At 45.3% G+C, this 60,948-nt stretch overlaps 3 protein-coding genes across 12 annotated transcripts; 2 read left to right on the top strand and 1 right to left on the bottom strand.

Moving 5' to 3' along the window:
• Positions 1-299: 299 nt before the first annotated feature.
• LOC106609287 (host cell factor 2) lies at positions 300-6,721 on the top strand. 3 transcript variants are annotated; one of them, XR_001329675.3, is made up of 16 exons: positions 300-576; positions 812-960; positions 1,178-1,341; positions 1,571-1,773; positions 1,988-2,072; positions 2,183-2,286; positions 2,500-2,724; positions 2,982-3,164; positions 3,433-3,497; positions 3,685-3,865; positions 3,958-4,007; positions 4,085-4,228; positions 4,416-4,601; positions 4,886-5,199; positions 5,299-5,374; positions 5,519-6,721. XR_001329675.3 is itself a non-coding variant. In XM_014207923.3 (16 exons), the coding sequence occupies exons 1-16, from the start codon at positions 387-389 to the stop codon at positions 5,526-5,528; spliced, it is 2,313 nt and encodes a 770-aa protein (XP_014063398.3). In that variant the 5' UTR covers positions 306-386; the 3' UTR covers positions 5,529-6,721. The 3 variants fall into 3 exon arrangements, 2 of the variants coding, with proteins under 2 accessions (XP_014063398.3, XP_045577974.2); XM_014207923.3 differs by having other exon boundaries at positions 306-576; positions 4,886-5,183; XM_045722018.2 differs by lacking the exon at positions 1,178-1,341 and having other exon boundaries at positions 309-576; positions 4,886-5,183.
• Positions 6,722-6,886: 165 nt separating this feature from the next.
• On the top strand, positions 6,887-17,924 carry LOC106609290 (centrosomal protein of 83 kDa). Of its 3 annotated transcripts, none has more exons than XM_014207931.3 (16): positions 6,887-6,967; positions 7,948-8,127; positions 8,249-8,399; positions 8,522-8,614; positions 9,006-9,137; positions 11,148-11,399; positions 11,577-11,708; positions 11,864-11,978; positions 12,155-12,299; positions 12,588-12,737; positions 12,858-12,933; positions 13,066-13,223; positions 13,376-13,505; positions 13,606-13,709; positions 13,787-13,982; positions 17,292-17,924. In XM_014207931.3, the coding sequence occupies exons 1-16, from the start codon at positions 6,906-6,908 to the stop codon at positions 17,436-17,438; spliced, it is 2,223 nt and encodes a 740-aa protein (XP_014063406.1). In that variant the 5' UTR covers positions 6,887-6,905; the 3' UTR covers positions 17,439-17,924. The 3 variants fall into 3 exon arrangements, with proteins under 3 accessions (XP_014063406.1, XP_014063405.1, XP_014063407.1); XM_014207930.3 differs by having other exon boundaries at positions 7,945-8,127; XM_014207932.3 differs by lacking the exon at positions 6,887-6,967 and adding an exon at positions 7,655-7,753 and having other exon boundaries at positions 7,945-8,127.
• LOC106609289 (plexin-C1) lies at positions 17,541-52,194 on the bottom strand. Of its 6 annotated transcripts, none has more exons than XM_045722014.2 (37): positions 51,756-52,193; positions 51,030-51,111; positions 49,784-49,886; positions 49,402-49,581; positions 49,108-49,278; positions 48,898-48,994; positions 48,595-48,666; positions 41,463-42,897; positions 41,192-41,326; positions 40,507-40,641; positions 40,323-40,417; positions 38,598-38,878; positions 38,402-38,504; positions 38,066-38,153; positions 37,847-37,885; positions 35,926-36,059; positions 35,524-35,700; positions 32,160-32,262; positions 31,778-31,957; positions 31,482-31,652; positions 31,256-31,358; positions 30,941-31,042; positions 30,617-30,720; positions 30,439-30,480; positions 30,183-30,307; positions 29,773-29,971; positions 28,544-28,690; positions 27,460-27,628; positions 27,165-27,265; positions 25,219-25,291; positions 24,485-24,519; positions 24,309-24,404; positions 23,844-24,007; positions 21,843-21,990; positions 19,060-19,200; positions 18,895-18,969; positions 17,541-18,372 (listed from the first exon to the last, which is right to left on the bottom strand). In XM_045722014.2, the coding sequence occupies exons 8-37, from the start codon at positions 42,426-42,428 to the stop codon at positions 18,268-18,270; spliced, it is 4,536 nt and encodes a 1,511-aa protein (XP_045577970.1). In that variant the 5' UTR covers positions 42,429-42,897; positions 48,595-48,666; positions 48,898-48,994; positions 49,108-49,278; positions 49,402-49,581; positions 49,784-49,886; positions 51,030-51,111; positions 51,756-52,193; the 3' UTR covers positions 17,541-18,267. The 6 variants fall into 6 exon arrangements, with proteins under 6 accessions (XP_045577970.1, XP_045577972.1, XP_014063402.1 ...); XM_045722016.2 differs by having other exon boundaries at positions 41,463-41,623; positions 41,867-42,897; positions 51,030-52,192; XM_014207927.3 differs by having other exon boundaries at positions 30,183-30,295; positions 51,030-52,194.
• Between the last annotated feature and the right edge of the window lie 8,754 nt (positions 52,195-60,948).

The following is a 60,948-nucleotide window of genomic DNA, read 5'->3' as shown; positions in this document are numbered from 1 at the left end:
GTAAAGGATATAAGCAGAGGACAAGGATTACAACTAAAATCAAACGTTAAACTCTGGCTCAACTCAATTTCTTGACTGGATCTCTCTGGCATTTAGGCAAGCCTACACAAAAGTTGGAAGGATGTGAAAACTGCATATATATAGCTTATAGTAGCTTAGAAATCAATTCGGCAATACAAATCCATAAATTGTATCAACACCTATTATTGGCAACAACAAAAAATCTGTCAAAATTGGACACTTTCCATTAATTTCGATACAAAAATAGCAACTTCCTCTGTCTAGTATTGCACTTCCGGTGAAGGAAACAACGTGAGAGTTTGCCACCTCGCTCCGCCTATTTCTCTCTGTTAACAACAAACAGCGCCAAACTGCTGTAACCGTTTATGGACCGAACTCCGGTGTGTAGCGTTCCTAACGGTACAATGGACCCGTTATGGAAAAAAGTCAACTCATTTACTGGACCTATTCCCCGGTCAAGACACGGACACCGAGCAGCGGCTATTCGGGAACTTATTATCGTGTTTGGAGGTGGAAACGAGGGGATAGCGGAGGAGCTCCATGTTTTCAACACCGGTAGGCTAACGCGTTAGTTAACTAGTTTGGCTAGCTAATGGACGCTACACATTTTGCTTTTGAGAAGTAAACTAGTTAGCTATTTGGTTTTCCTAGCCATCTGGTGCGACTAATATGTTAATGCCTTGGAAGTTTCACAAAAATTCCCTGAAGCGCAGCAGCCAGCTTGTTTACCAGGCTAACGTTAGCTAGCTAAGCAAACCAACTTTTGGTCGGTCTCTGTCCCTTTGTCTAGTTTCTAAGCAGTGGTTTCTCCCAGCGGTGAGAGGGGACATCCCTCCAGGCTGTGCTGCCCATGGTTTTGCCTGTGAGGGAACCCGCATCCTGGTCTTTGGAGGCATGGTGGAGTTTGGCAAATACAACAACAGCCTGTATGAGCTACAGGTGAGGTTCTCCCACTCAATAGTGTCTTCAGTAATAGGGATCCTCTTGTCATGTTTTATTTACAAGGTGAAGAGTGTGCAGCAGCATTGTCATTCACAGACCTGTAGCTCTGATGGAAGGTCTTCACAAGTACAGCCTCTTTCCCCCTTAGATTGTACAGTAGATTGTATGTAGTCACTGATGGATAAGATGCCATAGTTGACCCCTTGTCTATCAGGCGAGCCGCTGGCTGTGGAAGAAGCTGAAACCCAGGCCACCCAAGAACGGCATGCCGCCCCCCTGTCCCCGCCTCGGGCACAGCTTCACCCTCATTGGGAACAAGTGCTACATGTTCGGGGGACTGGCCAATGACAGTGAGGACCCCAATGGCAATGTCCCAAGGTATGGAGCTATGTACCTAGCTCCAACAGTCTCCAACGCAGCTTCTCTAATCAGGGTACTGAGGGTTGTGATAATCATAAGTAACCTTAATCCTTGCTCTGTCACTAATGTTGTTCTCATCTAGCCTGGACCCAGATCTGTTTGGCAACACCAATGACCATAGGAGTGGGAAAGATCTGGGATCAGGCTAGTTCTCATCCCACTGGCTGTCTCTGTTTTCTCTCTGTAGGTACCTGGATGACTTTTATGAGCTGGAGCTGCAGTCAGTGTCAGGGGTGAAGGGTTGGAACATTCCGGATACTAAGGGCGTGGGTCCGTGGGCTCGAGAGTCCCACACGTCAGTAGCATACACTGGGTCAGGCTCCCCCAAACTCTACATCTTCGGAGGAATGAGAGGCAGTCGCCTTGACGACCTCTGGCAACTTGACCTCGGTAACCTTACAGTCTACTGCCATGCTTTGATGAACCACAACCTAACCACAACAATTTGAATGAACTAACCTCCTTGGTGTGAATTCAAGTTGCTGTAACCAACCTTCAGTTCCCATAAAACGCAACCTTGCATTCGTGTTTGTGGCGATGAACTGATTGCAATGAGGTAATCTAACCGGCTCTCTGAATCCACTCTCTTCTGTCTGCTCTTTAGAATCTATGACATGGTCTACACCTGACACTAAAGGACCCCCTCCTCTACCCAGAAGCCTTCACTCTGCCAACATTATAGAAAACAAGTAATGGAAATACTTATTTTGTGTGTGCTGTATATGTTTGTGTGGTATCATGGATGTTTGCCTAATATATGTTTTTTTTGTGTGTTTTTTTTTGCTTTGCCTCTGCGAAGGATGTATGTTTTTGGGGGGTGGGTCCCCGTTCCAGAGACAGACAAACCTAACGCCCTGGGAGCTGAATGGATCTGTACCAACTCCTTATCCGTGCTCAACTTAGGTCAGTATCATACCCTAAGTGATAAGCTTGTAATAATGAGTATCTGACTGGTCACATAACAGGCATTCCATTTAATTAAATTCATATTTTGAGAATCATATTGAATTGAACCCAGTAAGGTTAAATCAATCACGTTTATTTATAAAGCCCTTTTTACATAAGCAGATGTTACAAAGTGCTTAAATAGTTGACCCCTTTTCCTGTTGATATCAGACACCATGACATGGCAGAGCCTAGGCCCAGATCAGCAACAGGGGCAGACAGTGAGCCAGGGGGACCAAGAAGAGCCCCAGCCCAGCAGTGGGGGACCCCGAGCCAGGGCAGGCCACTGTGCTGCCTCTATCGGCTCCCGCCTCTACATCTGGAGCGGCCGTGACGGCTACCGGAAGAGCTGGAACTACCAGGTGTGCTGCCAGGACCTGTGGTATCTGGAGACAGGTGAGAAGAGAGACAAGGATACTATTAATTTCAGCACATGTCTTATTACTGTAGCTCAATATGTGCTGCAGAGTCATACCATCTTTAAAGCATGTTTTTACATTTTAATTTAACCTTTATTTATCTAGGAAAGTCAGTGGAGAGAGTGTATTTCTCATTTGTTCACACTAGAAACCCTCAGATGAAGTTAAATGGCTATTGCTACCTGCTAGGCCATTTTGCTGCTACAACCTAACTGTGACTTGTGGTGTTTTCAGAGCGGCCCTCCACCCCAGCAGCAGTACTACTGGTCAAGTCCACCGTCAGCATGCTCCATGTGGCCTGGCGCCCCCTACCTGCAGCAGAGTGTTACATCCTCCAGCTGCAGCCCGTCTCCCCCTCTAACACCCCAGACAACCGACCCAGCACAGGTGCCCAAGAGAGGAACCCCCAGGACCAAGGTGAGAGGAGAAATCTACCTGCTGTTCACACACAACCAATCAGAGACCACAAATTTCAAGAGTTCTTGAGTTCTGTCTGATGCCAAGCTATTGGCTTTGAAAGTGGTTTAGAAGCAGAAGCCTTTGTCCGGGGCCATCTGGTCTACTCACAAGGCCAGGGTTGACGTCTGTACCGGGCCAGGGTTGAAGGTTGACGCAGGCTAAGATATGATGAGCTAAGAAGAGGTATACATGTAAAGCTATGCTTGATGTGCTCGTTTTCCTCCAGATGTCCAGTCAGCTCAGGTCCCAGATGACCCCACCTCACAGGAAGCCCAGAAGACGTCCCAACAGGTTAGATGGTGACCCCTTACATGCATATCCAGTTGTCTTAGCTACAGTGCTGGGAAAGTGCTATATTCAGATGGTGTTAGTACTGCCATTGAGACCGTAACAGCTAAGCTAAATGTTACATCCCGATTTGTTAATGCTACATTGACTGACACTGAATATTGCGGTCCCCCCCTTCCGCACACGCAAGGAGGTGGCTGCAGGGCAGAAAGAGACTCCCATGGAAGTGTCAGAGGCTGTTAGAGACCCCCATCCAGAGGGGGAGAGTGATGCTAGTGGAAAAACACAATCTGAGCCCTTGGGACATGAGGCTGACCCCACAAAAACCTCCCAGCCCTCAGACACAGTGGTGAGCAGTGAACACCAGCCAGGTAACAGCATGGACCCCAAGCTAGCTTTTTACTCTACCAGTATGGTTTGAATATCATCTGCATAAACAATGACAGTCCTTCCTCATTCACAGGACAAGAACCTGACACCACTTCCTTAGATCTCAACACTGTCAAATGCAAGGTAGGATAAAAATACTAAAGTTATTCATTTTCCTACCATAGAGACTGAAGGAAGTAACTCCTGTCTGTGCCCTGTAGGTATCTTGTGAGAAATCAGATGAGTCTGAGTGGTTTGATGCTGGAGTGTTCAAAACCCTGTTCTCTGAGGTTACCCACTACTACCTGCCACCTGGGAATGACTTTATTCCCACCATCTGCAGCAGACCCACTAACACTAAAGAGGTAAGCCACATCTTGGCTTGAATCTTAAATGACAGTATATAATGAAAAACATGCCCCAGAATGTGTGCAGATAACATGCAGAAACCATCTTCAGCTAGCAGTCATTTTTTGTTCATTTGTCTAATCTGTTCATTGATTTCCCGATTTGACACACACACACGATTTTCAACACACCCCACTCCCACAGATTAAGTTGCAGGGGCCCCAGGACTATGAGTGGAGGGAGAAGCAGGAGCTGTGTCCAGGTGTAGCCTACAGGTTCAGAGTAGCAGGCATCAACAGCTGCGGTCAGGGAGACTTCAGCCCTGCCAGCGAGTTCAAAACCTGCCAGCCCGGCTTTCCCGGAGCACCCTCTTCTGTCAAGATCACCAAGGTACACTACAACAGCAAATTTTACACTGAGAGAAGGTTACTGTTGAGGGGTTTATATGAGGCCAAGCACATTAACAGAATGTGCTGCCAGCATTCGTTATTGTTCAGCAGAGGCTTCAGAGAGCTCACGTGGGAGATTGTTGTGATTTCTTGCTACCTGTTCAATTTCACTAGTTTTCTAGTTCCACAATATATTTCTCGTTTTATCATATGTGAATCATTGTTTCTCCAAAATAACCTGCTTTTCCTCTCATCCTTTATCCATCAACCACTGTCTTCCCCCAGGCTAATGACTCGGTCCACATCACGTGGGACTCCCCCACCTCCCCGTCAGGTAAGATCCTGGAGTACTCCATGTACCTGGCGGTGAGGAAGAGCCGGTCCAGCAGCTCTGAGCGCCCTGGCCAGCTGGCCTTCATCAGGATCTACCGCGGCACCAAGACCTCTTGCACCGTCAGCCCCGCCCACCTGGCCAATGCCTACATTGACAGCTCCGCCCCCAACCGGCCAGCTGTCGTGTTCCGCATCGCGGCCAAGAACGAGCAGGGCTACGGGCCCGCCACCCAGATCCGCTGGCTACAGGGTACGCTGCAAGACAGGTGGGGGGAGGGGTTATCCTGACCCTGAATCAGTACTCTAGTGGCATACTGACTGTCACCACTGAGTGGTGTTTTACCATGTGCTCTGTCTCCTTTCAGATGCCAGTAAACTCAAAGCCTCGTCAACACAACCAGACGGCAGCCCCACAGAGGCAGAACAGGAGGCAGCAGACAGGTGAACAAGCTCTACTCTGATCTGAATAAACCTTAAAGGTTTATATGAGATGAGTTGTCCCTTGCCATTGTCAGGCTTGCTCTTTTTAGAGTTTGATGTTAGAGGACTTAATGTCGTTTTTTTTCTTCTTCTCGTGTCTTGCAGTTCAGGTTGAAGATGGACTGCCAGACGCTCGCCGATACCCAGGAAAGATGATGTAACTAGTCAGAGGGCATGACTACTTTCCAACCCTCACCATGTCCCTCACCAAAAGGCTGTACAGAACCTATAGATTTTTAAAGTTATTTTTTGATGTTTTTTCTAATTGTTGTACATAACTGTTGCGTGTGTTAATTTCCACCTGTCATTTGACCATACTGTATTACATTATAGTGTCAAATAAGTTGCACTTCCATGAGTATTTTTTAAGTTCAATAGATAACTGATGTTAGAGCATTTCCCCTCTTGTCAAACAGACAAGGAATGAACGTGCCTTAGTGTATGAATGGGGATGATGGTCAACCGGCCAGCGACTGCTTCACAATAATTAACATGTAGCAAACTTGAATTGAATAATAGTGGGATATTTTGTGTATTTATCATTTGGGCCAAGTCAATGGTTGTATTTCAGCTTCAACATGCAGAAGTTTTTTGTTAAGTATAACATGATTCCAGCACAGCACTTCTTACATGCCTTGTGGGTGTGGAATGTGAGGGTTTGAGTCCATCAATTTATGTTGTTCCTTTACCATTTAATATTTATGGATACTGGTATTATCCTTTTTTCAAGTCTTTATTTCTATTTTGTAGCCATAGGAGGTAAGCCATGTGTTTGAATCTTAAGCTATCTATACTTCTGTTAATACAGAAATACAGTGATTGACACTACCGTTCCTCTCTTATAGCACTGTAGCTCACTATGCAATGTGGAAATCACTAGATTTCTTTGGGCTGCTCATGTTTACAAATTGAATTGTAGATTTGATCCAGACATTAATTCCATCTGATTCCAAAGCTACTTTAGTATGGCGAAAGCGAAGATACATATGAGCTTTTTTTTTTATTGTTGAATCTTTAACATTTTGTACCATATGTTACTCAGTGAGTATGTAGCCCAGATCCCATTTTTGTTAATATAAGCTCAGTGCAGGAGATAATTGTCTTTTAACATTCCTGTTTTGTTACAGGGTTGTATTGAAAAATGATCCCGGCGGCATGACTAACTGTTATCCCTGTACTCTTGTTAGGTGTATGTTGTACAATTTGTCAAAGGAGAACTGAGAACATTTTGGACTTCTGTTTTAACAGTCCAAATGTGGTTAAAAAAATGACAAGAAATAAAACTGGTCATGACAATCTGCTAATGAGCATTAATATCATTGTGTGTGATTCTTGTCTGAAATCAGACAATAACCTTTTTTATTCAATTTGTGAAAATGGATCAAACTGAAAAATTCATTGTAGCGAGTTTTCCAAGAGCCTTTGTAATGTTGCAATTTAACCACATGGGGTTAAAATTGAAGTAGAGTTAAGATACATCTCCCATGATCCCATGCGAATCTGTAGTTCTCTGCAGGATAAGCTAGCTAGTTCTGTCAAGGAGTCGAGTTCGAGGTAAGCAACGATCAAAACTGCATATTATTATCGCTAAAGTGGTAGCTTCTAGGAAGGAGCGTTCTAAATTGTGCCCAAGAGCTAGCCAGTTAACTTGATAACTGATTTGACATTGTTCAGTGACCGGTTGTTAGCAAGCTAGTGTACGTTGGCTAGAACGGCGGGAGTTAAAGCGCCACTTTCAAAAAGAGTAGTAAGAGTGGCACTAGTTGACTCTAAATGACTGGCTAGCTACTGATGACCGCTTGGAGATCTGTGTCCTTGCTATTTTGTTTTTGTGCGACAGTGATCAGCCAAACACAGTTATGCTATCAAGTACTGTAGCTAGTGAACGTCGTATGGCCCGGGCAAGACAGTCAGCTGAACTGTTTAGTGTGCAGTAAAGGGACTGTTTGTCTTGGCTGGGCTGGATTGCCTTGCCTGTATTTGTTGCATCTGAGTCTGACATTCTGTCTTTGTTCTTTGAGTAGCTAGCTACATTTATCCAGGGTGGGTGGGGTGCTTGAGATGAGGCCAAGATGTCGAGTGCAGTGTTTGCAATCAAGCATAATCATCCCTCCCTTGACCACGCGTATCCACAACAGAAAGTGGAGAAATCACTTGAGACTGAGGCTGTGTAGTTACCTGAGCGGTTGTCATTTGCACAAATAGCTGGGGAATTTAGGGCTACCATGGTAACAACTGCAATTTGCCCCAAACCACTCATCACACCATCCTTACAACATCAGTCTTTACCATGTCTGACCTGCAAACCGAGGAGAGCACTGCACGTCTCTTCCCTTTGAAGTTGGTTCTGTCTTGTGATTAATTTCGTTGAGCTAAAGCCTTTGTGTAGAGAGGAAGAAGTGGATCTCGCTTTGATGTCAATCTTTCTTACTAATTGGATGATGTATTTGAAAAGGGATGGAGTGGAACAACCCACAGCTCTCGCTTTCCCTAACCTCATTCTCTCTTCCTCCCTCGATATATCCATCCAGTAGGGGCGAGATGAACCCCTCAGCCCTCGCTCAGTCCGGCCCCCTGCTCCCAAGCCTGGACCCTGGGGGGACGGTGAAGCTGGGGGGGTCTGACATGGAGCTGCAGAAGATGCTGATCGATGAGCGGATGAGATGTGAGAACCACAAGACCAACTACCGGACTCTCAAGGCTGAACATACCAGGTAACAGCCCGGGAGAAGTGTGAGTGTGTAATACCATAATACTGAAAAAAAAAAAAAAACATTTGTGTGTGTGTTGTGTTCACGCTTGTATACATCTCCTTCACCGTGTTGTCTGTCCCAGGCTGCAGGATGAGTTTACCCGGGGGCAGGGAGAGCTGAAGCGTCTCCTCAGTGACAAGCAAACCGTCCAGGAGAAACTGCAGCTGCTGCTGGCTGAACTCCGAGGGGAGATGCTGGACAAGACCAGGGAGCTGGAGGAACTACGACTACAGGTACTGGAGCTAGTCCATAGAAAACACACCTACCGACCTGTGACTACTGTAGTGTCCCCTTTGTATATGGCAGTGTCTCTGTCTCTGTGCCAGTGTGTACAGCAGTCGGTTTGTTTTGTAAGGTGCTGACCCCCCAGCGGTTGGAGCTGTTGAGGGCCCAGGTGCAGCAGGAGATGGAGGGGCCTGTCAGAGAGCGCTTCAACAAACTGGAGGAGGTGAGCCTCGAGCGCCCGGGACACTTCTCTGTTCTCTAATGCTATTTACTGTTCTCTGCTCCTGACTGCTTTCAACCACCTCCGACTGCCTCTGCTCCTGTTTTTTATACTTTGTACTGCTTCTATCCAGCTTCAGCTGCTTTTGATAGCTTTGACACTTTAGTTCCACTGTGCTCTCCAACTGTCCCAGCTGTAACCGCTATCTCCATAGCAACCGCTTGAGAACTAAGCGTTGAACATTTTTGAGGGCAGGGAAGGGTGGGCCATCACACTTGAACTGTCAGATCATTGAGAATGAAAATGGTACATCCATTCAAATTCAACTTTCTCTCTTTTGTTTCTTTCTCCTCCTTGATTATGACAAGCCCTCTTATCTCTGTGTTCCTTGCAGGAGACTGAGAAGTACAGGTCGGAGTATAACAAGCTGCGGTACGACTACACCTTCCTGAAGTCTGAGTTTGACCACCAGAGAGAGGAGAGCGCTCGCTTACTGGAGGAGAAGAAGATCCGCTTTGATGCTGAGGTGTGTGTGCGTCCGTGCGTGTGAGAGAGTATTTTTAACGTGAGGTCTAATACAGTATGTTTGTCTTTCCATATACACTACATGACCAAAAGTATGTGGACACCTGCTGGTTGAACATCTCTTTCCAAAATCATGGGCATTAATATGGAGTTGGTCCCCCCCCCCCCCTTTGCTACTATAACAGCCTCCACTCTTCTGGGAATGGTTTCCACTAGATGTTGGAACATTGCTGCGGCGACTTTCTTCCATTCAGCCACGAGCATTAGTGAATTTGGGCGATTAGGCCTGGCTCGCAGTCTGCGTTCCAATTCATCCCAAAGGTGTTTGATGGGGTTGAGGTCAGGGCTCTGCAGGTCAGTCAAGTTCTTTCACACCGAACTCGACAAACCATTTCTGTATGGATCTCGCTTTGTGCACGGGGGCATTGTCATTCTGAAACTGGAAAGGGCCTTCCCCAATCTGTTGCCACAAATTTGGAAGCACAGAATCATCTAGAATTGTACGCTGTAGCGCTAATATTTCCTTCAATGGAACTAAAGTGCCTAGCCCAAACCTTGAAAAACAGCCCCAGACCATTATTCCTCCTCCACCAAACTTTACAGCTGGTACTATGTATTCGGGCAGGTAGCGTTCTCATGGCATCTGCCAAACCCAGGTTAGTCCGTTGGACTGCCAGATAGTGAAGCGTGATTAATCACTTCAGAGAGCGGTTTCCACTGCCGGAGTCCAATGGTGGCGAGCTGTACACCACTCCAGCCGACACTTGGCATTGCGCATGGTGGTTTTTAGGCTTGTGTGTGGCTGCTCGGCCATGGAAACCCATATCACGAAGCTCCAGACAAACAGTTCTTGTGCTGATGATGCTTCCAGAGGCAGTTTGAACTCTGCAGTGAGTGTTGCAACCGAGGACAGACATTTGTTTACACGCTTCAGTGGTACCGTTCTGTGAACTTGAGTGACCTTGAAAATAAGGGAGAGCTGCACACTCTAGGAGCTCAGATGCAAAAATGTAATATCCAACGTTTCGACAGCCAAGCTGTCTTCATCAGGGTATGATCACAAACACTGCAAGACGACAGCCCACTTTTGCAGCCCACTTTTTGGAAGCAAACCACTCGATTTCGTCTCTTCGTTATATTGGCATCGAACATGTCACCCTCCCTGCGAGAGGGGGTGACCTCGACAATTTATTGTTAAAACGAGAGGCTGCCTGGATCTTTAATTTAAAGACTCTTGCTCCCTTCGGTCTCAATGTAGACTTTGATCTGAAGCCATTCTTGTGATTATTGTGACTTTGCCATTGTAATTGTTGGTAAGCTTGTGTAGTCTAAAATGAATCTATGATTGTATGATATCCATCTGTTTTTTGTATGCTGTTCTTTGTATGCCATTTTTATATTTGAGAATTAACCAATGATATTAGGCCACACTTGGCCATGATTACAGGCACCTGTGTGTCTTGACACTATATAAACGAGTCGTCTCTCAGTGTTTGTGATCATACCCTGATGAAGACAGCTTGGCTGTCGAAACGTTGGATATTACATTTTAGCATCTGAGCTCCTAGAGTGTGCGGCTCCCTTATTTTCAAGTTTTCTACTCCGCTAGCCAGCACCTCGCCTAAATAGGTGTGCGTTTCTTTTTCTTCTAACTTGAGTGACCTGCCACTTTGCGGCTGAGCCGTTGTTCGTCCTAGACGTTTCCACTTCACAATAACAGCACTTACGGTCGACCGGGGCAGCTCTAGCAGAGCAGAAATTTGACGAACTGACTTGTTGGAAAGGTGGCATCCTATGATGGTGCCACGTTGAAAGTCACTGAGCTCTTCAGTACGGCCATTCTACTGCCAATGTTTGTCTATGGAGATTGCATGGCTGTGTGCTCGATTTTATACACCTGTCAGCAACTAGTGTGGCTGAAACAGCCGACTCCACTAATTTGAAGGGGTGTCTACATTCTTTTGCGTGTATGTATAGACGTTGCTCGTCTGATTATGTTGTGTGTGTTCAGGTATCACGGCTGGAACGGGACAGAGAGGAGCTGATGGCCCAGTATCAGGGCACAGACCCGTCTAGAGACGGTAAACGCGTCGAGTCTCTGCTGAGAGAGAAGGCCCAGCTCCACCTGCGTCTGAAGGGCCTGGAGGCTGAGGTGGCTGAGCTGCGGGCCCAGAGGGACAACTCTGGCCAGCAAGCCGAGAACGTGCAGCGCATCCAGGTCCGCCAGTTCGCAGAATCCCAGGCTGCAGCCAAGTTACTGGAGGTAAGAAACTTGTGTTCTGTCAGTCCATTCTTTTGAACTGTTATTGTCACTATGAAACTTAAGCTAGATGATGAAATAAATGTGTTGATGGAGGAAGTCCAAACTTGGGTAGAATGACTTTACTGTGTGTGCTTCTTTTTGATTTCTGGAGTAATGAACAATTTGATTGTTTCTCAGGCAGAGAGGCAGTCACTGCGCCTGCAGCTGGAGCGTCTGGGGAGCGAGTTGCAGCTGAGTCATGAGCAGAACACCCAGCTGACCGGCAGACTACACAAGGCTGAGAGAGAGGTCAACACTCTCACCAGCCAGGTAAGTACCTATGTGATCCTTAACCTCTAACCCCAGAGATCATCAGCTGTTACTCATAGCAGTTGCTCTTATCCAGAGCGACTTACAGTCCCCGCCATAAACACTTATGTCAATAGGTTGCTGTGTGCTCATGCTAGTCTCTCTGTTTCTCTCAGGTGGAGAGCATGAGGCACTCTCACAAGCTGGAGGTGGCCAATGTGAAGCTGGAGTGTGCCAGGTCGAGAGGGGAGGTGGAGAGGGAGAGAGACACACTACAGGGCCAAATGGAAGGTAACTCGGCAAATAACCTCTGTGTGTTTTGATCATACATGTACTGTACATCACTCTCATTTTAGTCTGCAAACTTAGCTCTTTCCTTCCTGTCTCCTTTCATCTCCTTCAACTTTCTCTCTCTCTCTCTCTCTCTCTCTCTCCCTTCCTTCCTTTGTTCTCTGGCTATCTGTCAGGTATGCAGTCTGATGTGGAGGTGTTGAAGGGGACGGTGGAGAGACAGAAGGAGGTGCTGGCTGAGAGGGAGAGGGAACTCGTCCGGCGGGTGCAGGCTGCTCGCGAGGAGGAGTTCCACAAAACAGCCACCGTGCACGAGGAGAAGTTAGGATCCATCTCTCTCTCTCTGTCTCACATACACACTGTCTCAGATGACTTTGTTGAAATTGTGTACATCGATCGTGTGTGTATATAATGTGTGTGTCACCTTAATAGGGGAGGGTGGGCTCGTGGTAATGGCTGGTGCGGAATTATTGGAATGGTATAAAACACATGGTTTCCCTTCGTTTGATGCCATTCCATTTGCTCCGTTCCAGCCATTTTATGAGCAGTCCTCCCCTCGGCAGCCTCCACTGGTGTGCGTGTGTATATAATGTGTGTGTGTGTGTTCAGGTTGGTGCTGGAGGATCGTCTGGCTGAGCTGGAGCAGCAGAAGGCGCTACAGGATGCTGCTGGCCACACCCAGAAAGAGGAGTGGGAGGAGCGTCTCCGTGGCGCCCAGCTGGGGGAGGAGTCTGCCCGTAAGGAATTGCAGATCCTCAGGTTAGTAAGAGGGGTGTTGCTTTACCCGTGCATAGTGTGCATTACTAATATATTTCACATACGTACGTGTGTGTGTGTGTGTGTGTGTGTTAATGACCCGGTGTGTGTTGCGCGTGTCAGGACTAAACTGCAGCAGCAGGGCTCTCAGCTGGAGGAACTGGAGAGACAGAAGACAGATAATACTGATCTGAGACAGGTACTAAAGCTCAGCCCCTGACTGACATTCAGTTTGTATTGCCCTTTCAACATTGATTGGCTGATGTAAATGCCATATGTTAATGTCCAAACAACATTGAGTTGACCGCGTATCTGTCCCTCCCTCTCACAGCAGAACCAGGAGCTGGGGTTGCAGCTGGGTACGTTGTCCCACTCCGAGGCTGAGCTTCTGGAGTCCAACCAGCGTCTGAGGGACACCCTGGAGAGGGCCCGGGAGGACCTGAGGAGCGCCCGCTCACAAGCTGAGAGGACCCAACACGAAGCGGAGAGGTACACTGCATCGCCTTTATACTGTGGTCTGTATACTGTATAGATATGCTATGAGGAGGAATGGAACTGTTGGAACCATCAAGTGGTTTCTATTCTAACCTTCCTCTTTCTCCCTCTCTCCTATTTCTTTGTTCTCTTCCCTTTCTCTGCAGATTGGTGGAGGAGCGTCGTGTGGAGTGGTTAGGTGAGAAACACAAACTGCAGGAGAGGGATGCAGAGCTGCAGGAGAAGTACGGCCAGGCCAAGGAGAAACTTCAGAGGGCCGCGCTGGCACAGAAAAAGGTACCTGCCTCTTCTATCTTCCTTTCACCGCCATCTTTACCTCTCTTCCCTTCCTCCTTTGCTCCTCTGACTTCTTTTTTCTGATGTCTCTCTGTCCCAGAGGAAAAACATGACGGAGAACAAGGAGAAGAGATACCAGGACAGGATCCAGCTACTGGAGGCTAAGATGGCAGAGCTGGAGCTACAGACCAGCTCAGCCAAGACGTATGTATATTTTCTTAGTGTATGTTAATGACTGTGTGTGTTTTAAGACCAGTGTGTGTGTGTGTGTTCCTCCCCAGGCGTCCTTCCTACACCGAGGAGCATGCCCTCCTTAACAGACGACTGAAGGAGCTGCAGCGCCGACACAGCGAGTTCCGACGCCTCCTATTGGGCAACCAGGTGACCTCTGCCACAGGCCCCGCCCTCATGACCTCCACCACCGGCACAGGACTTGGCCCTGTCCTCGTACCCGGGTCTGAGGGGCCTAGTCTTCATGTGAGTACACTGAAGCCGGGTACCTTCTCATATACCTCATCACTGGTGTTCACAGATCAGGGACAGTCTCCATAAAGAGTCTCGGAGTAGGAGTGCAGATCTAGGATCAGTTTTACTTTCAGATCATGATGGATAAGATTATGTGGACAGGGGTGGGGGGGTCTGGTCCTAGCTAGGTGAGAGCATCCTGTCAGGCTGTTTCACTGCCTGGTATGGCAATCGCACCGTCCGCAAGGGTGGCGCAGTCAGCCCAACGCATCACCGGGGGCACACTGCCTGCCCTCCAGGACATCTACAGCACCCAGTGTCACAGGAAGGCCACGAAGGTCATGGACCTCAGCCACCAGAGCCATGGCCTGTTCACCCTTGTAACATCTAGAAGGTGGAGATGGTACAGGTGCATCAAAGCTGGGACAGAGCGACTGAGAAACAGCTTCTGTCTCCAGGGCATCAGACTGTTAAATAGTAATCACTAGCCGGCCTCCGCCCAGTACTCTGCCCTGAAGCTCAGTCACTATCACTAGCCGGCCTCCGCCCAGTACCCTGCCCTGAAGCTCAGTCACTATCACTAGCCGGCCTCCGCCCAGTACCCTGCCCTGAAGCTCAGTCACTATCACTAGCCGGCCTCCGCCCAGTACTCTGCCCTGAAGCTCAGTCACTAGCCGGCCTCCGCCCAGTACTCTGCCCTGAAGCTCAGTCACTATCACTAGCCGGCCTCCGCCCAGTACCCTGCCCTGAAGCTCAGTCACTAGCCGGCCTCCGCCCAGTACCCTGCCCTGAAGCTCAGTCACTATCACTAGCCGGCCTCCGCCCAGTACCCTGCCCTGAAGCTCAGTCACTAGCCGGCCTCCGCCCAGTACTCTGCCCTGAAGCTCAGTCACTAGCCGGCCTCCGCCCAGTACTCTGCCCTGAAGCTCAGTCACTAGCCGGCCTCCGCCCAGTACTCTGCCCTGAAGCTCAGTCACTATCACTAGCCGGCCTCCGCCCAGTACCCTGCCCTGAAGCTCAGTCACTATCACTAGCCGGCCTCCGCCCAGTACCCTGCCCTGAAGCTCAGTCACTATCACTAGCCGGCCTCCGCCCAGTACCCTGCCCTGAAGCTCAGTCACTATCACTAGCCGGCCTCCGCCCAGTACCCTGCCCTGAAGCTCAGTCACTAGCCGGCCTCCGCCCAGTACTCTGCCCTGAAGCTCAGTCACTAGCCGGCCTCCGCCCAGTACTCTGCCCTGAAGCTCAGTCACTAGCCGGCCTCCGCCCAGTACTCTGCCCTGAAGCTCAGTCACTATCACTAGCCGGCCTCCGCCCAGTACCCTGCCCTGAAGCTCAGTCACTATCACTAGCCGGCCTCCGCCCAGTACCCTGCCCTGAAGCTCAGTCACTAGCCGGCCTCCGCCCAGTACTCTGCCCTGAAGCTCAGTCACTATCACTAGCCGGCCTCCGCCCAGTACCCTGCCCTGAAGCTCAGTCACTAGCCGGCCTCCGCCCAGTACCTTGCCCTGAAGCTCAGTCACTATCACTAGCCGGCCTCCGCCCAGTACCCTGCCCTGAAGCTCAGTCACTAGCCGGCCTCCGCCCAGTACCCTGCCCTGAAGCTCAGTCACTATCACTAGCCGGCCTCCGCCCAGTACCCTGCCCTGAAGCTCAGTCACTATCACTAGCCGGCCTCCGCCCAGTACTCTGCCCTGAAGCTCAGTCACTATCACTAGCCGGCCTCCGCCCAGTACCCTGCCCTGAAGCTCAGTCACTAGCCGGCCTCCGCCCAGTACCCTGCCCTGAAGCTCAGTCACTAGCCGGCCTCCGCCCAGTACTCTGCCCTGAAGCTCAGTCACTATCACTAGCCGGCCTCCGCCCAGTACCCTGCCCTGAAGCTCAGTCACTATCACTAGCCGGCCTCCGCCCAGTACCCTGCCCTGAAGCTCAGTCACTAGCCGGCCTCCGCCCAGTACTCTGCCCTGAAGCTCAGTCACTATCACTAGCCGGCCTCCGCCCAGTACCCTGCCCTGAAGCTCAGTCACTAGCCGGCCTCCGCCCAGTACCCTGCCCTGAAGCTCAGTCACTAGCCGGCCTCCGCCCAGTACCCTGCCCTGAAGCTCAGTCACTAGCCGGCCTCCGCCCAGTACCCTGCCCTGAAGCTCAGTCACTAGCCGGCCTCCGCCCAGTACCCTGCCCTGAAGCTCAGTCACTAGCCGGCCTCCGCCCAGTACCCTGCCCTGAAGCTCAGTCACTAGCCGGCCTCCGCCCAGTACCCTGCCCTGAAGCTCAGTCACTAGCCGGCCTCCGCCCAGTACCCTGCCCTGAAGCTCAGTCACTATCACTAGCCGGCCTCCGCCCAGTACCCTGCCCTGAAGCTCAGTCACTAGCCGGCCTCCGCCCAGTACTCTGCCCTGAAGCTCAGTCACTAGCCGGCCTCCGCCCAGTACCCTGCCCTGAAGCTCAGTCACTATCACTAGCCGGCCTCCGCCCAGTACCCTGCCCTGAAGCTCAGTCACTATAACTAGCCGGCCTCCGCCCAGTACCCTGCCCTGAAGCTCAGTCACTATCACTAGCCGGCCTCCGCCCAGTACCCTGCCCTGAAGCTCAGTCACTAGCCGGCCTCCGCCCAGTACTCTGCCCTGAAGCTCAGTCACTAGCCGGCCTCCGCCCAGTACCCTGCCCTGAAGCTCAGTCACTATCACTAGCCGGCCTCCGCCCAGTACCCTGCCCTGAAGCTCAGTCACTAGCCGGCCTCCGCCCAGTACCCTGCCCTGCACCTTAAAGGTGCTGCATGGTCATTCCGACGTCTGCGTTGGCCGTGCAGCATTTCGGTGATATGGCTTTTGTGAAGGAAGTGAGTTTGTTTATACAGGACCTCCCGCCCTCACCTACCGTGAACCAATCATGTCAATGTGGAGCTATAGGGAGCCCTCTGCATTGTTACATTTGAAAGGCGCACGGCGATGTGGTACTGCCCACTGGGGGCTCCGCAATTTCGTCACACCATCCATACGGCGCTTCCGACCACATTTTCGGGTCAAGCATAAATTGGCTCTTAGTTACCAGTGTTAAATGATTATGTTCACTTTAATGTTTAAACAAAGTGAGTAAAACACTATATATGCTTTTAGTCATGGCTTATTTTTGGCAATTTTTCTGGATTGTGTGTGTATTACTGCACAGTTAGAGCTAGAAACACAAGCATTTCGCTGAACCTGCGGTTACATCTGTGTACGTGACAAATAAACTTTGATTTGATAGGTGTTAGCAACATGGTAGAGGTCACTCCTCCATCCCTTTCTGTCCCTTCTCATCCTCTCTCTCTCTCTCTCTCAGGAGGAGCAGCACCAGAGAGAGTTATCACTGCTACGTCGGAGGCTGGAGGAGTTAGCCTGTACTCAGCAGCAGCAGATGGAGGAACTGGGGCCTCCCATGGACAGGAACAGGGGCTCTGGCCTGCACGACTCTCTCCCTGAACTCTGACCTCTCCTCTCTGAGAGTGAGCATGACCTTCACCGTAGGATTTATTACACCCTAAAAGTGATGTTTGGTAATATTCTAATTTAATCAGTGAGATCTCAAATATTTTGTGAAAAAGTTTGATTTTATTGGCACAAAACATGTCAAATGAAAAGAGAACTACATGGATTCAATGTTTACATTCCTTGGTGAGTAACGGTACTCTAGTCCTTCCATGCCTTTGCTGTTGATGCCTATGTAAATAATGATTTCAATGGCCAACCAATGACTTCCTCAGAGTTTTAATTGACTGTTGTGAGATTTGTATCAAATGTTTACACTAAGGCCATCACTTTAAAAGCGTGATAGTCCCAAAGGCATGTGTTAAAAGTTGGTTTCATGGCTCTAAAGAGCTGCACAACATTTATACAACTTTTTTGTAATGTTATTTCAAGATGTATGTGTTTTTGTATTTGCAATTCATACAAATAAATGTTTATGCTTTACTGAGGTTGTGTACATATTTTTTGGTGTTGTGAGCCACTAGAAGCGCTGAACTCTTTCAGTTTCGGTTGAGGAAACAAAAGTCCCAGCTTCAGAATAAGAGTATATTCCCTGCTTCTGGGTAAATGTCTGGCTGGAATGTGACCTGCTAATTCCTGCAATCATTTGGTTCATCCCAGTAATCTGAAAAGCCTCCCTATTTTAGTTTTTTCCCCCCCTTTTTTTTTTCTTGTTGTAAATCCCTATGTAGTCTCCGGACATATTCCGTCTTTGAATCACAAAGCGGGGTGGGCATCGGTACTTAGAGTAGCTTTCTGGCATTCAGCATGTCGAGAGGGAGGGAGTGAGCTCAGTTCCAGGAACAGCTCTTGAGGCTGTCAAACAGGCTCTTCACATGCTGCAGTTGCTCCTTCAACTCCACGGGGGCGCCGTTCTGATCCAGCTTCAGTTTAATCTGCCAAGGAAACACCAAACGCATCCAATTGTTTTCACAAATGGGCAAAAAAAATAAAAGGCCAGCTTGTGTCCATAAATTTAAGACCTCGGCCAGTCGCAATAAGCCACAATGGGGGATTATCATTCCACACAATCTAGGCAAATTTAAACTAAATATTTGGCATAGGTATGGCCAGCTGCCATTGTGGAGCTCAAAACAGTCCATAGATCATTACAAAATGAAGAACTGAAAACAGCCTGACTCCCACCACACAGAGAAGTGTATAAGCTGTGTTTTATGCTCTGCCTTGACACTGCAGTTACTTCTCATTTCCCAAGACCTAGGCGTTGTTCCAGTCAGCTTTACAGTTACACAGTGGTCATGTTGGCCTGAACAACAGCTATTTCAAGATGTTTAGTCCTGGTTGAAGTGATTAGACAGTCCAGGGGAAGTGTGAAGGTTATGGGAACAATCATGAATGCCAATTAAGGGGAGATTAGTCGGGTGGTGAGACTAAAGGGAGTGAAAAAGACAGTTTACCTCATTAAAGTACCGCTGCATGTACTTGTTGAGCTCCCAGAGGGCAGCAGATTCATTGAATTCGTTTTCATGTTTCTAAAGAAAGAAATATAAATTTAATGTCCTTAAAGCACAATATCAAAATTAATTATTTAATAGAAAACTGAACCACTTGATGGGAGGTACCTTTGACTCCTCATGCAGGAATTCCTTGAACTCAGAGCTGCTGATTGGTGGCTGGTCCCTGACCTGCTTGTAGTAAGCCCTTACTTCCTGCTTGTACTGGGAGATATCTTTGGCATAGAGCAGCTTATTGGTTGGGTCATGCTGGAACAGAGAGAGGGTAGAAGAGTCATGTCAAATCTAGGTGATAGGTGTGCTTACATTTGAGCTTCTAGCATTGTCAATGCCAGGTATTCTAAGAGGCCTGGAAGTTATGAGACCAAATCTGTGGCTTGCATTTTGTTTTACATCTATGGGCTCGATTCAAGGTAGAGCTGTCAAATCCATAAGCAGCTACTGGCATTATACCTATCGATGCTAGTGCTGAGCGTTTAACTGACATTTCTTATTTTTCATTTTTTAAAACAACTAATGGATTGACGTCGGTTAAGTTCATTTGAATTCAATTTTGTTTGTTTTTTCTGTGAGCTCAATGCGCAGTTTCTCTAGCGATAAATCAGATCAAGCCTGAACTGTGCGATGTAGTAGGGAGTTGTATTTTCCAACAAGCCAATATTCTACATACTGCAAAGAAACATGGTAATTAACTACAATGACCATAATCCATTGTGCTTCTACTTGGCCTGTCTGTGTAGGGCAAACACAGAAAGGGAGAGAAGAGACAAGCATGTTGCCTCAAATTCTTTGGGTCACTGAAATGTTAGGTCTTGTGAGTGGAAACTTGAAAGTTGTGAGAATTATTTGCAACTTCCAATGCACATTTTTTTGTGAACACTGAGGCTATATCCTTACAGTTTGACAATAGCCAATAGGCTACTTGAGCATAATGTAGGCCTACCAACAAAGCCAATGGAGCAAATCCCATAACATTTTCACACGGAAATAGCTTTTGATTTCTATGATATAGCCTACAGTAGCCTAATATCTGGTGTTCAATGCAGGCCTACATTGCATGACATTTTTAAAAACATTATTTTACATTATGAAGGGCTTGACATTAATGATTTTTTACTTGGTCTGTAACACTATTGGACCAAATAGGTGACTGTAAATTGTATTGTATGTTGCAAGAAACATCTTCGCAAAATAAAATGTATTATTAACATACAGATAATTAGAATGTAGGCTACCCCTCTGACTATTGGCTTATTTGCATATTCAAGCCTGTCTCAAAATACAACACTGCCCCTTTAATTAAGACAAGCTTTTTACCTGACTGGCTTTTCAAAGATGGCTTGAAATGTAGCCCACAAGTTTTGTGCTCTTGTAGGAAGCAGTACCTCCCCATTGCTGACCTATACTTATCTATAACTAGGGTAATAACTCGCTAACTAGCAAAGAATATCAACAAATGTTCACATGAGCAGCTCTGAACTGATCTGAAAAGCACGTTCATTCACTAGCAGGTGATTGAAAGACCCCTAGTGGGCTACCCACCAATAGAATTCTACTCCGTTGCGCTCTGCCTACAACAAAATCACACCCTCAAATCTTGCAAAGTTTGATTTGTTTCGTTGCATTGAAAAGGGGCTGATATAATGTTGATTCAATCACAGAAAAACATTGATCTATATAGTGCAAACTAATGTGGTGAACTCAGTGAAGTTCAATCTCTTGCGTCTCTGCGCGGCCTGACATTTCTTCTGTGTGGCAGGCCTGGAGGAGGTGCGGGCCTAGCTTGTGCAGTTTAGAGGGAACATTGGAGACAAGACGCTTAAGGTATCTCTACCTGAAAATACATGATCTAAGTGGATCAGTTTAGAGGGAACATTGGAGACAAGACGCTACCTGAAATTACATGATCTAAGTGATTGATAGTTGGTATTCAGCAGTCATAAAAGTATGCCTTATTTACTCTGAAGAACTACTAAAATAGTGATTTTGTCAGACAGCATAGGCAGCAGCTCTATAGAGATGAGATGATGACTTCGAATGAAATAATGAAGTCATCAAATGTATTAAAAAACTGAAATATTGTGAATAAATGATGGTTAATAAGTGATAAGCAGTAAGGGGCAGTCACCACCATCATGGGACTTTTAATAATTGTTTTATTCTGTGTTACAGCATTCAACCCGCATAGAGCATTTCATGTTTAAATAATATATTTGAAATCGAAAACTAATAATCGAATCGAAACTACCTCGAAAAGCACTATTCACTAATGGCCTTGACTCACTGACCAGCAGAGTCCTCAGTAGGCAACCATGCCCAGTAGCGGGCACCTAGGTTCAAACCTACATCCCTGTCCTTAGGGGGCGAGATTCTTGCACCAGAGCCACAAACTCCTTAACATTTATTACACTTCTCTTTGTATATTTGACATTGACAGTTGCAGAAACATACAAGAATTTAGGCTTGAACCTACAACCGCTTTGCTGCTAGGCAGGGATTTAACCATTGGACCACTGTCTCCTTCACATTCTTTACCAGGCTCTTTGTATTTTTGACATAGAGAATTGTGTAAACTTACACAAAAACACAAGAAATTTACTTTGAACCTAAAACATCTCAGGTCCAAAGCAGGAATTTAACTTCGCATTTTCGCATCTTTGAATAAATGACATTAAGGCTTGTGGAAACATACACAAACGCGCAAGATACGAGATTGGAACCACCAACCTTTGTCTGTTACATGGCTCCTAGTATATTTTACATTGAAAGTTGTGTGAACCACCAACTCTTTTTGCATATTTGACATTGAGATTAGCAGAAACGCACACAAAAGCACAAGAGATGAGGTGTGTTAGTCGTTATATTCTGTAATGTCTCTGTCCTGGCCCCACCTTGCCCAACTGTTTCTCAGCCAGGGAGAAGGAGTCCATGAAGGCCTGGGCAATGACAGACAGACAGCCGTCCAGAGGCGGGGTCTTCTCCATGTCGAACACAAACTGGGGGTTCTTCAGGATGTTCACCCAGAACCGCAGGGGCAGGCTAGGAAGGAGCAGGACAGAGGGCCAGTCAAACATTCTATCACTATCCCAATACAGTGAGCAGTGGATTGAGTATGAGTGAGTAAATACAACACATTGATTGGACATGAGGAAAGACATTAAGAAAGATGGATTCTACTATAAACATACTCAAACAGGTGTACCATCAGGGTCATATTCATTAGGCACCAAACGGAAGAAAACACTGAAAAATGGAGGGACTACTTGAACTTAATGCTCATAAAAATAAAATGCTCATATTCGTTTTCCATTGCAAAATGTTTTGCTACAGTGTGATCTAATGAGTATTTGTATTTTATTAAACCTTAATTTAACTAGGCAAGTCAGTTAAGAACAAATTCTTATTTACAATGACGGCCTACCAAAAGGCAAAAGGCCTCCTGCGGGGACGAGGGCTGTGATTACAAATAAAAAATATAGGACAACACGCACATCACGACAAGAGAGACAACACAAATCTACATAAAGAAAGACCTAAGACCACAACATAGCAAGGCAGCAACACATCATGGTAGCAACAGGACAACATGGTAGCAACACAATATGGTAGAAGCACAAAACATGGTACAAACATTATTGGGCATAGACAACAGCACAAAGGGCAAGAAAGTAGAGACAACAATACATCACGCAAAGCAGCCACAGCTGTCAGTTAGAGTGTCCATGATTGAGTCTTTGAATAAAGAGATTGAGATAAAACTGTCCAGTTTGAGTGTTTGTTGCAGCTCGTTCCAGTCGCTAGCTGCAGCGAACTGAAAAGACGAGCGACCCAGGGATGTGTTTGCTTTGGGTTCCTTTAACAGAATGTGACTGGCAGAACGGGTGTTGTATGTGGAGGATGAGAGCTGCAGTAGGTATCTCAGATAGGGGGGAGTGAGGCCTAAGAGGGTTTTATAAATAAGCATCAACCAGTGGGTCTAGCGACGGGTATACAGAGATGACCAGTTTACAGAAGAGTATAGAGTGCAGTGATGTGTCCTATAAAGTAGCATTGGTGCCAAATCTGATGGCCGAATGGTAGGGAACATCTAGCCGCTTAAGAGCACCCTCACCTGCCGATCTATAAATTATGTATCCGTAATCTAGCATGGGTAGGATGGTCATCTGTATCAGGGTTAGTTTGGCAGCAGGAGTGAAAGAGGAGCGATTACGATAGAGGAAACCAAGTCTAGATTTAACTTTAGCCTGCAGCTTTGATATGTGCTGAGAGAAGGACAGTGTACCGTCTAATCATACTCCTAAGTACTTGTATGAGGTGACTACCTCAAGCTCTAAACCCTCAGAGGTAGTAATCACACCTGTGGGGAGAGGGGCATTCTTCTTACCAAACCACATGACCTTTGTTTTGGAGGTGTTAAGAACAAGGTTAAGGGTAGAGAAAGCTTGTCAGACACTAAGATAACTTTGTTGTAGAGCATTTAACACTAAATACAGGGAGGGGCCAGCTGAGTATAAGACTGTATCATCTGCATATAAATGGATGAGAGAGCTTCCTACTGCCTGAGCTATGTTGTTGATGTAAATTGAGAAGAGCGTGGGCCTAGGATTGAGCCTTGGGGTACTCCCTTGGTGACAGGCAGTGGCTGAGACAGCAGATTTTCTGGCTTTATACTCTGCACTCTTTGAGAGAGAGGAAGTTAGCAAATCAGGCCAAAGACCCCTCAGAGACACCAATACTCATTAGCGGCCCACAAGAATCTACCGTATCAAAAGCCATGGCCAAGTCAATAAAAATAGCATCACAACATTGCCTAGAATCAAGGACAATGGTGACATCATTAAGGACCTTTAAGGTTGCAGTGACACATCCATATGACCCAGATGAACACATACCTGTTGGTTTTCCAGATGTGCAGTACATCCGGGTCACTGATCCTCTTGCTCTCTCCCTGGGCGTCCAGGAAGTCAAAGAAGTACTTGATGGCAGGCGGGGTTTTGAGGTTAGGGGTTCCCCAGATCGTTCTGAACAGGTTTTCCACAAACGAATGCACAGCCACCTGAGAAAGGAGGAAGTGGAGGGCATATGGTCATATATAATGTCCCTTACACTGAAACCGCACTGACAGCTCTAAGCAAGCCACTTTAGTACCTATCCATGTTTTTTTTTTAAAGCAATGTTCATAAGGGAAATGAGAAAAGGGAAGGGAACTGTTACACAGTCACTATGTATGCTGGATCTCACGTAACTGAAGAGTCTAGATTTCCATCTTTCAGTTAACCATTTATCAGAGCACAGTGGCAGGTTGAAAGGGGTTGGTTTGACAGGTCAGGATGTAAGTTAACAGTGAGTTTTCTTGCCTTGGTGGAGAGCAGCTTGGTGAGGTACACTTCCTTCAGTTTCAGCTTCTTCCTCTCTGGGTTCTTCTTTTGGTCCTGGTCAATGTCAGGGTCAATCTGGGTCAAAGAGCACCATTAATCAATCATATCAAACGCAAATCAGTGACATCAAATTCAGAGGTCATGTTGGCACTTACCAGATGGAAGTACTTTGTGGAGTAGTTCTGATCGTCTGTGACAAATACACAACAACAGGTCACCATGGATGACTCAATACCAGACAATTGTACTAAATAGCTTCCTGGTTTCTGTTAGTGTTTTATATAAACTGACACAGTTAAGTGGTTTTGCATCTCACTTGTGTTTCACATCTGCCATATAACAATATTACAAAGATGGGGAGGGTAAATGTGGAGCAAAACATGTCTACTTTAAACTCAACTTTACTGAGGAATGTTTGTTTTGTTGAATGTTGTTTTTTTATTTGTATGTTTCTTTGTGTATTTCTTATGGGCCCATGCTGCCTTGATTGAGTAATTGTTTGCACGCAGGGCTCCCTTGTAAAAGAGACCTTGGTCTCAATGGGACTCCACCCTGCCAAAATAAAAGTTTAAATAAACAAATACAATAAATAAAAGATGGACTTTGACAAAGCGAATCGCAAAAGTTACCCCGTGCACACGTGTGTGGTAGTGTGATGAGCATTAACTATGAGCATGCGCTTGTGTGTGTGTGTGAATACTGTTTGTGTGTACTCTGTGTGTAGTGTACTCTAGGCACCCCCCCTCCTCGCACGCACGCACACACACACACACACAACCATTAATTTCCTGTTTAATACAGTGTGAGGCAAAGTGTACAAGATCCACATCTCTAGGAGCTATGGAGGCATGGTGTACTGTAGCATGGCAATCTCTGTTGACACCCTTACCTTTCAGGCTGCTCTGAGGACTCAGACTGGGATGGGTCTTAGAGAGCACTTTGATGGACGCTCCATCTGGTACCTGTAGACACACACCGAGTTAGAGGGTCGATAGTTACCAGCTTCTCAACCAGCTGGTAGACCTAAAATACAGTAATGTTCTACAGTGAGACTAATAAAGAGTACAGGAGTTCTAATCTATTTGTGGTCTGGTTTAGCCTTGTGACAGGCAGCTCAGTCCTACCAGCCAGACTGCCTTGTGTAATACCCTTGTTTGAACCAGGTATTGAGTTTATTTGTTATAATTAATTGGTTATATATTTAAAAGATGATTGAATTGCTCCTAAACTGTAATGTTGTTAATGCATTATGCTTTTGAAGAAATATTTATTTAATGTATAAGTGAATAGTTTGTTTTACTTTGAAGTTTAAGTTTTGACCAATAAGGTCGCTTGTTAAGTTGTGGCCAATGGGAGTTGACCTGGTAAACGGGAGGCCTGGAAAAAAGAGAGGGAAAAGACGTTGATGAGAGGATGGACGTTTTTACCTTAGGACGGTTGGTAAAGAAATTATAAAAGAAGACGACAGAACTAGAACAAAACCCATACCTACTAAGACATGAAGGGAAATACATATTTTATTTTATAAAAGAGTTATAATTTTGTTAAAACTTAGTAAAGACTGAAGCTATCGTCTTGTTGTGGAGGTATTTGCCAGCCTTGAGGTTAGCCTAGCATCGTGTGACACCGGGAGATAATTGCTTGGGAAGCTTAACGAGTTCGTGTTCCCATGGGATATCGGTTACGGCTAAGGAGTACTGTCTGCATGGGTAGCTGTGCTTGCCTTGGACTTTGTGAGGAAACCTGCATGGAACTGCCATACTTCGCTGAGGGAATATCTACCAAGTCGTGAGTAACCACAACGTGAGGTGTTTCAGGATATTTTTGGATGTCATCATTTTTTTGAGCTCCAATGCACGCCAACGGTTTATTTAAGCAAACTTGAAATAATTTGGACTCATTGGGGTTTATCATTTTTTATGTCTTTTGACGTGTCTGAAAATGTATTTGTGTTTAAAAATGTTTTAATACACATATGGAACGTTATGTATATTGCCATGGTGGAGTCATTGATTGTTTCAATTTAATTTAATGCATGGGATGGTTTATCCTGATTCAATAACAGAAACCTATAATCATTTAATCTGAAGTTAATACCCTATTGTCATAACCCTAGATAGTTTACAATAGGAATTCTTATTGGAGATGTCCTTCTCACCTAACATCCCATGCTGCTGAGATACTCTGCATAAGTTAATATTGTGAGAGTCATATTCGAGCCTGGTGAGAGGGTTACACTTGAATGGAGCTAATACTGTTTGTTATTAGCCTTGAAAAGCAGGCTGCAGAATGAGAGCAGCAGAGCAGTACACTGTACTTAGTACTCTGATTCAATGTCAAGGGTGTTCTGGTCTAGTGGGACCCTCTACTTATAAGATACCTGACAAATTTGTGCATGTGGTTTGGCGACATTAAGCAACAATTTGACAACCCAATCCGTCTAGTTATTACAACTACTCAGGACTAGATTGAATCCGGATCGCGGAAGATCCGCGTTATAGCACGATTGAAATGGAAAGGTATTTTCCTATTGAGCCGACATATGCAGGGTTTACAGTGAATGCAGTCTCCGCAGACACGGGAACGTTGCCTTTAAATTCCAATCGCGCAGCTCTTCAGCAGTACTGATGGAATCCAGGCATTAGCCATTGAGTAATACTACAGCTGCCAGTGATTGGACCTTTAATCTGCATTTTTTTTTAATTTAGGCCTTCAACTACATGTAAAAAAATATATATTCTCTGTCATAGACGGTGATTTGAGATATGGAGAGAAATATTGAACGTGAGATTAGGCTTATTTCCTGTATCAGGAATCTTGGTAGTGTTCTCTAACCTTGTAGTGCTTGAGTGTGTTGAGCATGGTCACTTCTCCTAGAACCTCTGAGCTGGCATCCACCTCCTTCAGTGGGACAAACCTTCCATTCTTCTCATACTCTGCAGAGTTCAAGAAACAGAGAGAGAGAATTCATTCTAATGAACATTTGAAAGCCATTCCTTTGAAAGAATGTATGATCGATCAAGATGTTTCATTTGAGGTACACATGCTTTTAGAGTCATAATTCCCGCCAGCACTCTTCACTCTTGCATTCTCTCCTAATGTCTCGGACACATGAGGTACGGAAACTGACCGATGTGCATCTGTTGGAGAGGGGTGTTGTAGGGGAAGCCAAACTTGGTCTTGAAGGCCAGGAGAATCTTCTCCTTGACCTGCTCCACCGTGTCACAGTCCAGAGCATTGACCTCAAGAGGCTCACTGACCTCTCCGTCTGTTCCCACAGCAAACAGCACCTGTAGCCTCTGGGGTGGAGGGTGGGTGGAGGAGGGGGTCAACAGACACACATACATCATGATGTAGGCTACTTACATGAGGTTTGGGTTATAAAATTAAACGTGAGATAAGATCTATTCATCAGTGTGGCTAACCACTGAAGCTAACCTTTCCCACTATCTTTCTAGTTGGGTCAGGGAAAACATACAACTAGCTACATTTTTATAAAGCCACATGTCTGTGTATATCACTTGATAGACTTCATACAATAAAACCTATACACTACAGGGATAACATTTCTCTGGTATTAGAAACCACTGAGCAACTGTCTCAGCAGGATTACCATATGGCTCAACCTATGCTTATAAAGACTAGAGTCTGGGTCCATTTTGGCTCTGATCCATTTACTTCTAGACTCGTTTCTTTCATTTAAATGGGTTAATCTTTCGCTTCTGAGAGACAAACTGAGAAATGTGCGAAAGCGGAGGCCATATCTACTAATAGCTTCCTAAAACAGCAATAGTTTCCCTGTCAACATCGCATGTGAGGATCTTTGTGAGGGTAACATCACTAGCTCCCCTAACCACAACTAGCAGACTAGCTCCCCTAACCACAACTAGCAGACTAGCTCCCCTAACCACAACTAGCAGACTAGCTCCCCTAACCACAACTAGCAGACTAGCTCCCCTAACCACAACTAGCAGACTAGCTCCCCTAACCACAACTTTTCTGGTAACAAACAAAACATAAAGGAGGAACTGCCAACTACCTCTCTCGCCTTGCCCTAGATCCAGGAAGGGTGTGTTCGTGGCAGTGTGCTGTGTGTGTGTGTGTGTGTGTGTGTGTGTGTGTGTGTGTGTGTGTGTGTGTGTGTGTGTGTGTGTGTGTGTGTGTGTGTGTGTGTGTGTGTGTGTGTGTGTGTGTGTGTGTGTGTGTGTGTGTACCATTGGGCTGAAGTCCTGAGCCTGCCACAGTAACCAGTCTTCGTTAAGTGTGTAAAGAGCCTTTTCTGTGACTGAGTCCACTGGGCCTTTAGACATCTGCTGGGTCAGAGCACACACCAGCAGGAAAAGGGGCTGGCCCACGCTCTCCTGTTAGGACACAACACACACAGCTCAGTTAAACACACCCAAACCGGTATTCAATTAGGTATGATTCATTAACATGCACTCATATGAAAAGTTACAAAAACAGACACTCATTTACATAGACACTCAAACACACGTGGAAATGTATGAGAGAAAAATAAAAAATGTACTGTGAGCTAACCATAATGACATGGAGGGTAATAAATACATACAATATGAATGAATAAGGCTTTGATAGAAGTAGCAAGAAAATAATAAATATAGACTGATATAGATAGACGGACGGACCCCGAGGAAGCCGTAGAGGCAGACGGATGGACCCCGAGGAAGCCGTAGAGGCAGACGGACTGACCCCGAGGACGCCGTAGAGGCAGACGGACGGACCCCGAGGACGCCGTAGAGGCAGACGGACGGACCCCGAGGAAGCCGTAGAGGCAGACGGACGGACCCCGAGGAAGCCGTAGAGGCAGACGGACGGACCCCGAGGAAGCCGAGGAGGCAGGCGGACGGACCCCGAGGAAGCCGTAGAGGCAGACGGACTGACCCGAGGAAGCCGAGGAGGCAGACGGACTGACCCGAGGAAGCCGCAGAGGCAGAAGGACGGACCCTGAGGAAGCCGCAGAGGCAGACGGACGGACCCCGAGGAAGCCGTAGGGGCAGACGGACGGACCCCGAGGAAGCCGTAGAGGCAGACGGACGGACCCCGAGGAAGCCGTAGAGGCAGACGGACGGACCCCGAGGAAGCCGTAGAGGCAGACGGACGGACCCGAGGAAGCCGTAGAGGCAGACGGACGGACCCCGAGGAAGCCGTAGAGGCAGACGGACGGACCCCGAGGAAGCCGTAGAGGCAGGCGGATGGACCCCGAGGAAGCCGTAGAGGCAGGCGGACGAACCCCAAGGAAGCTGTAGAGGCAGACGGACGGACCCCGAGGAAGCCATAGAGGCAGACGGACGAACCCCTAGGAAGCTGTAGAGGCAAACAGACGGACCCCGAGGAAGCCATAGAGGCAGACGGACTGACCCTGAGGAAGCCGTAGAGACAGACAGACTGACCCTGAGGAAGCCATAGAGACAGACAGACTGACCCTGAGGAAGCCGTAGAGACAGATGGACATCCAGTTGGTAAGCAGCTTCTCTACGATGGACTCGGTGCGTCGCAGCATGAGTTTGGGCTGGGAGTTACTGGGCTGATCCATCAGAGCCCTGAGTAGTTCCTCCATCACCTGGGTCAGGTAGGGCAGGTCACCGTGGAGGGACACGGTCAGCAGGGAGGCCACCGCACACCTTGTAGGACACAACAAACATCAGACTTATGACATCTCTATTACCTGCTATACACACCAACCTGCTCATCCATAATGACTTAAACAACACCTAAACCATTTCTACTGTACTATATACATTACCTTAACCTTATCTGTCGTATATCCTATACCCAAACCAGCTAAGTGACTCTTGGTCTAAACTGTGTCCTGTCCTGTCCTCACTGACTCACTTCTCCTTGACGTTGAAGTTCTTCTGCTCCTCCAGAGCGTGGACGAAGGAGGTGAGGAACACCTGATCCCGGATCAGTCTGGACAGGGCCTGACAGCTCTTGTCTGGCTGCACCTTCACCGCGTCCTGACCACAGGACAGATGTTAGCTACTTATGGAAATCTATTACATCCTCTGTTTCCCTTCCAGTCATTGATAAAGTAATGTTATGGCAATCAGACGAGCAGATTTCCCATACGGTTCAAATCAAATCTCACCTGGCCAATGTCTTTGATACAGGAGGTCATCACAGGTCCACCCTAATAGAAACAATAGGACAAACTATGAACATTAAAACACAACCTATCTGTCCATTTAATACAACATTTCTTATTTTAAAGCAGACTGTATTAGGTATACTGCATCGACTCTGTTCTGTGTTCTGCTCCTACGTACGTCAGGGAAGAAGATCCTGGAAGCAAAGTGCTTGTAGTCCAAGAAAGGGATGGCTCCAACGTTCTCAATTAAATCACACTTTTCCGTCTGCATATCCACAAATCCTAGAGAACAGAAGGGTAAGTAAAGGCGTTTATTTTTGGTGTAACTGTAGCGTATGAACCCTACGTGTTAATTGTATGTGGGTGGTAGTCATGGGTCTTTACTCTGTTAAATCCATTTATGATGCCAATTTGGTGCATCAGTGAGTATGAGTGTGTGTGTGCCTATCTGCGTGCGATTTAAATAATATAAATCAAGGTCGGGGTGACCACGACGACTGACCTTGTCTGATGTCATTTCTGATGTCACATTCCAGTAGTTCCAGCTGCTTGTTCATTTGTGCCGCCATTTTCCTCTGTTTATTGTAGGAATACCACACCGCACCTGGTCAGGACAGGACAAGAGCTTTATTCACACACACACACACACACACACACACACACCACCATACCTAAACCTATTCAACCAAACCAGGTCAGACCTAATTTCAGAACCCAGAACCAAATCTTGTGTGCCAGCTACTTGATTGGACATGTACAGTCTGTCATGAGACACGAAGTCAAAACAAAGTTGATGAAGGTGAAGGTGAATACTTACCCACAATGACCACAATGATGATGGGTAAAAGCACAAGGATGATTAGCAGTGAAGGTGCAGCTTGTTTTGGTAAAAGTGTTTTGGTGAAGTTACCAACTCTTATCTGAAAAACAAACCCATCATAATGCGTGTTGACTGTAAAATACTATTTCCAAGGACAGTTCTGATTCTGAGTTTCCACGAGCAACTCACAACCTTTTTGGATTTATCTGAGTAAGAGGTTTACCCTCAGTGAATTGATGTTAGCGTTGTGAGTGTTCTTTATCTCACAGATGACAGAGTCAGTCTCGTTGCTCGTCTCGATGGTGTCCATGACACACTCTACATCCTGGTTCTCCTCCTGAACACCAAACACTAAGATCTCTTCTGTGGTGATGTTCAACTTGTCAGCCCTTTTCTGAAATAAAAATAGAAATGGAATGTGAGTGTATGAATGAATGAGAGAGAGAGAGAGAGAGAGTGTGCTACCAGCGTACATATGTGTGTGTATCCATGCCTCCATGCATGTGCATGTGTGTATACCTCAATGGTGACACGCAGGTCATTTCCTGTCTTGATTGCGGTGTAGCTGGTGAATTCTGGGTCGGGATGGTAGGTGAGCTGTGATGAGCAGGCCAGTGTCTGATTGGCCACTCTCAGAGACACAGTGGAGGTGACTGCCTGGTTGATGTGTTCAAAGAGAGGTGTGTGGTACCACAGAGTCTAAAAACACCAACAACATGAATTAGAATACCTCAGATATTGAGGCCCCCATGACTGATTTCTGTGTTGTGTGAAGGTGAAGGTTTGGTGAGGTGTGGCAGTGTGCATGTTCATATTAGGTGACTGACTGGTTACGTGAGAGTGGGTGAAGACATGACACTTAGTCAAGAAATCAATTAAATCAGTGTGTTAAGATGCCTACCTCAGAGCTGTAGTTGGTATGGATGGTCTGAGGGGCGTGGTCATGAACAACTCCCTCCACAAACTCCAGATGGAACCCTTGGACCTTGATCTTCCTCTTCCCACTGCAGGACACATACGAAATCATCCAATCAGAGGAGGGTTATTGGTCACACCTAGCGTGCTGATGGGAATTGTAGTCATGTCCCATCAGCATTATTTAAATAAGCCAGAGAAAGAAAAAAAAGTTGTAACACAAAACAAAGCATTTCACAGAATAAATTAAGTAAAACTAGCTAACCAAGCATGATGTCACGTCCTGGCCAGTATAAGGGTTAATTGTCATTTTAGTTTGGTCAGGACGTGGCAGAGGGTATTTGTTTTATGTGGTTCGGGGTGGTGTTTTGGTAAAAGGGCGTTTGATTTAGTATTTCCGGGTTTTGGTTTATGATCTATGTTTATGTAATTCTATGTTGAGTCTAGTGTGTCTGTTTCTATGTTTGGGTTCATTGGGGTTGGGACTCTCAATTGAAGGCAGGTGTTGTCTATTTGCCTTTTATTAAGAGTCCCATATATGAGGGTGTGTTTGTGTTTGTGTTTGTCTGTTGTGGGAGATTGTTTTTGCACTGCGTTAGGATAGCCTGCAAAACTGTTGCACTGTCATTGTTTATTGTTTTTTTGTATAGTGTTCACGTGAGCGATTAATTAAATAAAAAAATGAACACGACATCCGCTGCGTATTGGTCTACATTTTCAGACGACGATTTCGCTATATCGTCAGAAGACGAAGACAGCCGTGACAGAATCTCCCACCAAACCAAGACCAAGCAGCGGAGAGAGGAGCAGCACGCTCAGGATACGGACTATGGGGAGAGATGGACATGGGAGCAGGTTATGGCCGGAGAAGGCCCATGGAGTAAGGATGGTATGGACCGGGAACGTTTCCGAGGGACACGACTGGCGTTGAAGCACGAGAGGCACCCCCAAGACATTTTTTTGGGGGGGGCACACGGGTAGGTTGGCTAGGCCTAGGAAGAGCCGGAAGCCAGCTACCCGTGGTTTTATGGAGGAGCATATGAGGTGGAGAGCGCCATGTTTCGCTGAGGAGCGCACTATCTCACCCATACGCACGCACAGGCCGGTGCGCGTTATTCCAGCCCCTCGCAGGTGCCGTGCTAGAGCAGGCATCCAGCCTGGTAGGAGGATGCCTGCGCAGCGCATCTGGTCGCCGGTACGCCTCCGAGGACCAGGCTATCCAACTCCCGCTCTACGCACGGCTACCATCAGGCCCCTGCACAACCCAGTCCGCCCTGTACAAGCACCCCGCTCGTACAGGGCTACTAGTTCCATCCAGCCAGGACGTGTTGTGCAGGAGGTAAGATCAAGACCGCCTGTGCGCCTCCATAGCCCTGGGTTTCCAGCTCCTGTCTCTCGTGCGGACCCGGAAGTGCGTCAGCCCAGTCCGAATCGTCCTGTTCCCGCTCCCCGCACTAGCCTGGAGGTGCGTGTTCCCAATCTGGTACGCCCAGTACCAGCACCACGCACCAGGCTTCAAGTGCGTAAACCCAGCCTCGCCAGTCAACAGTCACCAGAGCTGCCCAACAGTCAACAGTCACCAGAGCCGCCCGCCAGTCAACAGTCACCAGTGCCGCCCGTCAGTGAGGAATCGCCAGAGCCGCCCGTCAGTCAAGAGTCGCCAGAACCGCCCGTCAGTCAAGAGTCGCCAGAACCGCCCGTCAGTCAAGAGTCCCCAGAACCGCCCGTCAGTCAAGAGTCGCCAGAACCGCCCGTCAGTCAAGAGTCGCCAGAACCGCCCACTAGTCAGGAGCTGCCAGAGTGGCCAGACTGCCCGGAGATGCCAGAGTGGCCAGACTGCCCGGAACTGCCAGAGTGGCCAGACTGCCCGGAACTGCCAGAGTGGCCAGACTGCCCGGAACTGCCAGAGTGGCCAGACTGCCCGGAACTGCCAGAGTGGCCAGACTGCCCGGAACTGCCAGAGTGGCCAGACTGCCCGGAACTGCCAGAGTGGCCAGACTGCCCGGAACTGCCAGAGTGGCCAGACTGCCCGGAACTGCCAGAGTGGCCAGACTGCCCGGAACTGCCAGAGTGGCCAGACTGCCCGGAACTGCCAGAGTGGCCAGACTGCCCGGAACTGCCAGAGTGGCCAGACTGCCCGGAACTGCCAGAGTGGCCAGACTGCCCGGAACTGCCAGAGTGGCCAGACTGCCCGGAACTGCCAGAGTGGCCAGACTGCCCGGAACTGCCAGACTGCCCCGAGCTGCCAGAGCTGCCAGACTGCCCCGAGCTGCCAGACTTCCCCGAGCTGCCAGAGCTGCCCCGAGCTGCCAGACAGGCCAGACTGCCCCGAGCTGCCAGAGTGGCCCGACTGCCTGGAACGGCCAGAACCGGAGCCACCTCCAGATATAGGTGGGTTGGGGAGGGGGGGTGTAGCACAGTGCCGTCGTTGACGGCAGCCACCCTCCCTTCCCTCCCTTTAGTAGGGGGGAATTTTTGTTTTGTTGTTGTTTGGGGTTGTTTTTCTTGTTTTCTTGAGGTGCTTCCGGGGTTAGCACCTTTAAGGGGGGGGTACTGTCACGTCCTGGCCAGTATAAGGGTTAATTGTCATTTTAGTTTGGTCAAGACGTGGCAGAGGGTATTTGTTTTATGTGGTTCGGGGTGGTGTTTTGGTAAAAGGGCGTTTGATTTAGTATTTCCGGGTTTTGGTTTATGATCTATGTTTATGTAATTCTATGTTGAGTCTAGTGTGTCTGTTTCTATGTTTGGGTTCATTGGGGTTGGGACTCTCAATTGAAGGCAGGTGTTGTCTATTTGCCTTTTATTAAGAGTCCCATATATCCTTTTATTAAGAGTCCCATATATGAGGGTGTGTTTGTGTTTGTCTGTTGTGGGAGATTGTTTTTGCACTGCGTTAGGATAGCCTGCAAAACTGTTGCACTGTCATTGTTTATTGTTTTTTGTATAGTGTTCACGTGAACGATTAATTAAATTCAAAAATGAACACGACATCCGCTGCGTATTGGTCTACATTTTCAGACGACGATTTCGCTATATCGTCAGAAGACGAAGACAGCCGTGACACATGAAGAATCTGCTTTAGAGAGCTACCAAAAGCAAAAAGGGAAGCCAGTGCTGAGCAGCTGAGAGAAAGAGGGAAATGAAACATCTATTAAAACACTGTTATATGAAGCAACTTCTGGGAAGCGGCTCACTTTCTTATCCCATCAGACAACACCATGGCCAGTAGCCATATGTGGAAACGAGTTACAGGCATGTTTCTTAACCACTGTATAGCTTGTGTGTGTGTGTATATATAACAATTCTGATCATATGTGCGTACCTAAGTGTATGTGTTTGTGTGTTTTTACCTAGCCCAGGTAGAGCTTGGTATTAGCCCAGTGCAGGATGGTGAGGACCCATAGGTGACAGTGGCCTTGCCCAGACAGCGACCATCTGGCAGCACGGCACACACACTGACAGAACCTTTGTCTCCACCGGGGATGTGGAACGTCAGACTGGACCCAGTGTGGTTCCACACTGGAGACCTGACCATGTGATACACACACTACACAGGTTAGAGACACACTTTACCAAAACACAGTGATAAGGCATTGGGTTTTCATGAATGAAGTGAGCACCAGTGAAAAAAACATCTAAATCATTGTTTAAAAGCATTGATTTAAATAATCAACAATTTATTTATCTCAAAAAATGATGTTTGCATCATTAGAAAACAAATCATATTCAACCGATTGTCCACTTTGACTCACTCCTTGAGACTGCAGTTCATGTGCCCTTGGATGCGAACCTTGATCACATGATCCAGGTTCTCTCCATTCATCAAGGCATGGTTTCTCCCATGGAAGGACAGAACACTGGGCTCTATGGAAAATATCACTGGCTCCTAACAAACACACAGAGAGGCAGACACAGACAATATTTCTGATAAAGACAAGTGAAACTAAATATGTGTTTGTGGCCGCAGGCTTGCTCTTTAGTTTTGGTAAATAATGATGAGTGACAAAGTTAGAGGCATAAATATCATACCCCTCCCCTTTTATTGTAATGGTGAAAGGTTAGTATGTCTTGGGGGTATAATATAAAATGCTAACCTCCCCTGTTATTGTAATGGTGAAAGGTTAGCATGTCTTGGGGGTATAATATAAAATGCTAACCTCCCCTTTTATTGTAATGGTGAAAGGTTAGTATGTCTTGGGGGTATGATATTTTTGCATCTGTAACTTTCTCACTCATCATTATTCACGATTCATTCAGTATTATCTGTAACCACAGTAGCATCCACATTAATGTAGAAGTGTTTAGAAACATATTCTATTCTTATTTACAATAAAAGTGACTCCAAAACTACACAATACATTATTTACCATTCATTTCAATTGGGCAAAAAAAATATCTGAAACTTAACCAAAACAAATATGGGACCAAAATACTAAACTTTTGACAACTTTAATACACATAAGTGAATTTGTCCCAATACTTTTGGTCCCCTAAAATGGGGGGACTACGTACAAAAAGTGCTGTAATTTCTAAATGGTTCACCCGATATGGATGAAAATACCCTCAAATTAAAGCTGACAGTCTGCACTTGAACTTCATAGTCATTGTATCATTTCAAATCCAAAGTACTGAGCCAAAACAACATAAAATGTGTCACTGTCTCAATACTTTTGGAGCTCACTGTATGTAATTATGATGGATGGTTTGAAATCTACTACTACTGCCCTGGGGCACAGTCATGTGATCCATGATCCCCACTGTAAGAGGTATGATGACTTGACTCAGAGACAAAGGCTCTATTCTCAAACATCTTCTTACTATATATAACCTTTTTGATCTATCTGGTTGAGATAAAATCTCTATTTTACGAGTGATCTAAATGTAGGATGCGAATCTACAAAAGATGCCCAGATCTATGAATATTGCTCTGTCTAACTGAATATAGTATCTTGGCATTGGTAGACATCCATTTGAGTGTCTTCATTTTGTCCTCAATCTTAGCTTTCGAGAGCGTGAGAGGGTGAGGTTTGAAAAGGCCAAAGGAACTTTATGACACTTTAACAAACACCAAACCCTATAAGGAAAAAAACACTTCCTTCACCACCAAACACACACAGCTATATTCATCACATCTAATTCAATTATTCAAATTTCATTCAGACTGTGAGGAGCGTGATAACAAAGTAACCCCATTAAAACATCTCAAATACAGACACTATAATGTATCTTTCGGGGTTATTAGATTTCAGATGTTAATACTGTTTAGCTGTTGAAATAAGTTACTGTATGTATGTATGTATGTATGTATGTATGTATGTATGTATGTATGTATGTATGTACAGTATGTAGCTTACAACACACGTGTGAACACATATTGCTTTTGGTAGTGTATGGGTTGTAGTGACCATACACAACAAAGCTTTGATAACAGATGTCCTAAGCTATTTGATAGGTAGTTGGCATAAAATGACTGTGCCGGCAATGTCACCGTGAAAATCTCAGACCACTTCAAGTCCACTCTGTGTCACATGCAGACACACACGCACACTCGCGCACAAAAAAACCCTACATACATACAAACTTAGTTCCCTGTTCTGAGATCAAACTTCCCTATAAGGGACATAAGATCCACTGATGAAGAGGAAAAGGCTGTGATCAGCAGGATGGACTTACAGAGTAGTTCAATCCTGACTGGCTGAGTCTGCACACGTCCTGGGGAAGGAAGTGAGAGACGGTTGATGAACAAGATACAGGAACACACATGGGTGAAGAAGTTGCGAGATGAACACCCTCAAAGAAGGTGTGTGTGTGTGTGTGTGTGTGTGTGTGTGTGTGTGTGTGTGTGTGTGTGTGTGTGTGTGTGTGTGTGTGTGTGTGTGTGTGGTGTCATACCTGTATGGGGTCTGAGTTGGCAGACCTGGGGGTCCAGGAGCAGGCATCATTACTCCAGCTACATCCAGCTGTCATGCACTGAGAACACCTGAGAGACACAGAGATAGGAATAAGAATAGTACAGTGAGTTTAATCATAAACATGTGTACCATCTGTTACTCAAGCAAAATGTGTACTAACAGATGTACAACATACAGAAAGGAAAGTGTGTAACACAATCTGCCCAACATATAATTTAAAAGATGTCATTATAGTAGGTCTAAACAAGTAGGTTCAAACATAGCTATAATCAAGGTGCTGAGGCGTAGCATGACAGATCTGGTATTTCTGACTGACAGGGCAGAGGTAGGTGGTCCAGTGATGTCTAAACAGTTAGTGAGCATCAGTTTCTCAGCAAGGTTCTGCTTCCCCACTCTTATCTTCACTGTGACATTCAAACCTATGTGGAAGAACACAGGGAAACAATCTCTAAGCAAGATGCTCCGTTTTGTCAATGAAAAATCTACAGGAGAGTTAGAAGGTGAAAGGTTACCTCCAGCAGGAAGCTGGTCGCTGGAGAACAGGCAGGAGCATCGAGGAAAAGCTGGAGCGGGGGTTGTCCTGTCACACATATGACCGCTTCTATTGAGGAAGTTACAGGCAAAGGTGAGACTTCCTGTCCCATTCAGAGTCAGGTGGACCTTGACAGTGAGTGTGATCTTCTCTCCACTGCTGCTCTTCTCCACCTGGTAAGAGACCATGTTCTGTTGTTGGGAGTCCTCAGAGATGGAGATCCAGGCTGAAGGCTGAAGGCAGTCATCCTGAAACGAACATCTAGAACACATCACATAGAGGGGTCAGGGTGGGCAGGTTTAGGGTGTCACACATAAACAGGACATAGAAGTACACTACCGTTCAAAAGTTTGGAGTCATTTAGAAATGTCATTGTTTAAAGAAAAGCAAAAACTGTTGTCCATTAAAATAACATAACATTTATCAGAAATACAGTGTAGACATTGTTAATGTTGTAAATAATTATTGTAGCTGGAAACGGCTGTTTTAAAAAAAAAAAAAAACACCAGTCTCAACGTCAACAGTGAAGAGGCGACTCCGGGATGCTGGCCTTCTAGGCAGAGTTGCAAAGAAAAAGCCATATCTCAGACTGGCCAATAAAAATAAAAGATTAAGATGGGCAAAAGAACACAGACACTGGACAGAGGAACTCTGCCTAGAAGGCCAGCATCCCGGAGTGGCCTCTTCACTGTTAACATTGAGACTGGTGTTTTGCGGGTACTATTTAATGAAGCTGCCAGTTGAGGACTTGTGAGGCACCTGTTTCTCAAACTAGACACTCTAATGTACTTGTCCTCTTGCTCAGTTGTGCACCGGGGCCTCCCACTCCTCTTTCTATTCTGGTTAGAGCCAGTTTGCGCTGTTCTGTGAAGGGAGTAGTACACAGCGTTGTACGAGATCTTCAGTTTCTTGTCAATTTCTCACATGGAATAGCCTTCATTTCTCAGAACAAGAATAGACTGACGAGTTTCAGAAGAAAGTCCTTTGTTTCTGGCCAGTTTGTGCCTGTAATCAAATCCACAAATGATGTAGCTCCAGATACTCAACTAGTCTAAAGAAGGCAATTTTTATTCCTTCTTTAATCAGAACAACAGTTTTCAGCTGTACTAACATAATTGCAAAAGGGTTTTCTAATGATCAATTAGCCTTTTAAAATGATAAACTTGGATTAGCTAACACAACGTGCCATTGGAACACAGGAGTGATGGTTGCTGATAATGGGCCTCTGTACGGCTATGTAGATATTCCAGCTACATTAGTCATTTAAAACATTAACAATGTCTACACTGTTTTCTGATCAATTTGATGTTATTTTAATGGACAAAAAATGCGCTTTTCTTTCAAAAACAAGGACATATCTAAGTGACCCCAAACTTTTTAACGGCAGTGTATATTCACAGGAAGTTTCATCTATAGTGCCACGTTTATTTTAAGAAGCTGATAGGGCATTTCCTCTTTGTTCTACCACTCAGATTTTTTTTTAATCAAGATCATATGGTATGAAAAAACCTGGGCCGAGGTATGTCATTAACACAGACAAACCAGACAACTGTCCTCATTGAATTACATTGAAATGACTGCCACTGTTTATCTTCACAACAAGAATTCAAAAGTACATTTCAGAAAAGAAAATAAGTGACATAATAAAGAAATCTCTATATAGTGTAAGTTGTAGAAGTGTGTAGTTGTGGTTCTTGTGACTGACCTTGACTCACACCAGCCACAGAAGGGGTCCTGAGCAGACCAACAGTCCTTCAGACTCTTGTGTTCACTGCACTGAGCCATAGGCACACGTATCATCTACAACAAACACATAATATTATGTCCTGGGTTCTATTTCAGAATGGTTGTACTGTATAATATGTATCTCTGTGTACAGTGGAACTTACCTGGTTCCTCAGTGCCATGTACACATGTTTGCGGTCCACTGGATCCAGGTGCATCTTGGGAAACACACGGCGGTCGTCATCTGACTTGTAGAGCACTCTGGGACAGGCAGGTTTGTAGGCCTTGTCTACAGCAAGCTGACATGGGACCGAGAGTGACACTTTAACATCTCTCTGTAGATTGACACAGAACACTAACAAACCACAATACATAACATGGCCCTAGGAAATCAGCTATACTGCAGTTGTAAATATCAGAAATACACATTTCTCTCTGTCAACAAGAGTATGAATTTGATGATGATGATGATACATGATAGACTAACAATCACTGATGTGTAGTGGTGACCAATCCCCTGTCTGGCTTGTTAGAGTGTACTGCATGGCTGTGATATTTCTGTTAGAAACATGCAGGGGATTTGGCTGGATTATTAAAGCTTTCCAGGGACAACACTGCATAAAGGAGACTATTGTGCCTAATAAAGTTACTGTGGGGTTTCATCAGGCTAATTTAGACCTCAAATTCCCTCATGTGAACTACGTTTGGTAAAAAAAAATGCTGTAATTCTGTTGTATGAGTATCTGTGTGTTCAAGGGAGAATTAATGACATGAGAGGGGTGTTATGAGGCCAGTGTGTGTGTGTGTGTGTGTGTGTGTTAAGAGTTCTCATAACTGTGTTCCACAGACCTTGATGAGTTGTCCGTCTCCTGTCCCGATGAAGAACACCAGCCAGGAGTTGTGTCTCACTGCCAACACTGATGTCATGGAGCTGTATTGAAACACCACTGCCTCAGGCTGCAGGTTCAAGGTGGTACCCTTTGACTGGAACAGCATACATATATATCAGTGTTACAGACAATCTCAACACACTTGCTAAGAAATTAGGGTAACGATAATGAGTGTCTTTGCTATGGTGTTGGTTATTAACCATACATAAAATCATTATCATCTCACCAACCATTGCACAGTCTTCATAGCAGAAGTCTGGGTCATCGTATTTGAGATGAGGCCTTGTAGAGCTGATGTTATAGATGGCCAGCATGGTGTTGATGGGGTCGCTTGTGTTACCATCCGTGAACACACCTGCCCAGAGCACCTGCCCATGGAGCCCACCAGGACCTTGAATCACAGAGGAAGATAGGAGCTCCCGGCGCTCCATGTTTCCACAGCATTTGAGTGTCGCACCATTGAGGGACTCCAAAGTACTTGCTTTATTGTTCTCGCTCTTGAACCAAATAAGTCGAACTTTACGCTTTTTGGGAAGGTTCAAGAACACGTAGATGTGTGAATTACTCTGAAAGCCGTCCACAAACTGAAACTTCTCCTTTTGTCTGGCGTCAATATACGGAGTCACATGCTCACCTGTATCAGAAAAGATTCCCCCATTCTGTCCATCTAGTGAATTCCGTAGGACAAGCAATCGATCTGTATTGGCACACGCGTTATGCACACCACTCTGCAACCTTCCAGTCATAATGTAGGAGTTCGTACCGACATCAACAATAAAGCCAATGGTTGAATCTCCAGGGTCCAATGAACCCACTTCAATATCCTCCGAATACACAGATTTGGAGATTTCGTTGAGATCCAGTATTTCACAGTAACCGCATTTTGTGGTTCCACAGATGATCAAGGTCTCGTTTTTGATGAATGGCAGTAAAATGTTCACCTTAAATAGATACGTTTCATTGGAAAGAGGTGCCTCTTGTTTAGGATAAACTACTTTCGGATTGTCCCTCTTTATAACGTTGGTAAAATCATGGTTCAGCTGGTAGAGTCGGTCATCCGTAACGACGTATACCGAGCGGTCACCAATGGCAAAGTCGCGGACGTCTCCATCAAATGTGTGATTCTCCTGGCCCCGACCCCAGTCCACACAGGCGAGGAGAACGCCCCAGAAAACAGCCCTCATCTCGTATGTCATGCAGTCAGTCAAGCCTGAGAGAGTGCATGGTAAACTCCGTTCTGCGTCTCTGATGCCACTGTCATACGGTGCCGGAGGCCAATAAAAGGGATTGCGTAAAAGCGCACAGTGGATGGATGCTGCAACTATGTCTTAACTTTAGGTCATTAAATTTAGTTCCGGCGGTTATGTACCGAGACTCAGACTTCCGTGTTTAACTCTCTACCGTGATGTCGAAATTAACGTTAGTTCCTTACCTTTCAATCTCAACATCGCTGTTTGAATGTTTCCAAAACGTCTCCAAACGTGCATTTGTGGTAATGCCTATATTGCCTATTAAAATGCCAGTGTCGACATCAAAGTCACCTATATGATTATTGAGATTGAAATACTTTGATTCAATAATGAAATACGTAACCGAGAGTGAATGCCTCACACATTACTTTGATGTCCTCATGATCCCACTTTTTGTTCGGTCCTTCACTGCGTTCTGGTGGAGAAAGTGTAGAATTACTAGACACAATACTACCCTAAAGACTGGCATGCAGTGGTGTAAAAACGTCCCTGGTCATCCCCTGCCTCTGATCTGGCGGACTCACTAAATACAAATGCTTTGTTTGTAAATTATTTCTGAGTGTTGAAGTGCGCCTCTGGCTTCCTTAATATAAGGAATTTGAAATTATTTATGATTTTACTTTCGATACTTAATAAGTATATTTAAAAACAAATACTTCTACTCAAGTAGTATTTTACTGGGTAACTTCACTTGAGTCATTTTCTATTAAGGTATCTTTACTTTTACTCAAGTATGACAATTGGGTACTTTTTCTACCACTGCAGGCATTATGTACACCAGAATCTACTCACATACCAGGTCTTGAATTAAGATTTAGTTAGAAGTCTATCTGCGCCCCTACTGGATGGAAACTATAAGTGTAATGGCTGTGCTCAATGAATGGCACTTATAAATGTAGATCCTTCAAACACCCACAAACAGGGAAACAGATCCCAATCAAAGGTGTTATCACGTGCTCCACTAAGGCAGTTATTTATCTTATAACTTGTACTTGTGGTAAAATGATGTGGGTAAAACAAAGCGCGAATTAAAAGTACGAATCTCGGAGCATCTTAGCACCATTATGTCGAAAACTCGATTTACCCAGTTGCGGCCCACGTTTTGGAAGCAAACCACTCGATTTCGTCCCTACGTTATATCGGCATCGAACATGTCACCCTCCCTGCGAGAGGGGGTGACCTCGACAATTTATTGTTAAAACGAGAGGCTGCCTGGATCTTTAATTTAAAGACTCTTGCTCCCTTCGGTCTCAATGTAGACTTTGATCTGAAGCCATTCTTGTGATTGTGGTTTTGCTATTCATTGTAAATGTTTGTAGGCCTATGTAGCTAAATTGTATCAAAGATCATATGCTATCCATTCAATCGCGCACACACACTAGCTGAATATGCAGAGCTAGCGTGCAAATATTAACTATTGAGCTAGCTAGTACCTATTCCATTTATGTGGCGTCGTCAAAGATGGAATCAGCATGCAGATGATGTAAGTTAGTGCTTCAAAGTCCCTGTGATAAGGTTAGCGATAAACTGAAATCCAAACTTCTACCATTGTCTTAAATATATTTAATGGTCTCGTTGCAAAAGCTAAATTGTCGCAAGTGAACTTTTATTTATTTATTTTATTTCACCTTTATTTAACCCGGGTAGCAAAGATTATAGCAAACACCACTGAAACGGAATTGGTGCTCGCTAGCTTTGCATATTCAGCTATTGTTGGAAGCCAGCCAATATGAAACAAACTATTAAAATTACAAAAGGTTGCAGCATATGTTGTGTAAATGGTGAACTCATACAGCTGTCAACTCTTGTCATTTTAATCCGTTTCACATTTGCTAACTACCTTTTAGATCGAAGCCCAAATAGAATGATTGAAGATGATAGAAGCCCATCTCCTACTGTAAATAACCTACACACTGTGTGTGTAGCCAGCCAGGTAGAAAAATGGCAGAAAAATAAAAGACGGACATCAGAGTATTTTTCAATACACCAAAACGCATAGTAAGAACCCTAGTAGCCTAATATCTCAAAGACTAGTTGATAAAATGTTCATAAGAAAGAAATGAAATTCTAATGGAAATGTTTCACAATGATGTCATTAGGCAGAGCAGGCAACAGATGGCACACAGACAGCAGAGTTGGGGACAGATATGCAGGGACAGACTGGCAGAGACAGGGAGTCTCAGGTAAGTTTGTTGAGTCTTTGTTTGGCAACATTATGAAAGGTTCTCAATTTTTTTTACTTGTAAAATAGGAACATAATTGGAAAATGCCATGGATACCCCCACTCTCAACTTAAACTGGTGACTGAACTAAGATTTGTTAAAGGCAATGGTATTGCTGTTGTGATTAGTTGTGTAGTTTTGGGTACCGGTAGTTAGGAGTACGGCAAACACCTTATTTCTTTGGTTCCTCAATATACATTTACCATATTACAATGTAGGCTATGTGTTACAGCACTACTTTTGGTGTCCCCCTCAGGAATTGCTCTTGAGAAAATGTCATGTAATTGTCCCCTCCAAAGTTGATATCAGATTTTCGCCAATGCCGTCAACAGCAACCCCAACCATCTTTCCCTGGCCATTGCTGTCCCCTCTGTGTAAACTGCAGCAGAAACCTCAGTAAAGGTTTTTAACTTTGGACCAGAAGATGGCGGTCTAATACCAGTAAAAATAGAAATACAAGTGGCCTCCACACTTCTCTTGTCTTCATGTTAAACCACCTGGAACCGTATGGATCAAGCTACTCAGCATAGGAGTATTGATTAAGGGTCCATTTTGTCTTTAGGATCACAATGAATTAGACTACATGGACAGGGGGGGGGGGGGGGGGGAAAGATCAGCACTCGTACTCTGCATCACTTGATACAGGACTCAATGTTGAGAATGGGCCCATGGCATCCCTCTCAGTGCTCTTTAGATTGGGAGTCATAAAGCTCACAATGATCCAACTCTCCACAAGGTCCTATAAGTAAGTAGCCTTGTACAAGCCTTGGCTTCTGCGAGCTGGAACAACCCATAGGAACAGGATCTCCTGTTTCTGTAGCGTGAGGCAGCCTGATGTACACGTACACCCCCTGGAGAGGACTCTAGTCAAGCGCAGGGCCTTCCCAAGCGATCTCCTTAATTATGAGTGTCTATGGTATGACTCAGCCGGGGATCAAACTCCCAACCGTCCAATCTCAGGGCAGACACTAACCTCAAGGCCACTGGTCGACAAGTTTCCCCTGCTACCAATCACGTTTTACATCCTGTACCATGTTTACACAACAGTTCAGATGGCCTGATTGATTCACACACTGAAGGATGGCAACATTATTTCTCAAATTAGCCTTATGCTACATGAATATACAAATAGCACAAACCCCGCCTGAATGGGGAATCACAAAATAAACATTTTTCACAGTTTTAATGCAAAACAGCAATTGATTTAGAATAGGCATGTTATTTTATACATAAAAACATAACATGGTAACATGGTAAAACAAAAAAAGGTACATATATGACAGTGGTACACAGTCTTATATTAAGTCAGGATACTACAAACATTAATATAAATTACAGGCAAAACAAGTGCAGGCAGTTAACTGTTGAGTGGGGAGGAATGATAGTGTCTCTACCCAAGTAAAGAAAGGCTGACAGGTACATTTTATTTTCTCCAATTTCCAAAAATGTAAGACATATTTGATCCCAAAGTAAGGGAGGAGAAGGCGATTTACACTGGAGTAAGATCAACCACGTTACCAACAAACTTGCAAAGACTCAAAGGACAGTCTTCAGTGTTGTCCGCGCTTGACCACGGATAATGCAGGTTCCTTCCAGACGTAATAGCAGATTAAATCAAGCAAAAGGGAAAATAAACTGAAAATAATTAACAAAAACAAACTAAGGATATACAGTGCCCTCAGTAATTATTGGGACAGTGAAGCAAACAATGACTATGCGGTTAAAGTGTAGGGTGTCAGCTTTAATTTGAGGGTATTTCCATCCATATCAGGGGAACTGTTTAGACATTACAGCACTTTTTGTACATAGTCCCCCCATTTTAGGTATTGGGACAAATTCACTTACTGTGCATTCGGAAAGTATTCAGACCCCTTGACATTTTCCACATTGTTACGTTACATTACATTTTCAACGTGGCATCGTCATAGGATGCCACCTTTCCAACAAGTCAGTTTGTCGAATTTCTGCCCTGCTAGAGCTGCCCCGGTCAACTGCAAGTGCTATTATTGTGAAGTGGAAACGTCTAGGAGCAACAACGTCTCAGACGCAAAGTCCTAGGCCACACAAGCACACAGAACGGCGACCTCAGAACGGCGACCTTGTCTGTCCTCAGTTGCAACACTCACTACCAAGTTCCAAACTGCCTCTGGAAGCAATGTCAGCACAAAAACTGTTCATCATGAGCTTCATGCAAAGGGTTTCCATGGCTGAGCAGCCGCACACAAGCCTAAGAGCCCCATGCATAATGCCAAGCGTCGGCTGGAGTGGTGTAAAGGTCACCGCCATTGGACTCTGGAGCAGTGGAAACACGTTCTCTGGAGTGATGAGTCACGCTTTACCATCTGGCAGTCCAACGGACTAATCTGGGTTTGGTGGATGCCATGAGAACGCTACCTGCCCGAATGCATAGTGCCAACTGTAAAGTTAGGTGGAGGAGGAATAATAGTCAGGGGCTGTTTTTCAAGGTTGGGGCTAGATCCCTTACTTCCAGTGAAGGGAAATCTTAACGCTACAGCATAAAATGACATTCTAGATGGCTTTGTGCTTCCAAATTTGTTTCAACAGTTTGGGGAAGGCCCTTTCCTGTTTCAGAATGAATGCCCCCGTGCACGAAGCGAGATCCATACAGAAATGGCTTGTCGAGATCGGTGTTGAAGAACTTGACTGATCTGCACAGAGCCCTGACCTCAACTCCATCGAACACCTTTGGTATGAATTGGACCGCCGACTGCGAGCCAGGCCTAATCGTCCAACATCAGTGCCTGACCTCACGAATACTCTTGTGGCCGAATGGAAGCAAGTCCCCGCAGCAACGTTCCAATATCTAGTGAAAGCCTTCCCAGAAGAGTGGAGGCTGTTGTATCAGCACTCCATATTAATGCCCATGATTTTGGAATGAGATGTTGGACCAGCAGGTGTCCACATACAGTACATGAACAAAAGTATTTGTGCGTCTAACTTTCTCCCTCATCGTTATTCAAGATTAATTCAGGATTATCCATAATAATGGTAGCATTTTTTATTTATTTTTTATTTCACCTTTATTTAACCAGGTAGGCTAGTTGAGAACAAGTTCTCATTTACAACTGCGACCTGGCCAAGATAAAGCAAAGCAGTGCGACACAAACAACAACACAGAGTTACACATGGAATAAACGAGCGTACAGTCAATAACCCAATAGAAAAAAAGAAAGTCTATATACAGTGTGTGCAAATGGCATGAGGAGGTAAGGAAATAAATAGGCCATAGTAGTGAAGTAATTACAATTTAGAAAATTAACACTGCAGCGATAGATGTGCAGATGATGATGTGCAAGTAGAAATACTGGTGTGCAAAAGAGCAGAAAAGTAAATAGAAGCGAGATCGATAAGGTAGGTAGATTGGATGGGCTATTTACAGCTGCAGTGATTGGTTAGCCTGTCAGATAGCTGATGTTTAATGTTTGTGAGGGAAATATAAGTCTCCAGCTTCAGCAATTTTTGCAATTCGTTCCAGTCTTTGGCAGCAGAGAACTGGAAGGAAAGGTAGCCAAAGGAGGTGTTGGCTTTGGAGAAGACCAGTGAGATATACCTGCTGGAGCGCGTGCTACGGGTGGGTGTTGTTATCGTGACCAGTAAGCTGAGATAAGACGGAGCTTTACCTAGCAAAGACTTATAGATGACCTGGAGCATCCAAAATGTAGACGTGTTTAGAAACATATTATATTCTTATTTACAATAAAAGTGACTCCAACATAATTCATTTCATTAAATAATTGTTAACACAACCAAAACTAAGTGAAAATGTACTAAGGAAAATGACAGCAGCACACAACACAAACTTTAACAAACTCAAAGTATCTTAAATATTAACATTATTACATATTCTCCAATAAATCAAATGTACTCACGTTGTCAGTGATGCAGATCAAGGAAATGAATAACAAGTTTGGCCATTGCGATCCCCAGCAGGATAAGGAATACTGGAGGGGGAAATTGTTGCTTAAATAGTGCAGTGGTGCTAATCAGCAGTGGGGACAGGTGTGGTGAGTGGCAAAGGAGGCATGTGAAGTTAGTGCTGAGGACATCACAACACACACCGCCACACCATACCTAAAACTAGGAGCCTTATTCAACAGTACATCTTACTTAAGTAACCACATTTAAAAGCTATAGAAAACCATGAGAATGAAGCTGAAGTAAGGAATACTTACCAACGATGACTATAGTGATGATGGGTATAAGCAGAAAGAGTCTTAGCAGTACCGTGTGCGTTGAATCAAGGTTTATTGTGACATTGCCAACTCTTATCTGATGAACAAAGACAACATAATGCATGATTATTGTTCACTATTTCCAAGGACAGTGTTCCAGCGAAACGAATAAAATGTCGGGTTGAGGTTTCATCTGAGTAAGATTTTTACCTTCACTCACTTGATGTTAGCGTTGTGAGTGTTCTTTATCTCACAGATGACAGAGTCAGTCTCGTTGCTCGTCTGGATGGTGTCCATGACACACTCTACATCCTGGTTCTCCTCCTGAACACCAAACACTAAGATCTCTTCTGTGGTGATGTTCAACTTGTCAGCCCTTTTCTGAAATAAAAATAGAAATGGAATGTGAGTGTATGAATGAATGAGAGAGAGAGAGAGAGAGTGTGCTACCAGCGTACATATGTGTGTGTATCCATGCCTCCATGCATGTGCATGTGTGTATACCTCAATGGTGACACGCAGGTCATTTCCTGTCTTGATTGCGGTGTAGCTGGTGAATTCTGGGTCGGGATGGTAGGTGAGCTGTGATGAGCAGGCCAGTGTCTGATTGGCCACTCTCAGAGACACAGTGGAGGTGACTGCCTGGTTGATGTGTTCAAAGAGAGGTGTGTGGTACCACAGAGTCTAAAAACACCAACAACATGAATTAGAATACCTCAGATATTGAGGCCCCCATGACTGATTTCTGTGTTGTGTGAAGGTGAAGGTTTGGTGAGGTGTGGCAGTGTGCATGTTCATATTAGGTGACTGACTGGTTACGTGAGAGTGGGTGAAGACATGACACTTAGTCAAGAAATCAATTAAATCAGTGTGTTAAGATGCCTACCTCAGAGCTGTAGTTGGTATGGATGGTCTGAGGGGTGTGGTCATGAACAACTCTCTCCACAAACTCCAGATGGAACCCTTGGACCTTGATCTTCCTCTTCCCACTGCAGGACACATACGAAATCATCCAATCAGAGGAGGGTTATTGGTCACACCTAGCGTGCTGATGGGAATTGTAGTCATGTCTAAACCACATTATTTGAAGCCACTGGAAAACAAAGATGCTTCATGGCACAAGTTGTAACAATTTTTTATTACACAACAAATAAAGTATGTAAAAAAAAAAAGCTTGCCACACCCACTTTCTTTCCCCATCAGACAACCCCACGGCCAGTAGCCATTTATAGAAAAGAGTTAAAGGCATGCTTCTTAACCTGTATAGCTCGTTCCAAAGGTGAACCCATGTTGTTGGATCTTATACGTGTGTGAATTACTATAGAAATGCAAATTGATGTGTGGGCTTGAACAGGTAGACATGTATGTATGTGTGTGTGTGTGTGTGTGTGTGTGTGTGTGTGTGTGTGTGTGTGTGTGTGTGTGTGTGTGTGTGTGTGTGTGTGTGTGTGTGTGTGTGTGTGTGCGGGCGCATGCATTCGATCTAGCAACCTTTCGATTACTGACCCAACAAAGCTAAACTAAATAATTTCTATACACTAGATATTTCTGTGGCCCTAGGCTTGGTTTTTATTTTTGGTGATTTCAATATGCTCTGTTAATTGATTTAATGAACCAGTGTTAATCAAGGACACAAACAGTAGAGATACTGTATGTAATTATGATGGATGGTTTGAAATCTACTACCACTGACCCCTGGGCACAATCATGTCATTCATGATCCCAGCATGCGTGCAGAAAACAGACAGAGTATGTGAGTTCACCACAACCCGTTGTGCCGTAAGCATGCACACACACACACACACACACACACACACACACACACACACACACACACATTTCGTAGATCTTTTTATTTCTCAACATCTCTCAGGTGTTCTCAGTGCATGACAGCTGGATGTAGCTGGAGTAATGATACCTGCTCCTGGACCCCCAGGTCTGCCAACTCAGACCCCATACAGGTGTGACACCTTTCAATCTCAGCGGAGGACGTATCATTAACATCGTTGTTTGAATTCGTGCATTTTAGGTAATGCCTACATTATCTATTCAAATGCCAGTGCCATTATCACATAGGCTAGACTTTATTGAGATTGAAATACATACTTAGATTTAACAATTAAATACTTAACTGAGAGCACATGCCTCACACATTCCTTTTGACGTCATGGGATACTTCAAGGTGGCTCTTTTTGTTCAGTCATTTGCTGCATCCTGGTGGTGAAAATGTTCCATTAGGCCTACTATGCTAACACTAGAATGTACTAGACAAATTACTAGCCTAAAGACTGGCATTATGTACACCGGAATCTACTCACATACCAGGTCTTGAATTAAGATTGCGTTAAAAATGGATAGGTAACAACCACCTAAGAAAAATATTCAATTGTTTGTGGTTGTAGTTTGAAACAGGCCCACCGAACAAATCAATAAATCAATCAATCAACACACACAATACATGTAACAAAAAGTGTACGCTCACATACATTCAACTGTCCCCTATGTGTATATACTACAGCAGAAACTTCTGGAAAGGTTTTTAACTTTGGACCAGAAGATGGCGCTCTAATACCAGTAATAATAGATCCCAAACGCAAGTAGCCTCGGTCAGGTTCTGGTACTGTACTTCTATCTTCCTCCTGTTAAACCAGGACTTAAAGTCCTACTCCAGATGTTAAACCAGGACTTAAAGTCCTACTCCAGATGTTAAACCAGGACTTAAAGTCCTACTCCAGTCTTCTTCTTCTTCTTCTTGTAGTTTTCCGGCAGACTAGATGCTTTGTGGCTGTATGGCTACCTTTCACAGTTCAGTAAGTGCACTGCACATTTGTTCACAAAAAAAGGGACTACATACGAACCACTAGGTGTGGCTTGTCGGCTCAGGTTCTGGACCATTTTTACCCATTGGTTACCGGTCTTCAATTGATTTTATTGGATCTCTATTCCCCCCAAAAGAGGCTGCTGGTGGATGATAAGAAGTATCAAAAACATGTACCTCAAAGGTTTACCCCAAGTTTTCTTTTTAACAATGTGACCATAGTGGTCATGTGTAACAACATCTGGGTCTGGGTGTGCACTCTTATCTGTTATGATGGTTGGGACGTCTTCTGGCAGTGTGATAGGTGATGCCACCCCTCGCGCTCCTGGACCTTCACTGCTGTGGGTGTCGCCGCGATGACCTGGTACGGACCCATCCATCTGGGGTGGTTCCACTTCCTCTTGTGGACCTTCAGCTTGATCCATTCTCCAACGTCAACAGGTAGGCTTGTCTGGGTCACCCTGTTCTGGAACTTCCTGGGCCTTCCTGTATTGGGAATTCAAAGACCTAACAGCATGGATTAGTTCCTAATTATATTTACTCAAACCATCATCCAGTGCAGTCAGGTCAGTCAGTTTTGGAGTCATTGGTCTGTGTAAAGGAACATTCATTGGCTGGCCAGTTAAGAGCTCGTGTGGGCTAAGCCCTATTCCGCAGTTTATGCTATTGCGCATTTTCATCAGGACTAAGGGAAGACACTCTACCCAGTACAGCTTTTGAGATATCCCAGCGACTCCCATCGTCCTCACTGACTTAGATGTGAGTCCCAGGCCGAGGTGTTGGCCTGTAGATCCAATGCAGGAGGTGTGAGCTCCAGTGTCTATTAAAAATGGTACCTCTTGATCGTTGACCTTCAGAGTAATGATTGGTTCTTTGGTACCATCCGGAAATATGTACTGGTGACACTGGAGAAGGGGGTCAGGGCATCCCTATTGTTGATTATTCTGCGGTGGGAACCACACCTGGTTTGTCACAGGAGGCTGTTGGGGCCATCCATATTGTCGACCATTCATTGGTTGAGTCTGGCAAAAAAAACAGGTTGAGGCTGTCCAGTGTAGGCTGGTCTTCCACCTCTACCACCTTGGAAGTTCCCGCTGCCAGCATTCCCTCTCCCTCTCTGCTGCCAGGGTGGCTGTTGCTGTGGTTGGTGTGGTGGTGGTTGTTGAGGTGTAGAGGCTACAGCCTCCATCAGGTTGTTGGTCTTTCCTTTGTCCAGCTGGGCTAGCTGGGCCTTCTTGAGCTGTGTGTCAAGTCCAGTCTTCCTTGCTTTTTCTTCAGTCTTCATCTTTTTCCTCTTCTCTTCTCTTCCTTTGTTATGTTACTTCCACTCATCCTTTTGTCTTTATCGTCGCAATGTCATCGGATTTTGTCAACAGCTTTATCCATTTCTCTCTGCACTTTCTTTTCTTGAGCTGTCATGAGGTCCTTTGCCGTGGTAACTCTCGGGTAGAGAGGCGTTGAGTGTGCCCTGGCATCATTCCATATATCTCCTAGTTCTTGATACATTCTACCCGGTGCCGGTGGTGGAGAAGAATTATCGCCTGGAGCTACTAGTTCGTTTGGGAGTAGTGGATAAATTCCTTTAAACCTATCTCCGCAGTAGGGAGGGGGTGGTGGAGCATATGGTGGGGCGCTGCATTCTAGAGGAAGTTTCTGTGTCTTGACGGAGGCAGGGTCTTTAATCTTTGTCAATTCCTTTTTCAAACAGGTAGCTTTCTTGAGTCCAGAATAGGTTACCCTCAGTTTTTAACATTGACAAAGCAGTCACAGAAAACAGGGTGGATTTTGTTTCTTTCCCTTGGTCTTATTTTCCTGTCTTCTTTTCACAATGTCCAGCACATGATGATATTTGGTTTTGTTAAATGACCCATCCATAGGCCATCCATATTCAAAAGCCTCTTTGGTCCACTCGTGCCATTTCTTGAAAACCCAAGTTAAGTCTTTTTCCATAGTGGGGTATTTCCCAATTAAAAACTGTAGAGTGGTGGTGGGTTTCATTGCGACTGGCCCCTCAGACAACTCTGAGCTCCCGTCTGCCATATCTCTTTTTTTTTTAATTAGGCTCTACGTGTAATGTGAATACAGATGAATGAATGCAAAATAACCCTATATGTGTATAGTCTATACCTTAACTCGCAAAAATTTATTTAAAGCAGGGTGATAAGTAAATTCTAACTGAATACCATGTAATGTATGGGTGGTGTAAAATAATCGTCCTCTATGGCGCAACCAGGAAATAGTAAAGGGTTCAAGATGATTTATAACTGGTATAAACTTTGGTGTAACCTCCACAACGATCCTGGTATTTCTGTGATAATCTTCTCCTTCAAAGGGAGAAACTATTACTTCAAAACTATTTATTTTTAAAATAGCGTGGGTCAGTAACACACGGGCAGGTGTATTTCCTAATACAGCAATGGTGTATGCTTTAAGGTTTATACCCCCACAGGCAACTCTTCGAGCATCGGATCCGAATGTCCACTCAGTTAATTCAAATACACGGGCATTATATTGTTTAGAACTAACTCCTGATTTAATGTTCCACCATCCAGTCATAACACACAGAAAATATCATAGATAGAACAATTACAAATTCAGTTATCGGAAAATATTTCAACAACTCTCAATTCTATCAACAATCGGCGTTTTATACTTGGAATTTATGCCCTAAGTCCTATCACCAAGTCTCATCACATGAACACTTAACCCAGGAATTTAGAACCTATTTCCACCTAGGTGGTCTGTGCTTCCTCCCATGGGTTGTGTAACCATTATTTCACACTTTCAATTATTCCACTATTACAGAGAAATTTAGGTTTGTATAAATTTAACAGCGAGGCGCCACTTACTTGCCAGAATGACTCATTAACCGCAATGTGCTATAGCAAATTACAGACTTTAGATACAACAGGCATCTGCTTACCTTATAATTTTGTAGGTCTTGCACGTGGATCAATGGTCAGTCCAGTGAAGTGGTCACTCGCTCCTGGCTAGCTCGCCAAAGTGTTGGTCAATTTCTTCAACAGATGATCAGGTCTGTATAATTATCAAACATACATTAGTAATGGAAAGGAAACACAGACTCTTTGTTTAAGTATTAATATTATCCTTTAGTAATACAATTGTAGGCAGAAGTTGGTACAGAGTACAGTATATGATAGCTCTCCCCAGGTTCTGCAAAATGTCTAAGACATCCTGTAACTCATATAGCCTCCCCAGTCCTCCTTGTGTGAGTTTCCCTGGCAACAACATTTTAATAAATCTAACCTCCCCCTGACAGCAGCAACCATCTTGTCCGCAATTAAAAGCTCAGCAGTGGGTTTGACTGAAACTTGACCTTTCATCACAAGTATAGAGTCATAACAAGGTGAACGAGTCCAAGCATCTTCTGAGGTGGCTGTTTTCATCAGCCTTGTGTTCTCAGAAAACCAGTCGTATTCTCAGAACCTCAGATAGCCAGGTGGGGCCCAGACAGGAGGAGTCTGAGCGTAGGCGGTTTTCGCCTTCTGATAGTGTCTGAAGGGCACAACACTCAAAACAGGTGTTAACACACACACACACACACACACACACACACACACACACACACACACACACACACACACACACACACACACACACACACACACACACACAGAGGTCTCCTAAAGAGGAGACCTTATAGTTTATCATAAAACAATTTATTAACCCTTTCAAAAGGTATGATACTTTGGTTTTACCCCTTCAGTAGGCACAGGAAAACGTAAAACTAGCTGTTATTGGCAGAGGTTTGGAACTCTCTTTCTTATTGCTCTATTAACTAATTTACCGAATGGTGATGTCACCATTGAAAGGCCAAAGCTTCATCCCACCAAAACAGGCAAAAATGTCAGGCGGTGGGGGGGGGGGCACCTTTAAAGTTGAGAATGGGCCCATTGCATTTAAACATTTTCATTTATGTAGTTCTGTATCTGTCTATTAATAATGTTATGTATTGTTTCCTTTTATGCAGTTCTGTCCTTTAGTTGTAATTGTCTATTAATGTTATGTATTATGTCGTGTCTTATGTTTTGTGTGGACCCCAGGAAGAGTAGCTGCAGCTCTGGCTATATCTAATGGGATCCGAATAATTTTAAATTTTTTAAAAGGCATCTCTCTCACCTCTAGATTTTGGGTCATTATCGCTCACTGTAATCTAACACTCCCAAGGTCCTATAGGGACTCCACAAATAGCCAACTGATGCCCAATTCCAAATGGACCCTGGAGGAGGCAGATAGCTTAGTGGTAAGAGAAGAGGGCCAGCAACAGCAGGGTTGCAGGTGCGGATCCCAGCTCCGACGGGAAAATCGGGCTTAGAGTGAGTCGGCAACAGGAGGGTTGCTGACATCATCCTTGTCATTGTGCCCTTGAGCAAGGGACTTAACCACCAAAAATAGCGCCCTCCTTGCTTCCAGCCCCTCAGGGTGTGTGTGTTCGGGGGCTTGGTTGAGTATAAAGGCACATTTCTGTTCTCTGCAAGTTAATGGACAATAAAGTATATCTTAAATATCTTTGCCACTACAGTATGTGAATTCCCTAGGGGAATGTTTTAGTGATCAAAGCACTTGGACATTTGTATATTCTAAGCCACAGCTTTTTATAACATTCACCTGTAACCAATCAAGCGATGTCACACCCTGTGTACTGTTTAGACAACAGCTCAGCCAATCATGGAAATGAAACGACACACACATGACCAGTAGGCTTCTTAGGGAGGCTCCATAACATTAGATTATACAAGTGCCTTTGTGAGAAAGGAATCCTTAATGAACTGTTCAGAGTTTACAGTAAGCCAGCCCTTACGATTCATCACACTTGTCTTTGGCTGTGTGATTTCATACGGCCTTGAATCTGTACTCTACCAGAACCCCTTTCACACTATCATAAAGACCTGAACCGTACCATGCTGACTCAGATAGGTCAATGTGAAAAGAAACGTTCATGCAGTCTTCCAGCAATTATGGTAGATGTTTAACTAGGCCAGCACACAGTACAGCTCGGTACCCATACAGCTGCAACCCAAAGCCCTCACCACCACCCCCCCACGTTTGTATTTTCCAATACCTATCCACCCAGCCATGGAGCGATGCAGTCACCACGGCAACAGTAATGACCACATCCCGGGACTCTCCCTTTGTGGAAAGATCAATACGGGAACGATTGCCTCGTTCTGAGATTCCAAGGAGTTTTCAAATGTTTATTTCACTCTAGTGCTATTCTAGGAAGTCGCCGGCCATCACAGTGTCTGAAATGGAACATCGATTAGAGTACCTGTCCGGGTTAGGTTAGACAGACACACACACACACGTAGGCCAACACCAACACACACAGGCCTTGGCCTAAAGATGTGTTCACCCATGTGGCAGGTGTAGCCTACTCTCCCAGAGTTTACCATAAAAAAGGTTATTATAATATACATAGGCTTACATTGAGATCCTGATTAATCCCCTGTTTAACCATGATGATAGGCCTTATATGTGAGGGAGATAACAGTCTTTTTTACACTATTCCCTTTATAGGCTGCATGTATTTCCAGCACAGACCAGGGCCTGAATGAGTGAATCACAAAGGACACTCTTTGAAATTGATCTCAGATGACGCAGGTTCCTTCCAGTCCTAATGGCCTATTTCATAGCCTGGGCAGACTTCACTTTTCATGGCACTTAACAGTAGTTATAGCCCACCATATAAAGTGTTACCCTCTGTGACGAAACAAACGTCATACAGGAACAGCACTGCACTGTAATGGGAATTGTAAGCTATTGTGAAACTCAATCAACGGTTTCCAACCAATGTCTGGGTCTAAGACAGCTCATTAGGAATCTAATCAGCGCTCCTGACTGAGGCGTTATGTGGTGGCGGTTATGTCATAATGACATTAGGTTATGTCACAGGACTAATCCCGCGGGTCACCTCACAGAAAGGCCAGTGAGGTATGGATTCATCAGTGGCCTGCTTACAATCCCCCAGTAGCTCCACATTTCCATATGGCGTTCCCAGTTCAGGGAACTCAGCCGGGTGAAGGAGGTCCGTCGGCAGCCAGGGCAACGTGGGTCCAGCCTCCTCAGAGAGAGAGAGAAGACAACTCTCATCCTAAACCAGTGGAGAACTCCCTCTGCTTCCAATAACTCCACATTATACCTGTAATTTGTCACCTTTGCATTTGTGTGTGTGATCATTCTTGTCTGAGTGTCTGTGAGGATGTTATTTATGTACAGTACTGTATGTCTGTGTGAGAGAATGCAGGTTCAATTAGGCATATGAGCCCGTCGGTCAATGTGTGTGTGTAGTTCATGCAAGGTGGAAACGTGGGAGTGTAAAACAGTGCTTTCTGAGACGTGGTTATCCCTGTGGTGTGTGTTGTCAAGTTTAAGAGCTGAGTAAAAGATTCCCTTCTTCCTCACGCTACGGCACTATATGGGATATTCTCTTCTTGTATAATTCACACTTTTCCTATTTAAATCAGAAAACATAGTCATAACACAACATACAATTAAGAAGATATAAGAAGGAATAGACACTACTAATACCTGGCTAATGTGCTTGCCTGTGTTTGTGTAGCCTATGCTAAGTGCAGTGTATATCGTAGACACTAGACTACTAATACTCTTACCCAGGGGATAAGGATTCTTTATAATACTCTTTTTCTCCCCAATTTCGATCTTGTCTCATCGCTGCAACTCCGCAACTGGCTCGGGAGGCGAAGGTCGAGTCATGCATCCTCCAAAACGTGACCCGCCAAACCACGCTTCTTAACACCGGCCCGCTTAACCTGGAAGCAAGACGCACCAATGTGTCGTAGAAAACACCGTTCACCTGACGACTGAGGTCAGCCTGCAGGCACCCGGCCCGCCACAAGGAGTCGCTAGAGCGCGATGAGGCAAGTAAAGCCCCCCCGGCCAAACCCTCCCCTAACCCGGATGAGGCTGGGCCAATTGTGCGCCGCCCTATGGGACTCTCTGGCAGTGCCCTCTTTATTATACTCTTATTAGTGTTTAGTATCATGGTGTACCCCATCATTGACCCCCACTCACAGGGGAGAACCAGAGGACTGAGGACTGTCACCGTCTGTCACTCTCTGTGAAGATAGGGTGTGTGGGTGTGGGTGTGTAGCCTAAACAACAAATTCATAGATACTCATACACATTCTTGGGACTGTTGTGGACGCAAGGACTTAACTGGGCAATGCAGATTCCAGGAGAACATTTAAGATAAAATAAGAAAAGAATGTATTTGAATTGGGAATGTAAAACTATTTATCCGAAGGCAAGCACACTTATCAGGAGTCATCTGTACTGCACAATCAAGCTAACTCCTACAGCTGGATCACTAATCAGATAGTAGTTCATCTGAGTCTTTTCCAGATACAGAAGGAACTGTTCCCTTAAACCCATCAGGATAATAAAACCCGAGTTGGAAAGCTGGCTAATTCGGAGAAAACATCCCGTTGGGATTTAAAACAGATGAGGACGTAATTGCACGCTGAGCCAACCATGTCTAACACGCAGCCACTTTCCTCTTCCTCCCTCTATTCATCCCCCCTCTCTCTTTTCCCTTTCCCCTCGGGGTCAGGGAATCAGGCCAGGAGCCGACAGACGCACCAATTAAAGCGAGAGCTTGTCTGGAAGCCAACAAACAGGTTTTTACTGACGTCTAATTTAAATCGCAATAATTCTCCATCACACCTCATATGGTTAGCTCCTTCAGAGCCCTGCAATCCTCTGAACAGGGAGAGTAAGAAAGGAGGAGGGGGGAGGGATGCTCGAGTCTGCCTTGTACACAAAGAACAGATGGAAAGAGAGAGAGAGCGAAAGAAGGGAAAGGTTTGGAAGAACAATGGGACTGATGAATGCCAAAACCAAGACACATGAAGTGGAGGAGAGAGGGAAGGAGAGAGGATATTAAAGTGATTAGGAGGAGAGAGAGAACACGAGGGAAGGGAGAGACAGGGGGACAGGAAAGAGAACACAGTATGAACCGATTCATGACTAGCCAAACTCACATCCAGCTTTAATATATTGTTTATCTCTAAAAGGAAGGAGGAGAAAGAGAGGGCAGGGAAAAAAAGGAGAGGATAATATCTGTGTCCCATCTCAGTGAAATCCACTGCCACATATTCAGAGGGAAAGCCTTGTGGTATCAGGTACCTCAACATGGCCTGGGTCCAGCTAACCTAACCACTCATCTACAGGGAATTGACCTAGTTACATTTAAATACACTACCTTTTAAAATGTTACCTTTATTTAACTAGGCAAGTCAGTTAAGAACAAATTGTTATTTACAATGACGGCCTACTGGGAAACAGTGGGTTAACTGCCTTGTTCAGGGGCAGAACGACATATTTCTACCTTGTCAGCTTGGGGACTTGATCCAGCAACCTTTCGATTACTGGCCCAACACTCCGACACGCCAGACAACCTACACCTAACGCACATCACATGTAAACATACCTGGCTAATGTGCTTGACTGCGTTTCTGTGTACACACTAGACTACTAATACTCTTACTCAGGGGATAGGGATTCTTTATAAAACTCTTACTCAGGGGATAGGGATTCTTTATAATACTCTTACTCAGGGGATAGGGATTCTTTATAATACTCTTACTCAGGGGATAGGGATTCTTTATAATACTCTTACTCAGGGGATAGGGATTCTTTGTAAATACTCTTACTCAGGGGATAGGGATTCTTTATAATACTCTTTTTAGTGTTTAGTGTCAAGGTGTCATGGTCACCCCCACAGGGCACAGAGAGAGACATGATTGGACTGAGGATTGTTACCGACTGCCTGTCTGCCTCTGTGAGGTTAGGGTGAGTGTGTGTGATGGCGATGTGTGTGTACGTAAATGATGCAAATGTATGAGTGCATTTGTGTGTGTGGGGGTGGTTGAAAATACGTGGAATCATGTATGATTTAATGTGTGTGTCTGTCAGAGTGTGTGATTTAATTACTGTGTGTGTGTGTACGTCCTAGCTGCAGCATGGCAGCGTGGCCTGTGGATGGATTCTGGCTGGCTGGCACTTTGCCACTTTCCTCTAATCAGGCTTCTGGGAAAGCCGTTTCCAGGCGCTGACTGGGGCATTCTGGGAAGCGGTCGCTAGGTAATCCCGCTGAAATTCCTCCCATGATTTCTGGCCTCCTTCAGCACTGTAAGGAGACTCCCTCTCCTGGCCTGGGTTAATTAATCAGACAGTGGCGTGTGTATGTGCGC

Source organism: Salmo salar, chromosome 07, assembly GCF_965601325.2.
Source record: "Salmo salar chromosome 07, fSalSal1, whole genome shotgun sequence".
In the NCBI taxonomy this organism is placed as follows: Eukaryota; Metazoa; Chordata; class Actinopteri; order Salmoniformes; family Salmonidae; genus Salmo; species Salmo salar.
Note: the sequence above shows the minus strand (reverse complement) of the source record. Positions and strands in the feature narration are given on the sequence as shown.

What these genes read in the sequence shown, in the direction of transcription:
- LOC106609287 (XM_014207923.3), top strand. Translation starts at nt 387, where the DNA reads ATGGACCGAACTCCGGTGTGTAGCGTTCCTAACGGTACAATGGACCCG. An exon ending in ACAGCCTGTATGAGCTACAG is followed by an intron (nt 961 to 1,177) that starts GTGAGGTTCTCC and finishes CTTGTCTATCAG; the next exon opens with GCGAGCCGCTGGCTGTGGAA. An exon ending in CCCAGAAGACGTCCCAACAG is followed by an intron (nt 3,498 to 3,684) that starts GTTAGATGGTGA and finishes CGCACACGCAAG; the next exon opens with GAGGTGGCTGCAGGGCAGAA.
- LOC106609290 (XM_014207930.3), top strand. Translation starts at nt 6,906, where the DNA reads ATGCGAATCTGTAGTTCTCTGCAGGATAAGCTAGCTAGTTCTGTCAAG. An exon ending in GTCAAGGAGTCGAGTTCGAG is followed by an intron (nt 6,968 to 7,944) that starts GTAAGCAACGAT and finishes ATATCCATCCAG; the next exon opens with TAGGGGCGAGATGAACCCCT. An exon ending in ACTACAGGGCCAAATGGAAG is followed by an intron (nt 11,979 to 12,154) that starts GTAACTCGGCAA and finishes GCTATCTGTCAG; the next exon opens with GTATGCAGTCTGATGTGGAG.
- LOC106609289 (XM_045722013.2), bottom strand. Translation starts at nt 42,428, where the DNA reads ATGACATACGAGATGAGGGCTGTTTTCTGGGGCGTTCTCCTCGCCTGT. An exon ending in GGACCACCTACCTCTGCCCT is followed by an intron (nt 38,154 to 38,401) that starts GTCAGTCAGAAA and finishes TGTGTCTCTCAG; the next exon opens with GTGTTCTCAGTGCATGACAG. An exon ending in GTATCAAAGACATTGGCCAG is followed by an intron (nt 30,308 to 30,438) that starts GTGAGATTTGAT and finishes TCCTGTGGTCAG; the next exon opens with GACGCGGTGAAGGTGCAGCC.